The 62,726-nt window shown below is 43.5% G+C and overlaps 2 protein-coding genes across 4 annotated transcripts; both read left to right on the forward strand.

The window, feature by feature from the left end:
• Window positions 1-24,280: 24,280 nt before the first annotated feature.
• On the forward strand, window positions 24,281-53,834 carry LOC123765237 (uncharacterized). 3 transcript variants are annotated; one of them, XM_045753731.2, is made up of 2 exons: window positions 24,281-24,323; window positions 25,663-27,000. In XM_045753731.2, the coding sequence occupies exons 1-2, from the start codon at window positions 24,312-24,314 to the stop codon at window positions 26,689-26,691; spliced, it is 1,041 nt and encodes a 346-aa protein (XP_045609687.2). In that variant the 5' UTR covers window positions 24,281-24,311; the 3' UTR covers window positions 26,692-27,000. The 3 variants fall into 3 exon arrangements, with proteins under 3 accessions (XP_045609687.2, XP_069191579.1, XP_045609854.2); XM_069335478.1 differs by lacking the exon at window positions 25,663-27,000 and adding an exon at window positions 52,502-53,834 and having other exon boundaries at window positions 24,295-24,323; XM_045753898.2 differs by lacking the exons at window positions 24,281-24,323; window positions 25,663-27,000 and adding exons at window positions 51,650-51,727; window positions 52,502-53,834.
• On the forward strand, window positions 38,927-41,416 carry LOC123765348 (uncharacterized). Its single transcript, XM_045753897.2, has 2 exons — window positions 38,927-38,960; window positions 40,080-41,416. Exons 1-2 carry the CDS (start codon window positions 38,949-38,951, stop codon window positions 41,106-41,108), a joined length of 1,041 nt encoding a protein of 346 aa, XP_045609853.2. The 5' UTR covers window positions 38,927-38,948; the 3' UTR covers window positions 41,109-41,416.
• Window positions 53,835-62,726: the final 8,892 nt, after the last annotated feature.

The raw sequence follows: 62,726 nt of genomic DNA on the forward strand, positions 1-62,726 counted from the left end.
TACTGTGGTGATACATGCTCTGTTTCTGTGGTGATACATGCTCTGTTACTGTGGTGATACATGCGTTGTTAACGCGGTGACACAAACACTGTTCCTGTAGGATACATGCTCTTTTATTGAGGTGATACATACACAGTTCCTGTGGTGATACATGTTCTGTTACTGGGGCGATATATACACTGTTCCTGTGGAGATACATACTCTGTGACTGTGGTGATCCATGCACTGTAAATGTGGTGATACATACCATGTTTCTGTGGTGATACATACCCTGTTTTTGTGGTGATACATAAGCTCTGTTACTGTGGTGATAGATACATTGTTACTGTGGTGATACATACCCGGTTACTGTGGTGATACATGCTCTGCTACTGTGATGATACATGCTGTGTTACTGTGGTGATACATACACTTTTACTTTGATGATACATACACTGTTAATGTGGTGATACATGCACTGTTACTGTGGTGATACATGCACAGTTACTTTGGTGATACATGATTTGTTCCTGAAGGGATACATGCTCTGTTACGGTGATGATACATGCTCTGCTCCAGTGGTGATACATGATATGCTACTGTGGTGATACATGTATTGTTACTGTTGTGATACATACACTGATACTGTGGTAATACATACACTGTTACTGTGGTGATACATGCAATGTTACTGTGGTGATGCATGCTCGGTTGCTGTGATGATACATGCTCTGTTTCTGTGGTGATACATGCACTGTTACTGTGGTGATACATACATTGTTACTGTGGTGATACATTCACTGTTACTGTGATGGCACATACACTGTTACTTTGGTGATACATGTTCTGTTACTGCAGTGATACATGCTCTGTTACTGGGGTGATACATGCTCTGTTCCTTTGGTGATACATGCACTGTTACTGTTGTTATAGATGAACTCTTACTGTGGTGATACATACACTGTTACTGTGGAGATACATGCACTGTTACTGTGGTGATACATACTCTGTTACTGCGGTGATTCATACACTGTTACTGTGGTGACACATACACTGTTACTGTTGTTATACGTGCACTGTCACTGTGGTGACACATACACTGTTACTGTGGTGATACGTGCACTGTTACTGTGGTGATACATACACTGTTAGTGTGATGATACATGCACTGTTACTGTGGTGATACATACTCTGTTACTGTGGTGATACATACACTGTTACTGTGGTGATACATGCACTGTTCCTGTGGTGATACATGCACTGTTACTGTGGTGATACAAGCACTATTACTGTGGTGTTACATACAGTGTTACTGTGGTGATACATGCACTGTTACAGTGGTGATACATATTATGTTACTTTGGTGATTCATGCACTATTACTGTGGTGATACATACACTGTTCCTGTGGTGATACATGCACTTTTACTGTGGTGTTACATGCACTATTACTGTGGTGATACATGCACTTTTACTGTGGTGATACATGCACTGTTACTGTGGTGATACATGCACTTTTACTGTGGTGATACATGAACTGCTACTGTGGTGAAACATACACTGTTACTGTGATAATGTGTGCACTGTTACTGTGATAATGTGTGCACTGTTACTGTGATAATGTGTGCACTGTTACTGTGATAATGTGTGCACTGTTACTGTGATAATGTGTGCACTGTTACTGTGATAATGTGTGCACTGTTACTGTGATAATGTGTGTACTGTTACTGTGATAATGTGTGCACTGTTACTGTGATAATGTGTGCTCTGTTACAGTGATAATGTGTGCACTGTTACTGTGATAATGTGTGCACTGTTACAGTGATAATGTGTGCACTGTTACAGTGATAATGTGTGCACTGTTACTGTGATAATGTGTGCACTGTTACAGTGATAATGTGTGCTCTGTTACAGTGATAATGTGTGCACTGTTACTGTGATAATGTGTGCACTTTTACAATGATAATGTGTGCACTGTTACTGTGATAATGTGTGCACTGTTACTGTGATAATGTGTCCACTGTTACTGTGATAATTTATGCACTGTTACAGTGATAATGTGTGCACTGTTACTGTGATAATGTGTGCACTGTTACAGTGATAATGTGTGTACTGTTACAGTGATAATGTGTGCACTGTTACTGTGATAATGGGTGCACTGTTACAGTGATAATGTGTGTACTGTTACAGTGATAATGTGTGCACTGTTACTGTGATAATGGGTGCACTGTTACAGTGATAATGTGTATACTGTTACAGTGATAATGTGTGCACTGTTACTGTGATAATGTGTGCACTTTTACAATGATAATGTGTGCACTGTTACTGTGATAATGTGTGCACTGTTACTGTGATAATGTGTCCACTGTTACTGTGATAATTTATGCACTGTTACAGGGATAATGTGTGCACTGTTACTGTGATAATGGGTGCACTTTTACAATGATAATATGTGCACTGTTACTGTGATAATGTGTGCACTGTTACTGTGATAATGTGTCCACTGTTACTGTGATAATTAATGCACTGTTACAGTGATAATGTGTGCACTGTTACTGTGATAATGGGTGCACTGTTACAGTGATAATGTATGCACTGTTACAGTGATAATGTGTGCACTGTTACTGTGATAATGGGTGCACTGTTACAGTGATAATGTGTGTACTGTTACAGTGATAATGTGTGCACTGTTACTGTGATAATGTGTGCACTGTTACAGTGATAATGTGTGTACTGTTACAGTGATAATGTGTGCACTGTTACTGTGATAATGTGTGCACTGTTACTGTGATAATGTGTGCACTGTTACTGTGATAATATGTGTACTGTTACAGTGATAATGGGTGCACTGTTACTGTGATAATGTGTGCACTGTTACTGTGATAATGTGTGCACTGTTACTGTGATAATGTGTCCACTGTTACTGTGATAATTTATGCACTGTTACAGTGATAATGTGTGCACTGTTACTGTGATAATGGGTGCACTGTTACAGTGATAATGTGTGTACTGTTACAGTGATAATGTGTGCACTGTTACTGTGATAATGTGTGCACTGTTACAGTGATAATGGGTGCACTGTTACAGTGATAATGTGTGCACTGTTACTGTGATAATGTGTGCACTGTTACTGTGATAATGTGTGCACTGTTACAGTGATAATGTGTGCACTGTTACTGTGATAATGTGTGCACTGTTACAGTGATAATGTGTGCACTGTTACTGTGATAATGTGTGCACTGTTACAGTGATAATGTGTGCACTGTTACAGTGATAATGTATGCACTGTTACTGTGATAATGTGTGCACTGTTACTGTGATAATGGGTGCACTGTTACAGTGATAATGTGTGCACTGTTACAGTGATAATGTGTGCACTGTTACTGTGATAATGTGTGCACTGTTACAGTGATAATGTGTGCACTGTTACAGTGATAATGTGTGCACTGTTATTGTGATAATGTGTGCACTGTTACAGTGATAATGTGTGCACTGTTACTGTGATAATGTGTGCACTGTTACAGTGATAATGTGTCCACTGTTACAGTGATAATGTGTGCACTGTTACAGTGATAATGTGTGCACTCTTCCTGAGATGTTACGGACCATCTGCTGTGACTGGACTAAATCCACCTGAAGATATTTTTAACCAACGTTTAAACAAATCAGGATTAGCCTTCAAGCGGTAACATATTCTAACAAAATATGTACACAATTAACATTTAATCCAGCATACGTGTATGTTAATCCTAATAAACATTCAAACGAATCTTTACTGCTGATCCAGTTTTTGTCTGATTCAACATACTGGCAAATTTGCCCTGACATGACACTGAGTTCTGGACTTACTGTGAAGGAGGCTTAGCACTTTCTGATCTCCGCTCTACACCCACCGCCGGGTCCTCGCCCTCTACAAGGTCAGGTCCTCTACAAGGTCAGGTCTCAGCCTACGTAGATGAGGGGGGAGCCCCGAAGACGTCCTCAGGGTCTTCAAGACGCCCAACTAGTGCAAGGGTGAAGTGTATGTTTGTTTGCGTGTTTGTGTGTGTGTGTGTGTTTGCTCACCTAGTTGCACTCACCTAGTTGTGATTCAAGGGGTTGAGCTTCCGCTCTTTTTTCCCGCCTCTCAGCCATCAATCTACTGGTGTACAGATTCCTGAGCCTACTGGGCTCTGTCATATCAACATTGGAAACTGTGAATGGAGTCAACCTCCATCATATCACTTCTTAGTGACATGATGGAGTTTTACTTTTCTACCACTTTACTACCTACTCTGACACTGTACTCACCTAGTTGTGCTTGCGGAGCTTGAGATTTGGCTCTATGGTTCCGCTTCTCAACCGTCATCACTTCATAATGCACACACACACTGTGTGTGTGTGTATATGATCCCACTCCTTGTAGTCAATGAGTAGGATCATACTGGTCCTACTCATCGTAGTCCATCATACTGGTCCTACTCATTGTAGTCCATCATACTGGTCCTACTCATCGTAGTCCATCATACTGGTCCTACTCATCGTAGTCCATCATACTAGTCCTACTCATTGTAGTCCATCATACTGGTCCTATTCATCGTAGTCCATCATACTAGTCCTACTCATTGTAGTCCATCATACTGGTCCTACTCATTGTAGTCCATCATGCTGGTCCTACTCATTGTACTCCATCATACTAGTCCCACTCCCATTAGTACATTGTACTACCCTTCCCATGTAGCCCCTCACCATAATCCTACCCTTTGTAGTATGTTTTTGCTGTTTCAGTGAACAATATTTGACGATATTTTGTTGTTGTTGTTGTTGCTGAGATTCGAGCCAGTACTTGTTTCACTGGTAGTGATTCCGATCCAGCCAATGATTGACACATACCCTATGACAGTCACTGTGCAAAATTGTATTAGGCTAACCCAAAGCATCTGACCTTCAACCTCGAACAGACTCACATTCTGTTTTCTGGATATAATATACGGGAACCAGATGGTGCCTGGCGTCGACCTGGTCTATCTGTTTCTGTCTCTCTCGGTCTGTCTATTTTTCTGTCTCTGTGTTTGTGTATGTCTCTTTATCTTTATGTTCCTGTCTTTGTCTCTCGGTATGTCTCATTATCGTTATGTCATCATGTCTTTGTCTCTGCATATTTTCTTTATCTTTGCCTTCCGATCTTTGTCTCTCTGTTTCGTTGTTTCTGTCTTTCTATGTTTGTCCGTCTTTCTATAGCTGTCTCACTTTCTCATCATAAATCTTAAATAAAGAAGCCACTACTACAATTATCTAAACTTTTGAAAATCAAGTTCATAGTGAAGATAATAATCTCCCCCGAGAATGATATCGAAATTCAGAGAACGAATGTATAGGTAGCAGTAGACCGGTTGTATAAGAAACCTCTCTGTTTTCCCACATCTTAATTAGTCTTTTTAAAAAAAAAATTATAATTGCAGTTGTGACTTTTTTTATCTAAGACAATTCGAGTCTTTCTTTATAAAAGAACTTTATCCTTTATTTAATAAAACGTTTCATCTGTGCAACTTTATGCAGTTTAGATTTAAGTAAATTTTCTTTACCTTATGTCTTTGTCAAGTTCAAGTTGTTGCTTTGTCAAATAATATGTTCTATGGCTCTTGGTTTATGTTTACCCTCTATGGAAACTAGCGTGCGTTTGGTATGTATTGTAATATTTAAACGTAAAGTGTTTAGTGCTAGTTTGCAGCCTTTTTAGAATTTCATTTTTTGTAATCTATATATATAAAAATGGAAATGTTCGTTTGTTCAAAATCACTAATCTCCGAAAGTACTTCACCGATTGCTTTGAAATTTTCACACAACGTTCCATTCGAATCCGAGCAGATTTTTATATACATACTATATAGATGTCACGTCTGTGACGGTAAAAAAAAACTTTTTCTGAAAAACTGTGTTTTTCATGGGTTTTTCTTGTGAGGGAAATCTTCGAAACCTCTTTACCGATTGCTTTGAAATTTTGACACAACGTTGCATTCGAATAGGTGCGTCTTTTTATATATCTACTATATACATGCCTCACCTGTGGCAGGAAAAAACATGTTTTTTTTTAAAACAGCGCCATCTGTTGGATGTTAGAGCAACACACGCTGTAATCTCCAAAAGTTCTTCACCAATTGCTTTGAAATTTTGACACAACTTTGCATTCAAACAGGAGCATCTTTTTATATACCGACTATATAGATGCCACCCATGTGACAGGTAAAAACATGCATTTTTGAAAAACAGTGCTATCTGTTGCCATAATGACAACATTCACGCTATTCTAAATATGTCATGAATTCCATTTCAATGTTTCCGATTGCATTGATAAATTGAATTTTCCAAGATTTTGATTTATTTTCATTTTGATTTAATTATTTTGTGTGAATTGCGTTGGAATTGAGCTGTGAATTTATCAGACCGTTTAATTCGTGAGAATAGTTTATTTTTATATTTTTTCATATTTCCATTTCATTTTTTAACTGTTTTTCTTATATTTCAGTGATGGAACATCAGATCACTTGACGTTCCCAATTTTCTGATGTGAACATCAGACCATTTGGGAAGGCATCGGACGAGGGAGTGGGGAATGGTGGGGATGACGAGGGGACGGAAATGAGAGATGATGCGGAGGACGACAAGACAAGGGAGGGTGTAATGGTGGGGAAGGATGAGGGGACGGGGGAGTTTGGGATGGTGGGGACGAGGGGATGGGTGAATAGAGAATGGTGGGGAGGACAAAGAGACAGGGAAGTGGGGCATGGTGGGGAGGACAATGGGACAGGGGAGTGGGGCACGGTGGGAAGGAAAAGGAGATGTTGGAGTGGGGAATGGTTGGGAGGCCGAGGAGACGGGTGAGGGGGAAGTGGGGGACAGGGAAGATTGCTGTGGCTCAGCAACGCACATGCGTTGCTGAGCCACAGCAACGCGTGACCGGGTACTGCTAAGTACAGTATGTATAAATGTGGTATACATTGATTAATATAAGATTATAGATCATACATCAGGTTTTGCAGCCAGCCACCGTCGATAGCAGACGTGCCTCACAGCTTCTCTCCACTTCAAGCAGCCTTTAGACCCCCCGTCGCCGATGCGAGACCCGTGTGGTTGTCGGTAGTTGGTCTGACAAGACTTCTCCCTATAGACAACAAGAAACAAGGAAAATTAACTACCACGAAGAAGAAATCGGCAAATTATTGTCCGGCTAGCCAGCAGGAGGGGCGCCGTGCCAACCGCCATCTGAGCCAGCCACCTGCTGCCATCTTCCTCCACTCACCAACCTCCACCGTCCACAGTCCCTACCCTATCCTTACCCCTCTCTCCTCAACCCAGCCCACTCCTCATTCATCTGCCATTATCCAGTTTACACCTCATCACTCATCCCACCTTCACCTCACCATCATCACCAACTCCACCACTGTTTTGTACTAATCTATATAAACTACTATCCCCTGTCTTTCCGATCTGCTACTCTACTATGCTCTTTCGCCATCTGATTTATCTGACTCTGCAAGTCCCACGTCCAATCGGTTGTAAATCTGGGAAAGCAAAGAGTCGGGGCAACTGTTCCGCCATTGTAGCATGGTTAGGTTATCGATAGGCATAGGAGATTAGGATTTACTAACTACTAACTTGCCATCTTATCTCATCTTATCACAATGACGATTAAAATTAACATTAAGTTCACTGAAAACATAGCCTCCACTGAGAATGATCTTGCAACGGCCCGGAGCTCTATTGTAGAAGTTGCCCCTGTAGATGTTCACATCAAACCCCGAAGAGGAGCCACAGTAGTGCTACAGTATATATATATAGTAGAGCCACAGTATATATATATATATATATATATATATATATATATATATATATATACATATATATATATATATATATATATATATATATATATATATATATATATATATATATATATATATATATATATATATATATATATATATATATATATATATATATATATATTATTAAATATGACCGAAAAAGTAAGATTAATAATTCTAACACGAATTTTCTCAATCTTTCGTACATTACGCTTCACTGTTGGAGGTAAATCAAAAATCAATTCTCCAAAATTCATTTTTATTTCTAGTCTGACGCGACACGGGCGCGTTTCGTAAAACTTATTACATTTTCAAAGACTTTAGTTCACAAATACACAACTGAATAGAACTTACGTATCTCCGATTTTATATCTACATTTGAGTGAGGTGGAAGGGGTGATGTGGCATTAACACAAGACAGAACAAAATGTGGTATTAATAGGGTATTAATTTCATCAACACAAGACAGAACAAGAGTATTAATAGGGTATTAATTTCATCAACACAAGACAGAACACGAAGCAATGGATATTGAATAGAAGTGTTTGTAGAAAGCCTATTGGTCCATATTTCTTGATGCTTCTATATTGGAGCGGAGTCTTGAGGTGGGTAGAATATAGTTGTGCAATAATTGGCTGTTGATTGCTGGTGTTGACTTCTTGATGTGTAGTGCCTCGCAAACGTCAAGCCGCCTGCTATCGCTGTATCTATCGATGATTTCTGTGTTGTTTACTAGGATTTCTCTGGCGATGGTTTGGTTGTGGGAAGAGATTATATGTTCCTTAAAGTTTAAGGAACTTCGGGATTATATGTTTAAGGAACATATAATCTCTTCCCACAACTATTATATATTTATATATATATATATATATATATATATATATATATATATATATATATATATATATATATATATAAATATATATATATATATATATATATATATATATATATATATATATATATATATATATATTTATATATATATATATATATATATATATATATATATATATATATATATATATATATATATATATATATATGTAAATAAAAAGGTTATCTCAAGACATGTTTGTCACGGGTCTAGTCGGCCTTATTATTTTCATATTAAGCTTTCCACGGGAAACCTCTATTACAGATACTAAGAACGACGTCGTGGAAACTCCCCCTCATTAGTTCTGGCCATTACAGTAATCACCCGAATATCTCAGCTTGCGTGCGCTCGAGGACAGTCTCACAGGACGGGATTAGTTCATTTGTTTAACTTTCTAATGAGGAAAGAACACCCCAACATGACAGTCTATACTTAAACAACAACAAAATAATAATAATTTATCATGCATATTAGATAACTGAGTCACGCAGGAAACTGTTGACCATAACAATTCCTTAGTGAGGTCTCTCTCTTCGTAATATATAGATAACCCAATGTTTTAATCTCGATATAAAAAGATGAATGAAAGGATGTTAATCCCACCAAGAGAAGTCATTATGGTGTATCAGTTCACCGGCCACAGTAGAAGGTTGAAACAGCAACAAAACGAGACATATTACGCCTCATAACATGAAGTTAACTGAAGCCAAACATAGCAAACAATAACTCATTTGAGTCCTTTTCCATCGCGGAGACAGAACTCTTAAGGTGATTTATCTCGACACTCACAAATCAACACATTGAGGTATATTCTGAATAGATTCCGTTCGTTATACATCCATACACCACCGCCTTTCCTTCACAGCTGCTACAATAACCTGCTTGAACATGTCTACATGAGAGACGATAAATTGCAAAATGAACCTAACCAAATGTCTATATTACCTCCTTGGATAAATATTAAAATACATAGGAAAATACATCTATTGAACAATTGAAATGTTGCTTTCCCCATGGTCAAATCGTTTGACGCAACATCATCTCTTGACGTCAGAGTGTGACGTCACACCCCCTACATCAAACTGCCTGACGTCACACCGCCGACGTCACATGGTCGTAGTGCACCACAACACCCTCTCCACCAACATTGCAGCTCAACAATGTTATAATTTTCAGGGCTAAAGCGATATCACAACACCACCAAGAACACCATCACAAAACAACCAAGCTCACAATCACAACACCACTTAGGACACGATCACATCACTACCACCAAGGACACCACCACAACACCACCAAGGACACCATCACAACACCACCAAGGACACCATCACAACACCACCAAGGACACCACCACAACACCACCAAGGACACCACCACAACACCACCAAGGACACCACCACAACACCACCAAGGACACCATCACAACACCACCATGGACACCACCACAACACCACCAAGGACACCACCACAACACCACCAAGGACACCACCACAACACCACCAAGGACACCATCACACCACCACCAAGACACCACCAAGGACACCACCACAACACCACCAAGGACACCATCACACCACCACCAAGACACCACCACAACACCACCAAGGACACCACCAAGGACACCACCACAACACCACCAAGGACACCTCCACAACACCACCAAGGACACCATCACACCACCACCAAGGACACCATCAAAACACCACCATGGACACCACCACAACACCACCAAGGACACCATCACAACACCACCAAGGACACCACCACAACACCACCAAGGACAACATCACACCACCACCAAGGACACCATCACAACACCACCAAGGACACCACCACAACACCACCAAGGACACCACCACAACACCACCAAGGACACCATCACAACACCACCAAGGACACCACCACAACACCACCAAGGACACCATCACAACACCACCAAGGACACCATCACAACACCACCAAGGACACCACCACAACACCACCAGGACACCATCACACCACCACCAAGACACCACCACAACACCACCAAGGACACCATCACACCACCACCAAGACACCACCACAACACCACCAAGGACACCACCAAGGACACCATCACAACACCACCAAGGACACCATCACACCACCACCAAGACACCACCACAACACCACCAAGGACACCATCACACCACCACCAAGGACACCATCAAAACACCACCATGGACACCACCACAACACCACCAAGGACACCATCACAACACCACCAAGGACACCACCACAACACCACCAAGGACAACATCACACCACCACCAAGGACACCATCACAACACCACCAAGGACACCACCACAACACCACCAAGGACACCACCACAACACCACCAAGGACACCATCACAACACCACCAAGGACACCACCACAACACCACCAAGGACACCATCACAACACCACCAAGGACACCATCACAACACCACCAAGGACACCACCACAACACCACCAGGACACCATCACACCACCACCAAGACACCACCACAACACCACCAAGGACACCATCACACCACCACCAAGACACCACCACAACACCACCAAGGACACCACCAAGGACACCATCACAACACCACCAAGGACACCATCACACCACCACCAAGACACCACCACAACACCACCAAGGACACCACCACAACACCACCAGGACACCATCACACCACCACCAAGACACCACCACAACACCACCAAGGACACCATCACACCACCACCAAGACACCACCACAACACCACCAAGGACACCACCACAACACCACCAGGACACCATCACACCACCACCAAGACACCACCACAACACCACCAAGGACACCACCACAACACCACCAAGGACACCATCACAACACCACCGAGGACACCATCACACCACCACCAAGACACCACCACAACACCACCAAGGACACCACCACAACACCACCAAGGACACCCTCACAACACCACCAAGGACACCATCACAACACCACCAAGGACACCATCACAACACCACCAAGGACACCATCACAACACCACCAAGGACACCATCACAACTCCACCAAGGACACCATCACAATACCACCAAGGACACCATCACAATACCACCATGGACACCATCACAACACCACCAAGGACATTATCATTACACCACCAAGGACACCACCACAACACCACCAAGGACACCATCACATCACCACCAAGGACACCATCACAACACCACCAGGACACCATCATTACACCACCAAGGACACCACCACAACACCACCAGGGACATTATCATTACACCACCAAGGACACCATCACAACACCACCAGGGACACCATCACAACACCACCAAGGACACCATCACAACACCACCAAGGACATTATCATTACACCACCAAGGACACCACCACAACACCACCAGGGACATTATCATTACACCACCAAGGACACCACCACAACACCATCACAACACCACCAAGGACACCATCACAACACCATCACAACACCACCAAGGACACCACCACAACACCACCAGGGACACCATCACAACACCACCAAGGACACCATCATAACACCACCAAGGACACCATCACAACACCACCAAGGACACCATCACACCACCACCAAGACACCACCACAACACCACCAAGGACACCACCACAACACCACCAAGGACACCACCACAACACCACCAAGGACACCATCACACCACCACCAAGACACCACCAAGGACACCACCACAACACCACCAAGGACACCATCACACCACCACCAAGACACCACCACAACACCACCAAGGACACCACCAAGGACACCACCACAACACCACCAAAGACACCTCCACAACACTACCAAGGACACCATCACACCACCACCAAGGACACCATCAAAACACCACCATGGACACCACCACAACACCACCAAGGACACCATCACAACACCACCAAGGACACCACCACAACACCACCAAGGACAACATCACACCACCACCAAGGACACCATCACAACACCACCAAGGACACCACCACAACACCACCAAGGACACCACCACAACACCACCAAGGACACCATCACAACACCACCAAGGACACCACCACAACACCACCAAGGACACCATCACAACACCACCAAGGACACCATCACAACACCACCAAGGACACCACCACAACACCACCAGGACACCATCACACCACCACCAAGACACCACCACAACACCACCAAGGACACCATCACACCACCACCAAGACACCACCACAACACCACCAAGGACACCACCAAGGACACCATCACAACACCACCAAGGACACCATCACACCACCACCAAGACACCACCACAACACCACCAAGGACACCACCACAACACCACCAGGACACCATCACACCACCACCAAGACACCACCACAACACCACCAAGGACACCACCACAACACCACCAAGGACACCATCACAACACCACCAAGGACACCATCACACCACCACCAAGACACCACCACAACACCACCAAGGACACCACCACAACACCACCAGGACACCATCACACCACCACCAAGACACCACCACAACACCACCAAGGACACCATCACACCACCACCAAGACACCACCACAACACCACCAAGGACACCACCACAAAACCACCAGGACACCATCACACCACCACCAAGACACCACCACAACACCACCAAGGACACCACCACAACACCACCAAGGACACCATCACAACACCACCGAGGACACCATCACACCACCACCAAGACACCACCACAACACCACCAAGGACACCACCACAACACCACCAAGGACACCCTCACAACACCACCAAGGACACCATCACAACACCACCAAGGACACCATCACAACACCACCAAAGACACCATCACAACACCACCAAGGACACCATCACAACTCCACCAAGGACACCATCACAATACCACCAAGGACACCATCACAATACCACCATGGACACCATCACAACACCACCAAGGACATTATCATTACACCACCAAGGACACCACCACAACACCACCAAGGACACCATCACATCACCACCAAGGACACCATCACAACACCACCAGGACACCATCATTACACCACGAAGGACACCACCACAACACCACCAGGGACATTATCATTACACCACCAAGGACACCATCACAACACCACCAGGGACACCATCACAACACCACCAAGGACACCATCACAACACCACCAAGGACATTATCATTACACCACCAAGGACACCACCACAACACCACCAGGGACATTATCATTACACCACCAAGGACACCACCACAACACCATCACAACACCACCAAGGACACCATCACAACACCATCACAACACCACCAAGGACACCACCACAACACCACCAGGGACACCATCACAACACCACCAAGGACACCATCATAACACCACCAAGGACACCATCACAACACCACCAAGGACACCATCACACCACCACCAAGACACCACCACAACACCACCAAGGACACCATCACAACACCACTAAGGACACCATCACAACACCACCAAGGACACCATCACACCACCACCAAGACACCACCACAATACCACCAAGGACACCACCACAACACCAACAAGGACACCATCACAACACCACCAAGGACACCATCACTACACCACCAAGGACACCATCACAACACCACCAAGGACACCATCACAACACCACCAAGGACACCATCACAACACCACCAAGGACACCACCACAACATCATCAAAGACATTATCATTACACCACCAAGGACACCATCACTACACCACCAAGGACACCACCACAACACCACCAAGGACACCATCACACCACCACCAAGGACAGCATCATAACACCACGAAGGACACCATCACTACACCACGAAGGACACCACCACAACACCACCAAGGACACCATCACACCACCACCAAGACACCACCACAACACCACCAAGGACACCACCACAACACCACCAAGGACACCATCACAACACCACCAAGGACACCATCACTACACCACCAAGGACACCACCACAACACCACCAAGGACACCACCACAACACCACCAAGGACACCACCACAACACCACCAAGGACACCACCACAACACCACCAAGGACACCATCACACCACCACCAAGACACCACCACAACACCACCAAGGACACCACCACAACACCACCAAGGACACCACCACAACACCACCAAGGACAGCATCATAACACCACGAAGGACACCATCACTACACCACCAAGGACACCACCACAACACCACCAAGGACACCATCACACCACCACCAAGACACCACCACAACACCACCAAGGACACCACCACAACACCACCAAGGACACCATCACAACACCACCAAGGACACCATCACTACACCACCAAGGACACCACCACAACACCACCAAGGACACCATCACACCACCACCAAGACACCACCACAACACCACCAAGGACACCACCAAGGACACCATCACAACACCACCAAGGACACCATCACACCACCACCAAGACACCACCACAACACCACCAAGGACACCACCACAACACCACCAGGACACCATCACACCACCACCAAGACACCACCACAACACCACCAAGGACACCACCACAACACCACCAAGGACACCATCACAACACCACCAAGGACACCATCACACCACCACCAAGACACCACCACAACACCACCAAGGACACCACCACAACACCACCAGGACACCATCACACCACCATCAAGACACCACCACAACACCACCAAGGACACCATCACACCACCACCAAGACACCACCACAACACCACCAAGGACACCACCACAACACCACCAGGACACCATCACACCACCACCAAGACACCACCACAACACCACCAAGGACACCACCACAACACCACCAAGGACACCATCACAACACCACCGAGGACACCATCACACCACCACCAAGACACCACCACAACACCACCAAGGACACCACCACAACACCACCAAGGACACCCTCACAACACCACCAAGGACACCATCACAACACCACCAAGGACACCATCACAACACCACCAAGGACACCATCACAACACCACCAAGGACACCATCACAACTCCACCAAGGACACCATCACAATACCACCAAGGACACCATCACAATACCACCATGGACACCATCACAACACCACCAAGGACATTATCATTACACCACCAAGGACACCACCACAACACCACCAAGGACACCATCACATCACCACCAAGGACACCATCACAACACCACCAGGACACCATCATTACACCACCAAGGACACCACCACAACACCACCAGGGACATTATCATTACACCACCAAGGACACCATCACAACACCACCAGGGACACCATCACAACACCACCAAGGACACCATCACAACACCACCAAGGACATTATCATTACACCACCAAGGACACCACCACAACACCACCAGGGACATTATCATTACACCACCAAGGACACCACCACAACACCATCACAACACCACCAAGGACACCATCACAACACCATCACAACACCACCAAGGACACCACCACAACACCACCAGGGACACCATCACAACACCACCAAGGACACCATCATAACACCACCAAGGACACCATCACAACACCACCAAGGACACCATCACACCACCACCAAGACACCACCACAACACCACCAAGGACACCACCACAACACCACCAAGGACACCACCACAACACCACCAAGGACACCATCACACCACCACCAAGACACCACCAAGGACACCACCACAACACCACCAAGGACACCACCACACCACCACCAAGACACCACCACAACACCACCAAGGACACCACCAAGGACACCACCACAACACCACCAAGGACACCTCCACAACACCACCAAGGACACCATCACACCACCACCAAGGACACCATCAAAACACCACCATGGACACCACCACAACACCACCAAGGACACCATCACAACACCACCAAGGACACCACCACAACACCACCAAGGACAACATCACACCACCACCAAGGACACCATCACAACACCACCAAGGACACCACCACAACACCACCAAGGACACCACCACAACACCACCAAGGACACCATCACAACACCACCAAGGACACCACCACAACACCACCAAGGACACCATCACAACACCACCAAGGACACCATCACAACACCACCAAGGACACCACCACAACACCACCAGGACACCATCACACCACCACCAAGACACCACCACAACACCACCAAGGACACCATCACACCACCACCAAGACACCACCACAACACCACCAAGGACACCACCAAGGACACCATCACAACACCACCAAGGACACCATCACACCACCACCAAGACACCACCACAACACCACCAAGGACACCACCACAACACCACCAGGACACCATCACACCACCACCAAGACACCACCACAACACCACCAAGGACACCACCACAACACCACCAAGGACACCATCACAACACCACCAAGGACACCATCACACCACCACCAAGACACCACCACAACACCACCAAGGACACCACCACAACACCACCAGGACACCATCACACCACCACCAAGACACCACCACAACACCACCAAGGACACCATCACACCACCACCAAGACACCACCACAACACCACCAAGGACACCACCACAACACCACCAGGACACCATCACACCACCACCAAGACACCACCACAACACCACCAAGGACACCACCACAACACCACCAAGGACACCATCACAACACCACCGAGGACACCATCACACCACCACCAAGACACCACCACAACACCACCAAGGACACCACCACAACACCACCAAGGACACCCTCACAACACCACCAAGGACACCATCACAACACCACCAAGGACACCATCACAACACCACCAAAGACACCATCACAACACCACCAAGGACACCATCACAACTCCACCAAGGACACCATCACAATACCACCAAGGACACCATCACAATACCACCATGGACACCATCACAACACCACCAAGGACATTATCATTACACCACCAAGGACACCACCACAACACCACCAAGGACACCATCACATCACCATCACAACACCACCAGGACACCATCATTACACCACCAAGGACACCACCACAACACCACCAGGGACATTATCATTACACCACCAAGGACACCATCACAACACCACCAGGGACACCATCACAACACCACCAAGGACACCATCACAACACCACCAAGGACATTATCATTACACCACCAAGGACACCACCACAACACCACCAGGGACATTATCATTACACCACCAAGGACACCACCACAACACCATCACAACACCATCACAACACCACCAAGGACACCATCACAACACCATCACAACACCACCAAGGACACCATCACAACACCACCAGGGACACCATCACAACACCACCAAGGACACCATCATAACACCACCAAGGACACCATCACAACACCACCAAGGACACCATCACACCACCACCAAGACACCACCACAACACCACCAAGGACACCGTCACAACACCACTAAGGACACCATCACAACACCACCAAGGACACCATCACACCACCACCAAGACACCACCACAATACCACCAAGGACACCACCACAACACCACCAAGGACACCATCACAACACCACCAAGGACACCATCACTACATCTCCAAGGACACCATCACAACACCACCAAGGACACCATCACAACACCACCAAGGACACCATCACAACACCACCAAGGACACCACCACAACATCATCAAAGACATTATCATTACACCACCAAGGACACCATCACTACACCACCAAGGACACCACCACAACACCACCAAGGACACCATCACACCACTACAACACCACCAAGGACACCACCACAACACCACCAAGGACACCACCACAACACCACCAAGGACACCACCACAACACCACCAAGGACACCACCACAACACCACCAAGGACACCATCACACCACCACCAAGACACCACCACAACACCATCAAGGACACCACCACAACACCACCAAGGACACCACCACAACACCACCAAGGACAGCATCATAACACCACGAAGGACACCATCACTACACCACCAAGGACACCACCACAACACCACCAAGGACACCATCACACCACCACCAAGACACCACCACAACACCACCAAGGACACCACCACAACACCACCAAGGACACCATCACAACACCACCAAGGACACCATCACTACACCACCAAGGACACCACCACAACACCACCAAGGACACCATCACACCACCACCAAGACACCACCACAACACCACCAAGGACACCACCACAACACCACCAAGGATACCATCACAACACCACCAAGGACACCATCACTACACCACCAAGGACACTATCATTACACCACCATAGACACCATCACTACACCAATACCACTAAACAATACCATTCCAGCATATCTCCTCCAACATAAGACTTTGCCTTTTCACCATTAATTACTTGAACCACACTAGTCAGGAATAATAACTTAGTTACTTACTATTAGTTGTTATCATTATTGTTATCATTACTAGCCCTAATACTGTTACTTATATTGCTACTGTTCTTACTACATCAGTCGTCATCACTGTTACACAGTCTTCTGCTAATACACGTCACCATTCAAATTGCAAGTGAAATATTTTTAAATTTATGTCTGAAAATGTAAGTTTGGTTTACACAACTGTACACCTGTTCAGTCCAGCCTGAATTGTATTCATTAATATAAGCTGTAACGAATGAAGTCTCTAATAAAGGTATATACTCTGGGAGGTGTACCCCGTTTCTGAGTGTATATTCACTGCTCACTTTAGTTCTATGTTCTGTTTAACAGTAAAATAATACTTGCTGGTTGGTCAGTAAACAGTTGTGGTGTCCCTATTAACTGACTATAAATGACATATCTTCGTGTGCGTGTCTCGTTGGTGACCCGTTGTACCTCACTCCCAGTCCTCTGCCCTGGTCTTCCCTTGACCTAGCGCTGGTCTAGGTCCGCCAGATGCTACCCGTCAATACTAAGTTACTCGCGCCTACACATTCTTTATCATTTTCCCTAACTGTTAACACATTTCCTTAATGTGTCCCAGAGCCGGTTGCTGCCATCATTGTTGTGAGCGAATTGCTGCCACCAGTGTCATGAGTTAATTGCTACCAACATTGTTGTGAATGTATTGATATAACAATTGTCATGAGTAAATTGCTTCCACCATTGTTGTGAGTTTATTGCTACCAGTATTGTACCTAGATTATTGTGTAAAATGTAGTAACCTCTCTCGCTTAACATACTGGCAGCGGATGTAGTTTTAGGAGCGTGTGGAGTAGTTTATGAGTGTGGTTAATTTGGATTCCAGTCGGTGCGGGGTGCACACCCTCTGTACGTTCTTCTGTACGCCCATTTGTACCCCCAGTTGTCTAAATTTGGTGACTGGGCATGGAGAGCCTGTATAGCCGGCCGTAAGTGTCAGAGAGGTGACCGGAAGTGATATTTAGGACGGTCTTGGCAGGTCTCGTGGGTTGTGGGAACGTAGAATCAAGTGTCGACCGGAAGTGGTATGAGGAGGCTGAATAAAAAGAGACGCCAGCAAAATGGCAGCTCTCATTACTGGACAGGACCTCGATGCAGAGGGCCAGGACACACAGAGGGCCAGGATGGACCAGCTGGGAAGTTGAGTGTTGGGGCGACACGTCCAGCTGGTCGCTTCACTCACCCACACCCACCCAGTGACCACAGACGCCCCTGGTGAAGGCTGGCAGTTGGTTTCTTGAGTAGCACGTGTGAGTATGAGTGACTAACATTGGGCTGGTAATTTGAGGGAGAGTTAAGGTAGGTCTCCGGTGATTAGAGATACGGTAATTAGGATTTAAGATGTGACCAGCAATGACTTGTGAAGTTGTAGGCAGGTGTATATATATCTGTGAACCATGAACCATATTGTATATATCTAATATATAGTAATTATACTTATGGTTACTTTATAGTGTTTCCTTAGCCTATCACCTAGTGTTCCTGCCATATTGACTACCGGGCATATTGAGATATAATTATCAGTGATGTATCAAGTACCACACAATATTGATGGAAGTGTATTGTTTCACCATTGTTTTGAGTGTATTATTTCCACCATTGTTGTGATTGTATTACTCCTGAGAATGATGGATGCCTACTACTACTATTGCTAGCATTATTGTGAGTGTATTGTACTCATCTAGTTGTACTTGCGGGGATTGAGCTTCGGCTCTTTGGTCCCAACTCTCAACTGAGAATTTTGTAGATGGTGATCATGTCTCCCCTTACGCTTCTGTCTTTCAGGGACGAGATATTTAGCTCCCGTAGCCTATCCTCGTAGCTCATACCTCTCAGTTTTGGGACTATTCTGGTGGCATACCTCTCAATCTTCTCTAGCTTTGTCTTGTGTTTAACTTGGTCTGCAGGCTCGAGTTGCATACTCCAGGATTGGCCTGACATAAGTGATATTCAAGGATCTAAATGACCCATTACACAAGTTATTAAAGGCAGCTCTTATGTTTCCCAATTTAGGTGTTTGCTGTTGTTGTTTTATATTCAGCTACTCGGAACAAAATTTCCTTGTAGCACAGGCTATAGTGAGCCCGTAAGCCAATCTGCCATATGCCGCTAATGATATCCTTTTGATGTAGGTCTCTGGGGACAAGTTCATTGATATCAACCCCCAGATCTTTCTTTCTATTTGACTCCTGAAGGATTTCACCACCCGGATGGTACCTTGTGTTTGGCCTCCGGCTACCCATTGGCTTGTTCGTACCATATCGCAGTGGATCTTCCTTCCGCTACTCTGGCTCTGTGGCGACTTTTGATAGTTGGGAGTATTTTCTTCTCGATTTGCTCCTGAATCTGTGAAAAATTTGTAGGTATTTGACCCTGAACAACAGGTAGAGCAGTTGCAGTTTTTGCTAGTGAGTCTGCCTTTTCATTACCATCTATTCCAATGTGACTTGGTATACAATTTAGGGTGATTGACAGCCCTAGATTATGGGTTGATAAAGGAAGTGTGGTTGAGTCAATATAAGGTAAGATGGTGTGGTGAAAGATTAGACGGTAGGAAGTATACAATGAGATCGAGTAAACATAAGATTAAAGAAAACAACAAAAGGCCTAATAGAAGGGAGAAAAGGCGAAAGGATCATAAGAGAAAAAAGGAAAGCATAAGCAAAGTCAGATTCCGCTTGCTAAGAAGCGTGAGAATTTAACTATTACTGAGAAAGATTTCAACAGCAACAAAACCAGGACAAAGGTTAATGGTAGGAATGTTGGATATCAGAGACGTCTAATCTGTAGGATGATTAAGAGTCCCTCCCCACCATGACAGAAAAGTGCATGTTCGTGTCAGCGGATTCAACACTTCCTTTGTGCTCTTGAAATCCGTTCTTAAGAATACGGCCTGGTTCACTAAAGCAATTTGAGAGGACAAGACGAACAGAATAAACACCAGCCGGTCGAGGGAGGGAGGGAGCCGGTCGGCCGAGCGGACAGCACGCTGGACTTGTGATCCTGTCGTCCCGGGTTCGATCCCGGCCGTCGGCGAGAAACAATGGGCAGTTTCTTTCGCCCTATGCCCCTGTTACCTAGCAGTAAAATAGGTACCTGGGTGTTAGTCAGCTGTGTCACGGGCTGCTTCCTGGGGGTGGAGGCCTAGTCGAGGACCGGGCCGCGGGAACACTAAAGCCTCGAAATCATCTCAAGATAACCTCAAGATAACCAGCAGCATTGGAAGCAGGAGGAGCAATGTGAACCAAATCACTACGAAGTGTATTGGTTTGTCGAAAAGTAAATTTGATATAAAGTGGACGAAGAGCATCATTGAGATTTTTAATGTAAATTTGAAAAGAAAATAAAGCACAATGTTTCTAGGTTTAGAATCAAGTTTAGGATAAAAGAAAGTTCTTTAAGCTTGATAAGAGACACAGATGATCAAATTTAAGGGATAACGAAAGCGAAAAACTTGCAAGAAGAGATAAAGAAAACAGACTGTTGTAATACCTGTGAGTTGGGTGTCTAATTTTCAACCACGAATAAAAATTATAACTTCACAAATTTTTACCTGTGAAGATAATATCAAAATGACCTAACTGAAAATACGAGTGAAGGAGCAAACAACATCGATGACATTTTTATTACTTTGAGGTTGACGTTCTTGCATTAGAAAACCTAAACGATTATCTCACGGAGTCGCTAAATTATTGGTCTATCAGAAGCCTAAGCAAGTTACAGCTGCATAAATAATTTACTAATCAATTAGGTGCAGAACAAATCAGAATCTAGAATTTAGAAGACTTATGAAAGATGTCGCAGCTAAATGAGCTAAAAAATATGCTCATGGCAATGAAGGAACACACATCATGAAGGCCTCAGTGAGGTGAGATACTCTGAACAACTAACACATTAGGCCTCCCATAGAATACTAGAGCAGCTAGAACAAATTTTAGACGGCCTCACACATTTTGTGAGAAACAATCGCAACTCACACGACACCGTGTCGTACCAATGCGTCCTCCTAACAGAACGTCGAATTTTGACGTATACTCAACCTAAGGCCAAAAATCGTCGTACTAGAAAATGGTACTGGCTGGCGAAATTTATATACTGTCCCGTTTTCTGGGCAGACACCTTCATGTTCAACAGACACCACTCTGCTCAGCTGACACCTCTACGTTCACCAGACACCTTTATGTTCAGTAGACACATTTATGTTCAGCAAACACCATTGTGTTCAGTAGACACATTTATATTCAGCAGACACCTCTATGTTCACCATACACCTCTATGTTCAACAGACACCACTATGCTCAGCAGACACCTCTATGTTCCCCCTGACACCTCAATGTTCAGCAGACACATTTATGTTCACCAGGCACCTCTATGTTCACCATATACCTCTATATTCAACAAACTCCACTACGCTCAGCAGACACCAGATACCTATGTTCTATGTTATGCACCTATGTTCACCAGATACCACTATGTTCACTAGACACAACAATGTTCAGCAGATACGACTATGTTCAACATACATAATTGTTCACCAGACACCACTATATTCAGCAGGCACAACTACACTCAGCAGACACCACTCTGTTCAACAGACACCACTATATTCAGCAGACACAACTACATTCAGCAGACACCACTCTGTTCAACAGACACCACTATTATCAGCAGACACCACAATGTTCAGCAGATGCCACTACGTTCAGCAGACACCACTCAGTTCAGCAGACACCTCGATGTTCACTAGACACCTCTATTTACATAGACCTCTCTACGCTAATTGCACACCTCTGTGTTTACATATGCGGTGTTAATAAAAACTTGTCAACATATTCACTTTTCATTGGACAAGGATTTGTTTACGGGTTATTTGAAAAAATATTCCATTATGTCGTTTTTGTTTAGTTCTCGATATTCGTTCCGGTTACTTTGAGGAGCAGCTGGAGGTAGGACTCCAGGTGACCTTGAGGGGGCGGGAGGAAGATGGGGCAGCGTAGGGGGTCGGGGGGAGCTTGTTTGGGGGGAAGTGGGGGTTGGTCCTCTATATATTGAGGCGACGGCGACGGAGGAACAGCAGCTGCTGCAGTGTTCAGGTCTACGACAACATGAAGCTCCTGGTGAGTATCTTCTGCTTCAGGTAGCTCTGGGCTTCTGATAGCTCTGGGCTTCTGGTAGCTCTGGGCTTCAGGTAGCTTTGAGCTTCTAGTAGTTTTGGGGTTCTGGTAGCTCTGGGCTTCAGGTAGCTTTGGGCTTCAGGTAGCTCTGGGCTTCAGGTAGCTCTGGGCTTCAGATAGCTCTAGGCTGCAGGTAGCCCTTGGGCTTCAGGTAGCTCTGGGCTTCTGGTAGCTCTGGGCTTCAGGTAGCTCTGGGCTTCTGGTAGCTCTGGGCTTCAGGTAGCTCTGGGCTTCAGGTAGCTCTGGGCTTCTGGTAGCTTTGAGCTTCTAGTAGTTTTGGGGTTCTGGTAGCTCTGGGCTTCAGGTAGCTTTGGGCTTCAGGTAGCTCTGGGCTTCTGGTAGCTCTGGGCTTCAGGTAGCTCTGGGCTTCAGATAGCTCTAGGCTGCAGGTAGCCCTTGGGCTTCAGGTAGCTCTGGGCTTCTGGTAGCTCTGGGCTTCAGGTAGCTCTGGGCTTCTGGTAGCTCTGGGCTTCAGGTAGCTCTGGGCTTCAGGTAGCTCTGGGCTTCTGGTAGCTCTGGGCTCCAGGTATCACAAGGCTTCAGGTAGCACTGGACTTCAGGTATCATTGGGCTTCAGGTAGCTTTGGGCATCTGATAGCTCTGGCCTTCAGGTAGCTCTGGGCTTCAGATAGCACTTGGTTTCAGGTAGCAATGGGCTCCAGGTAGCACTGTGCTCCAGGTAGCACTGAGCATCAGGTAGCATTGGGCTAATAGTTGCACTGGGCTTCAGGGCGGTCGTACATGAACACACACACACACGCACAACCTCAGGTACAGACTCACCAATCCTGCGAAAAAGGATTGTGGAGAGACCGTTGATTTCGGCCGACAGCTCCATGTTATTGATATTTTGTTGACGAGATGACTGACTTCTGTTGGTCGGTCCTAGGTCTTGTAACGCACAGGGGATAAACAGTTATTGTAATTCACCGGGGGTAAAGCTCGACTTTTGAAGGTCGATTTCAGGTCTTTCTAGAGTCTTACAGTTATGAATAACTAGAAAAGATGGGCTCCAGAGCCTGGAAAATGGAGAAAATTATTTGAGTCTAACGGTGGGTCTTCGAGGTTCCTCACGATTCTCGCGGTTCCTCATGTTCCTACCAGACGCCCAGTAAGTCGACAGAATTTAAGTGCTACACAGAAATTTTCAAAACGATGAACTTATCAGATTTTTATCATTTGTTTACTTGTTAAAATATGTTTAATATGTTGGAGATAATCAGTAATATTAAAAAATAAATATATCATAAATAAAGCTAGATTTATGTCTTTGTATCAACAGGTGGTTTTGGCACTTGCTTGGTGCTGCAGTGCGCAGTTCGTGCCATACAACTTCATTGCGCCATATCCCTTTGCGCAACAGTACCGAGCCCAAGATATCTTAGGTCAGTCCACCTTTGGCTACTACGGCATCAACCAGAATCGCCATGAGACCCGCCTGGCTGATGGCAGTGTTGTCGGTCACTACTCCTACATCGGCGCCGACGGTAAGCCAGCTGTGACCTTCTACGAGGCTGGAGCGGGCCGAGGCTACCGCGTCAGGTCCAACGTTCTTCCAGAGGCTGAGCAAGTGGAGCTTAGCGCCCCCGTGCACACCCTGGAGGGCCCCAACCCCGTCGAAGATACCCCTGAGGTAGTTAAAGCTCGGGCAGAATTCAAGGAGCTGTACAATGAGGCTAAGCTTCGCGGGAAACGTCAAGTGGCCTTCTATAGCTACCCAACAGCAGCCGTCAATGTCCCCAAATATGAAACAGATGATTCAAAAGTCAATGCTTATCAAGTCCCTGGTTCAAGCCCCTTTTTCTACTCGTACCCAATAAACCCCATTACCCCTTATGCCTCTTATCCATTCGCTTACCCTGGCTTCCCTTTCTTTGTAAACCCACTGACACCCAAGACTGAGGAGAAGAAGCCTGAGGTTGAGCCTGAGGTTGAGCCTGAGGCAGTCGTGGAAGCTCGTCGTCGTCGTCGTGAGGCACAGTTCGCTCCCGTCCCTCTCGTGTATTCTTCAGTGCCCGTTGCCAACTACGCCAAGTTCAAGACCCAGAATTACGAAGCGGTTGAGTCTGACACCCCAGCCGACACCACCAAGATCGAGCTAAAGACCAAGGAATACAAGGTCCCCGCCTTGTCCTACACCTATCCATTCAACTATGCATACACTGCCTTCCAGCCATACTCTGCAGTGGCTCCAGTGTCCACAGACAAGGCCACTAAGTATATCGCTGGCAACCCTGCCTTCCTGCCCTACTCCGCTGCCTTCCCTTACTTCAGACCTTACACTGTAGTTGCTGCTCCTGCGAAGAACTAATAACACTTTCCGTCATTGTACACACTCCTTCAGACTCCGGAACAGTTTGTATATGATATATTGAAAGAATCTATGACTGATGTTTCGGTGCCAGCGAGCCGTTCGTGTATGTGGCTACGAACGCCTCTCCAGACAACGTTCGTGTAGTTGCCACGTACACGTCCCAGTAACTCCGATGTCATCAACCATGTCCGTGATATTCTGGCGTAGTTGATGCGCCCAAGTCCGTAGGCGGGGAATGACTCTCATTGTTCTCTACCACCTGTTGACCTGCAACATTAAAAAATAAATAAAAATTATTATCCTAAACTGAGGTTTTACCTTCCCAAATAATTGACTGGATAACATCTAAATTAACAGCAATAGTAATGATGATAATTGCAAAATGTTTATAATAATAAAAACAGTATCACTTAAAAATTGCAATATTAATAAATGATAATTATAATAACAAATTCGTGCCTATATTCCTTCATCCTTACAAATTAGAAAGTAAAAAGAACTATTCGAAACTAATGTTAGCAAGTCAAGGACCAGATTAAGTATGTTCCACAGATCCTTAAAAGATGTGCACTTCCACTTGCAGTCCTCTTCAAGCTTGCATCAACCAAGAAACGAAGTCACCAGTACGGAGGAAGGTAGGAAGGACAACTGTACACGAAAATAACAAACTAATCAAAATTATTCGGACAATCTACAACACTATATGATGGAATGTGAGAACAAAATTTGGTATTTAAACATAACTTAATTACAAATCTTAAAGAAATGTATAAGTATTTAATTCAAAATGATGTGCTACTAAAAATTGTAGCCACTTATACAAAATTTTCTGAATGGATGTGGAGCTCTTGACAGACAATTTAAAATTGTATGTAACTGACTCGACTAACAAACTAATCTGTTGTGGTAAAGCGTTTTGTGATCACAGTTATGACAGTTTGGTAAACTGTGAAGCGACCGTTAATTTATTTACATGTTAACATATTAGGTAACTAGCTCATCAGTGCTGTAACTTGCTTAGCTAAACGAATTTTGGGGCTCAATTCCTGAGCCCATTGCTCAGATTCCCATTGCTCAAATTCCTTAACCCATCCTGAGTCTTTATAACTTTTTCCACCACCGCACACAGGATGTGTATAGGGTTATCTTGAGATGATTTCGGCGCTTAATGTCCCCGCGGCCCGATCCTCGACCAGGCCTCCACCCCCAGGAAGCCGTCCGTAGCAGCTGTCTAACTCCCAGGTACCTATTTACTGCTAGATAACAGGGGCATCAGAGTGAAAGAAACATTTTGCCCATTTGTCTCCGCCTCCACTGGGGATCGAACCCGGAACCTCAGGACGACAAATCCGAAGCGCTGTCCACCAACCTGTCAGGCGCCTGCATAATTGCCTGCAGCGTCAGGGTGCATTATAAATTAACTAAACTTATAAAAAAAAATAAAATTGGCTAATTTATGGTTTATCAATAGCTGGGATGATTTTAAACCAATATTTAAAAGCATCATCATCGGTATAGCATCTCTAGGTAAAAGGTTCTTGTTATCCAACCTGTCATTTTTCTTGCAGATGTGACGGCTACTTTAATGTGTTCATTAAAGGTAAGGTCTTCCGACATGAGTACACCTAAATCCTTTACATTGCCTTCTCGTTCTATGTTATGATTTGACTGCGTTTTGTATGTCGTTTCCGTTTTTATATTAAAAAATTTCCGTTGTGCTTGAGCTGGAACTTATCTTCGTTGAACGTCATATTATTTCTGTAGCCCATAGAAAGACCTGAATTACATCTGATTGGAGGTTTGTCGTGTCCTCTATGTTGTCTACTCTCATTAAAATTCTAGTGTCATCTGCAAAGGAAGATACTGTACTTTAGATTGTGTCCTTGTCTATGTCCGATATGAGGATGAGAAAAAGTACTAGAGCAAGCACAGTACCCTGAGGGACTGAGGTCTTCACGGTTGATGGATCGGATTTTATTTTGTTGACTATTACACATTGGGTTCTCATAGTCAGGAAATTGTAGATCCACCTACCTACTTTTCCGGTAATTCCTCTTGAACGCATTTTGTGTGCAATAGCGCCATGGTCACATTTGTCGAAGGCTTTTGTGAAATCTGTGTAAATTACATTGGCGTTTTGTTTGTTTTCAATGGCACCTAATGCCATGTCATGGTGGTCCTGCAACTGTGATAGGCAACAGCGCCCTGTTCTGAAAGCATATTGTCCAGGGTTATGGGGATGCTGGGATTCCATGAATTTTGTAATCTTATTTCTTAGTACTCTTTCAAAATTTGTTATGATGTGTGATGTTAGTGCTATTGGTCTGTAATTTTTTGCCTCTTCCTTATTTCTTCATTTATGGGGTGGGGGGGGGGGCTATCTCTGCTGTTTTAAGTATGTCAGGAATAACGCTAGTATCTAGGCGTTGTCACCAAAGAATGTGACGGGCATTCGATAGTTTTTTTTACAGTTTTTGATGAATATAGATTTTCAAAAATCAGGGCCTGGTGCAGAGTGCATAGGCATATTGTCTATGGCTTCTTCAAAATCCAGTGGGGATAGGGTGACCTCTGATATATGATTTGATGTTGGTATCACATCCATGAAAAATTCATTTGGATTATCAATCTTCAGTGTGTTTAATGGTTAACTTAAGACAGTCGTATTAATTCCTCAGTATTTCGCTCATTTCTTTGTTGTCATCTGTGAAAGTTCCATCTCCCTTACACAGGGACCCGATACTAGATTACTAGATGAAGTTTTTTATTTTAATTAGCACAATTTTACTGATGGCCATTATCTCTCTTTGTCTCTCTCTTGGATTTTGTATGATTCATGTAGCTTTTGTTCAATCATTTCAATTTCTCTACTTCGTCGTTCTTGAGTTAGAGTGTAACTCTCAGTGGGTACTCCAGTCCACCAGGGAGTGGGATTCCCTCCCCTCCCCTCTCCCAGTTTTTTACCTCAAGGAACTAACATTATTGATTACCTTGTGGTTATCATGCGATGATTTTGGGGTTCAAGGTCCCCGCGGTCCGATCTTCGACCAGGCCTCCTGGTTGCTGGACTGGTCAACCAGGCTGTTGGACGCGGCTGCTCGTAGCCTGACGTATGAGTCACAGCTTGGTTTATACCTTTCGGAGATGTTTATCAAGTTCTCCCTTAAACACTGTGATGGATCGGTCTGTTATGCCCCTTATGTGTAGTGGAAGCGTGTTGAACAGTCACCGGTGATGTTGATGTTATTAGCGTTCTCTCTCAGAGTACCTATTGCACCTCTGCTCTTCAATGGGGGTATTCTGCACATCCTGCCATGTCTTCTGGTCTCATGTGGAGTTATTTCTGTGTGCAGGTTTGGGACCAACCCCCTCAAATATTTTCCACGTGTAAATTATTATGTATCTCTCCCACCTGCGCTCAAGAGAAGACAGATTTAGGCATTTTAGTCGGTCCCAATAGTTTAGATGTTTTACTCAGTGGATTCTGGCAGTAAAGAATCTCTGCACGCTCTCCAGGTCAGCAATTTATCCAGCGTTGAAATGGGCAGTTGTGACTGCTACTTTATTGTGTTCTTAAAAGGTAAGGTCTTCCGACATGAGTACATCTAAATCCTTTATATTGCTTTTTCTTTCTATGGTATGATTTGACTGCATTTTGTACGTGGTTTTCATTTTTACACTTTCATTTTATCCGTAGCGAGGGAGCGGAAACTTATATTTATTAAATCCCAAATTATTTTCTGGAGCCCATTGAAAGATCAAATTTACATAAGATTGGAGGTTTGCTGTGTCCTCTATGTTGTCTACTCTCATAAAAATCCTAGTATCATCTCCAAAGAAAGATACGGTACTATAGTTTGTGTCCTTGTGTATGTCCGATATGAGGATGAGAAAAAAGTTACTGAAGCAAGCACAGTATCCTGGGGAACTGACCTCTACTCGGTTGATGGTCCGGATTTTATTTTGTTGACTATTACACATTGGGTTCTGTTAGTCAGGAAATTGTAGATCTATCTGCCAATTTTTCCGGTGATTCCTTTTGAACGCATTTTGTGTGCAATGACTCAATGATCACATTTGTAGAAGGATTTTGCTAAATCTGTGTAAATTATATCAGCGTTTTGCCTATGTTCCATAGGATCTAAGGCCATGTCATAGTGGTCCAGCAACTGTGATAGACAAGAGCGCCCTGTTCTGAAACCATGTTGTGCGGGGTTATGGTGATGCTGGGATTCCATGTATTTTGTGATGCTACTTCTTAGCACTCTTTCAAAGATATTTATGTGTGATTTTAGTGCTATTCGTTTGTATTTTCTGCCTCTTGATGTGTAAACTTACACATAATAATAATAATAATAATAATAATAATAATAATATTAATAATAATAATAATAATAATAATAATAATAATAATAATGATGATAATAATAATCTTCTATATAAATAAAGATTGAAATGTTCGTTTGTTCAAAATCGCTAATCTCCGAAAGTTCTTCACCTTAAAACCAATATACATACTATATTGGTGTCATGTCTGTGACAGAAAAAAACATGCTTTTTCTGAAAAACTGTGTTTTTCATGTGAGGGGAAATCTTCGAAACCCCTTTACCGATTACTTTGAAATTTTGTCACAACGTTGCATTCGAATAGGCGCTTCTTTTTATATATCTTCCATATACATGCCATATACATATTTTTTTTGTTTTTTCAGGGATAATCCTGCGCGGGCCCTAAGCCTCTGGCTGGCCCACTAAGTGTTGCTTGTTTCTGTTTTACTTGGGCGGAGGATGAGTATTTATGACTCGTATGGTCGCTTCAGTAAGATTTTGCCATATGTGTTTAACAACTTCCTCTGCTCTGTTGAATCTAAGTGGAAATCTTAACGGGTTTGTAACTGTGCACTGTGTTAGATAATGTTCCAGTGGTCTGTCGGGCATTTCTCCACAGTGTTGACATTTCCTCTCATCTTCCGGAACCTGTAAGCCTATTTCCCATGCACATGGGTATCCAAGCCTGATGCGATGTAAGTGCACTTCTGTTGTTCTACAGCCCCCTTTCATCAAACTAAGTGGTTCGTAGTTGGTTGAATTCTTGTACCAACCCGCAGATCCTGATGTTGCAACTGCTGTGGTGTGGTCACTGTACATCTTTTGCATTGCTCTGTGTCGAATTACTTTCTTCATCTGGGATAGACTCTGTGGTATGTAAATGTCTACATTTCTCCTCTTAGTAGCAAGTTTTGCAGCTTCGTCTGCAATGTCATTTCCTATTAGTCTCACATGACTCGGCACCCAGTTGATAAGTACCCGTCGGCCTTGTCGTTTGAGTGCGTGCATGAATGATAAGACATTTGTGATCAGATGGATGTTATCACATATGTGTTCTTGTTGCAAGGTTTCAATGGCGGTTCTCGAATCTATATGAATGATAACATGTTGTCGGTGTACAGCAAGAGCATGTTCCAAAGCCTTTTGAATGGCTAGCATCTCTGTTTGTAAAGTCGAACACCCATTTAAGAGCCTCCAACTATTCACAGAGTTTCCTGCTTTAACCGCAGCTCCGGTTTCTTGGCCCTGCTGGACTACTGATCCATCTGTGAAGTAAGTGAAGCTGTCAGAATGCCTCACCTGTGACAGAAAAAAAACATGCTTTGTTGGAAAAACAGCGCCATCTGTTGGACGTAAGAGCAACACACGCTGAAATCTCCGAAAGTTCTTCACCGATTGCTTTGAAATTGTGACACAAATTGCATTCGAATCGGCGCGGCTTTTTATATACCTACTATATAGATGTCACACCTGTGACAGTTAAAAACTTGCGTTTTTGAAAAACAGCGCTATCTGTTGCATATAATAGTAACATGAACACTGTACTAAATATATAACGAGTTACATTTCAATGTTTCCGATTGAATTGATAAATTTTATTTTTATAGATTTCGATTTATTTTATTTTTTATTGAATTATTTTGTGTGACAGTGTGTTGAAATTGAGCTGTGTTTTTACCATACCGTTCATTTCGTAAGTATAAGTATAGATGCCACACCTGTGACAGGTAAAGCAATGCTTTTCTTGAAAAACAGCGCCATCTGTTGCATGTAAGAGCAAAACACATGCACTACTACATATGTTACAATTCCATCTCAATGTTTCTGATTGCATTGATAATTTGAATTTTCATAGAATTTGATTTATTTTCATTTTGATTTAATTATTTTGTGTGAATTGCGTTGGAATTGAGCAGTGTTGTTTTCCATACTGTTCATTTCGTGAGTATAGTTAATTTTTATATTTTTTCATATTTCGTTTCATTTTTGAACTGTTTGTTTGATGACAGGAACATCAGATCACTTGATGTTTTCAATTTTCTGATGGGAACATCAGACCATTTGGGAAGGCATCGGACAAGGGAGTGGGGAATGGTGGGGATGACGAGGGGACAAGGGAGGGGGTAATGGTGTGGAAGGACAAGGGAACTGGGGAGTTTGGGATGGTGTGAAAGAGGGGATGGGGGAATGGAGAATTGTGGGGGGGACAACGGGACAGGGGAGTGGGGCATGGTGGGAAGGAAGAAGGGATGGTGGAGTGGGGAATGATGGAGAGGACGAGGGAACGGTCGAGTGGGGAATGGTAGGGAGGACAGTGGGTCAGGGAAGGTTGCTGTGGCTCAATGTGCGTTGCTGAGCCACAGCAACGCGTGGTCGGGTACTCTTAGTCTATATAAATAAAAAGGGAAATGTTCGTTTGTTCAAAATCGCTAATCTCCGAAAGTTCTTCACCGATTGCTTTGAAATTTTCACACAATGTTCCATTCGCATCCGGCCAGGTTTTTATATACATACTATATAGGTGTTACGTCTGTGACGGTAAAAAAACATGCTTTTTATGAAAAACTGTGTTTTCATGTGAAGGAAATCTTCGAAACCTCTTTACCGATTGCTTTGAAATTTTGACACAACGTTGCATTCGAATAGGCGCGTCTTTTAATATATCTACTATAAACATGCCTCACCTGTGATAGGAAAAAACATGTTTTTTTTTAAAACAGCGCCATCTGTTGGACGTAAGAGCAACATACACTGTAATCTCTGAAAGTTCATCACAGATTGCTTTGAAATTGTGACACAACGTTGCATTCGAATAGGCACATCTTTTTATATACCTACTATATAGATGCCACCCCACTGTAACAGGTAAAAACATGCGTTTTTGAAAATCAGCGCCATCTGTTGCACATAATAGCAATATTCACGCTATACTAAATATGTCACGAATTCCATTTCAATGTTTTCGATTGCATTGAAAATTTTTATTTTCATAGATTTCGATTTATTTCATTTTTTATTGAATTATTTTGTGTGACATTGTGTTGGAACGGAGCTGTGTTTTTACCATACCGTTCATTTCGTAAGTATAGGTATAGATGCCACACCTGTAACAGGTAAAACTATGCTTCTCTTGAAAAACAGCACCATCTATTGCATGTAAGAGCAACACACATGCCATAATAAATATGTTACAATTCCATTTCAATGTTTATAATTGCATTGATAAATTACATCTTCATAGATTTTGATTTATTTTCATTTTGATTTAATTATTTTGTGTGAATTGCATTGGAATTGAGCTGTGTTGTTTACAATACCTTTCATTTCGTGAGTATAGTTTTTTTTTATTTTTTCATATTTTCATTTCATTTTTTAATTGTTTTCATATTTTTCAGTGATGAGCCTTGATGTTCCCAATTTTCTGATGGGAACATCAGACCATTTGGGAAGGCATCAGACGTCGGAGTGGGGAATGGTGGGGATAAGGATGGGACGGAAGTGAGAGATGGTGGGGAGGACGAGAGGACAAGGGATGGGGTAATGGTAGGGAAGGACGTGGGGATGGGGGAATTTGGGATGGTGGGGACGAGGGGATGGGGGAATGGAGAATGGCGGGGAGGACAAAGGGACAGGGGAATGGGGCATGGTGAGAAGGAAGACGGGATGGTGGAGTGGGAATGGTGGGGAGGACGAGGTGACAGTAAAGTGGGGAATTGTCGGGAGGCTGAGGAGACTGGTGAGGAGACAATGGTGGGGAGGACCGGAGGACAGGGAAGGTTGCTGTGGCTCATAGCAACCACAGCAACCAGTAACGCGTGGCCGGGTACTGCTAGTAATAATAATAATAATAATAATAATAATAATAATAATAATAATAATAATAATAATAATAATAATAATAATAATAATAATAATAATAATAATAATAATAATAATAATAATAATAATAATAATAATAATAATAACATAACAGTCTCCGTGGTGTAGTGGTAAGACACTCGCCTGGCGTTCCGCGAGCGCTATGTCATGGGTTCGTATCCTGGCCGGGGAGGATTTACTGGGCGCAATTCCTTAACTGTAGCCTCTGTTTAACGCAACAGTAAAAAATGTGTACTTGGATGAAAAAACGATTCTTCGCGGCTGGGGATCGTATTCCAGGGACCTGCCCGAAACGCTACGCGTACTAGTGGCTGTACAAGAATGTAACAACTCTTGTATATATCTCAAAAAAAAAAAAAAAAAAATAATAATAATAATAATATTATTATTATTATTGTTATTAATAAGCCACAGAGAGTAATTACACTAATGTGACTACATCAGTGAGAAAATTCGTAGGAGCAGTGATGGGAGTTCGAACCTATGTTGAGGATGTTCCCAGGCACATGCTTCAGAGACTAGATCACGACATAGTTACCATGTCGTAGTCTAGTCGATAGAGGCGTGTGCTTGGGAACATCCATCGCAAAGGTTCGAACCTTCATCACTGCTCCTACGGATTTTCTCAATAATTATAATAATAATAATAACAATAATGAGTTACAAATGTTTATTGGAGATATTTCAAAAACATGATTTTTCTCTTCACAGTGATAAAATGTTCTGGTACTCAAATTACTTTTACTAATATTATTATTATTTTATTCTAATATTATTATTAATACTAACAATATTAATCACGACAACAATAATAATAAACAATGATGATATTAACTAGCATATCAATATAAATATAAATGTAAATGTTCGTGTGTTCAAAATCGCTAATCTCCGAAAGTTCTTCACCGATTGCTTTGAAATTTTGGTACAACGTTCCATTCGCATTCGAGCAGATTTTTATATACATACTATATATATGTCACTACTGTGACGGGAAAAAACATGCATTTTTTGGAAAACTATGTTTTTTCAGGATTTTTTCATGTGTGGGAAATCTTCAAAACCTCTTTACTGATAGCTTTGAAATTTTAACACAACGTTGCATTTAAATATTCGCGAGTTTTTATATACCTACTATATACATGCCTCTTTTGTGACAGGAAAAAAACATGTTTTTTTTTTTTTTAAACAGCGCCACTGTTGGACGTAAGAGCAACACATGCTGTAATCTCTGAAAATTCTTCCCCGATTGCTATGAAATTTTGACGCAACGTTCCATTCGAATACACGCGTGTTTTTATATACCTACTATATAGATGCCACACCTGTGACAGGTAAAACATGCTTTTTTTGAAAATCAGCGCCATGTGTTGCATGTTGGAGCAAAACATGCTCTTCTAAATATGTTACGATTCCATTTCAATGTATCCGATTTGCATTGATAAATTTAATTTTCATAGATTTCAATTTATTTTCATTTTGATTTAATTATTTTGTGTGATATTGCATTGGAATTGAGCTGTGTTGTTTACCATACCGTTCATTTCGTAAGTATAGTTTATTTTTCATTTCATTTTTTAACTGTTCTTATTTTTCAGCGACGGGAACATCAGATTATTTGATGTTCTCAATTTTCTGATGGGAACATCAGATCATATGGGAATGCATCGGATGAGGGAGTGGGGAATTGTGGGTAGAACGAGGGGACAGTAGTGGGGGATAATGGGGAGGAGGACGAGGGGACGGGAGAGTTGGGGAAGGCGGGGACTAGGGGACGGGGGAATGGTGAATTGTGGGGAGTACAAAGGGACAGGGGAGTGGGGATGGTGGGGAGGAAGAGGGGACATGGGAGAGGGGCAATGATAGGATGAATGAGGGTACCATGGAGTGGGGAATAGTTGAGAGGACGAGGGGACAGGGGAGTTGGGAAGGGTTGGGAGGACGAAGGGACACAGCAGGGGGGAATGGTGGGGGAGGACTAGAAGGTTGCTGTGGCTCAGCAACGCACATGCGTTGCTGAGCCACAGCAACGTGTGGCGTGGTACAGCTAGTATTTATAATAAATAATAAATTAATAATATTTTATGAAGGTTATAATTTCATTATAACCTTCATAACCTTAATTATATAAAGATACGGAGCTAAACAAACGCATTGGTAAGGCATCTACTACCATGTTCAGACTGACAGACAGACTGGTTCTGGGCTTCATGTTGGAGTGTGGGCCAACAATAAGCTGACTGAGTCTACAAAGATCCAGGTTTACAGAGCCTATGTCCTAGCACTCTCCTATACGGCAGTCTTGGACACTCCGCGCTTGTCAGGAAAGACAGCCGAATGTCTACCACATGCGCTGCCTCTGATTCATCTTGGACATCACGTGTCAGGATAAATTGAAATTGAAATTGAAATTGAAATAAGTTTATTGAGGTAAAATACACACAAAGGGATGAGGTAGCTCAAGCTATTCTCACCCCATTCAGTACAACGTGTTAATATATACATAGACACACATCACAAATAAACACATTACCAAACATTCTGAGAGGTAAAAATATACATTTCCTCCTTCACAAGTAGTATGGTATCAGACGTACACACAAATACTTTTATGACCTAGGTATACTGTATAGACAATTTGCAAGACACCTGCAGATAATTCAACAAAATATTACAATCTTGGTGCAAAATTCTTATATCTCTCAAGAATATCATCAACCTTTCCGTTGTGACACATCCAGGCTATTTGTTCAGGAACAGTCCTTATCTCAGTGTTTCTATATACATTAATCAACGGACAATCAAGAATATAATGGGCAAGGGTGTGAGACCTTAACATACCACATAGTTTACACTTCGTGTCATTACCATGAACATCTATCCCATATTCCCAGTAATATTTGTACCCAAGCCTGAGCCGCATGTACACAGAGTCACTCCAAGCATTTCTCCTTTTACCATAAGTGAAATGTGACAAACAACAGCGCCCTGGGGAGAGCTAGAATCACCAGCATGTACACAATGCTGAAGCAGAGACGAATGCGCTGGGTCGGGCACGTGGTGCGATTGGGCGACAGCAGGATCCCCAAGGATGTCCTGTATGGAGAGCTGACGCAGGGAAAGCGTCCAACAGGCAAACCCCAGCTACGGTACAAAGACGTATGCAAGAAGGACCTGAAAACCATAGACGTCGATCTTGATACGTGGGAAACACTGGCCGCAGACCGATCTGTCTTGGGGCAGTCTGTTCAGAGAGGTTTCTCCAAGTTCGAGGAGTCACTTGCCAAGGCGTCGGAGGCAAGGGGACCGAGAAGGAAAGCCGGTAGCCAGGAAGACAGACCAGAATCAGACTTCGTTTGTGCTCAGTTTGGGATGGACAGTCATTCTCAGATTGGCCTCATCAGTCACACCAGACGCGGCACCAGGATTGACAACCAGGGCGCAACTCCATAGTCTCCCAAGACTGAAGGATGCCTTCTATAATGAAATTAGCATATAAAACCTCGGAAGGTGTCAGGAAATGTGCTAATTATAGTCCGAGCTCCTATTCCTAAGCGATGAGGACAAGGGTCCCCTCCCACTTTATCCCTATTAGCATTCATCCCTCCCCCCTCTCACTACGACTTGAGATACCCCCCTCCTCCCCACCTAGATATCTCCCCCTTTCCTCCCCGATTTACATACCCTCTCTCTGGTTACCTCTTGTGATGGAACCTTGGCTACCACACCTCTCATCACCTATTCCACGATAATCATATCTTGCAACACATTCATACAGTTACATGCTAGAGATTTATTTAGTGAACAATAATATGATGCTTTATTGTTAGTAACTTTTAGGTTTAGTTCTCAATATTCGTTGGGGTCACTTTGAGGAGCAGATGGAGGTAAGACTGCAGATGTCCTTGAGGGGGCGGGAGGAAGATGGGGCAGCGTAGGGGGTCGGGGGGAGCTTGTTTGGGGGGAAGTGGGGGTTGGTCCTCTATATATTGAGGCGACGGTGACGGAGGAACAGCAGCTGCTGCAGTGTTCAGGTCTACGACATCATGAAGTTCCTGGTGAGTATCTTCTGCTTCAGGTAACACTGGGCTCCAGGTAGCTCTGGGCGTCAAGTGGTTCTGGGCTTCATGTAGCTCTGGGCTTCAGGTAGCTCTGGGCTTCAGGCTGCTCAGGGCTCCAGGTTGCTCTGGGCTTCCGGTAGCTCAGGGCTTCTGGTAGCTCTGGGCTTCAGGTAGCTCTGACTTCAATTAGCTGTCTATCCTTCAGGTAGCTCTGACTTCAATTAGCTGTCTATCCTTCAGGTAGCACTGGACTTCAGTTATCACTAGGCTTCAGTTAGCACTGGGCTTCAGGTAAGCATCAGTAAGCATCACTGTAAGTAAGCATTAGTAAGCATTATCACTGGGCTTCAGGTAAGCATTAATGTACATCAGGTAACTTTAAGCTTCAGGTAGCTTATGGTTGGGCACTCAAGGGGGTCGTACACTATATAAACTATAGCAATAACGTTGACTTCTGCCGGTAGGTCCATTATGATGGTACTTGGCTGAAGTAACGTTTGATTTCTGCAGGTGGGTCTGAGGTCTTTTAGTAAACATGGGCAAAACCCGACCTTTAAAAGTGGGTATATAGCCTATGTACTAGCCCAGAATCATGATAGACTTCTGCAGACTGGTTCAAGGTTTAGAATTTAGAACGATCAACTCCTTCATAGTGGTCATAAGCCTTGATAGTGATTTAGGGCGATGGTCAGCATCTAAAGGTAGGTATCGAAGGCGCAACGAGCGCACTTCCTTTTCCCGATATCAATGGTATTTTAAGCATATATGCAAAATTAGTCACAGCGGTAAATTTAGTAGCATGGAGCTTCTAGTTACACTGGGCTTCAGGGGGATCGTACATGCACACAGACACACACACACACACACACAACCTCAAGTTCAGACTCACCAATCCTGCGAGAAAGGATTGTGGAGAGATCGTTGATTTCGGCCGACAGCTCCATGTTATTGATATTTTGTTGACGAGATGACTGACTTCTGTTAGTCGGTCCCAGGTCTTGTAACGCACAGGGGATAAACAGTTATTGTAACTCATCGGGGGTAAAGCTCGACTTTTGAAGGTCGATTTCAGGTCTTTCTAGAGTCTTACAGTTATAAATGTTTTTGTATCAACAGGTGGTTTTGGCACTTGCTTGGTGCTGCAGTGCGCAGTTCGTGCCAAACAACTTCATTGCGCCATATCCCTTTGCGCAGCAATACCGCGCCCAAGATATCTTAGGTCAGTCCACCTTTGGCTACTACGGCATCAACCAGAATCGCCATGAGACCCGCCTGGCTGATGGCAGTGTTGTCGGTCACTACTCCTACATCGGCGCCGACGGTAAGCCAGCTGTGACCTTCTACGAGGCTGGAGCGGGCCGAGGCTACCGCGTCAGGTCCAACGTTCTTCCAGAGGCTGAGCAAGTGGAGCTTAGCGCCCCCGTGCACACCCTGGAGGGCCCCAACCCCGTCGAAGATACCCCTGAGGTAGTTAAAGCTCGGGCAGAATTCAAGGAGCTGTACAACGAGGCTAAGCTTCGCGGGAAACGTCAAGTGGCCGTCTATAACTACCCAACCGCAGCCGTCAATGTCCCCAAATATGCCACAGATAATTCAAAAGTCACTGCTCATCAAGTCCCTGGTACAAGCCCCTTTTTTTACACGTACCCAATAAACCCCATTGCCCCTTATGCCTCTTATCCATTCGCTTACCCTGGCTTCCCCTTCTTTGTAAACCCACTGGCACCCAAGACTGACGAGGAGATTAAGCCTGAGGTTGAGCCTGAGGTTGAGGCAGTCGTGGAAGCTCGTCGTCGTCGTCGTGAGGTACAGTTCGCTCCCGTCCCACTCGTGTATTCTTCGGTGCCCGTTGCCAACTACGCCAAGTTCAAGACCCAAAAATACGAAGCGGTTGAGTCTGACACCCCAGCCGACACCACCAAGATCGAGCTAAAGACCAAGGAGTACAAGGTCCCCGCCTTGCCCTACACTTATCCATTCAACTTTCCATACACTGCCTTCCAACCATACTCTGCAGTGGCTCAAGTGCCCACAGACAAGGCCACTAAGTACATTGCTGGCAACCCTGCCTTCCTGCCCTACTCTGCCGCGTTCCCTTACTTCAGACCCTACACTGTAGTCGCGGCTCCTGCGAAGAAGAACTAAGAACACTTTCCGTCATCGTACACACTCCTTCAGATTCTGGAGCAGTTTGCATATGATATATTGAATGAATGTATGATTGATGTTTTGGTGCCAGCGAGATGTTCGTGTATATCGGCTACAAACACGTCTCCAGACGATGTTCGTGTAGTTGCCACGTACACGTCCCAATAACAGCGATGTCATCAACCACGTCCGTGATATTTTGGCGTAGTTGGTGCGTCCAAGTCCGTAGGCGGGGAATGACTCTCATTGTTCTCTACCACCTGTTGACCTGCAACATTACAAAATAAATACAAATTATTATCCTACACTGAGGTTTTACCTTCCAAAATAATTGACTGGATAACATCTAAATTAACAGCAATATTAATGATGATAATTATAACATTTTTCAAATAATAAAAATATTATCACTTAAAAGTGCATTATTAATAATACTGTAAATGATAATTATAAAAACGAATTCGTGCTTATATTCTTATATTATTACAAATTAGAAAGTAAAAAGTACTACTCGAAACTAATGTTAGCAGGTCTACGACCAAATTAAGTATGTCCCACAGATCCTTAAAAGATGTGCACTTCCACTTGCCGTCCTCTTCAAGCTTGCATCAACCAGGGAACGAGGCCACCAATACGGAAGAAGGTAGAAGGACAACTGCACACGAAAATAACAAACTCATCAAAATTATTCGAACAATCTACATCACTATATGAAGGAATGTGAGAACAAAATTTGGTATTAAACATAATTTAATTATAAATCTTAAAGAAATGTGTAAATATTTAATTCAAAATGATGTGCTACTAGAATAATGTAGCTACTTATACAAAATTTGCTGGATGGGTGTGGAGATCTTGACAGACAATTTAAAACTGTAACTGACTTGACTAACAAACTCCAATGTGTTGTGTTAAGTCCTCTTGTGGTCACGGTTATGTTAGTTCGGTAAACTGCGAAGCGACTGTTAATTTATTTATATGCTAACATATTTAGTAACTCGCTCACCAGTGTAGTAACATGCTTAGTTAAACGAATTTTGAGGTTCAATTCCTGAGCCCATTATGAGTCTTTGTAACTTTTTCCATTTCCGCACACAGAATGGGTATAGAATACATAATAAATGAACTAAATTATAAAAATTTGGAAAATTAGCTAATTTACGGTTTATCAATAGCTCGGGAGATTTTTAAATACATATTTATGACTAGAAAAGCAATTTGGTTTTAGATATAACAGATGCACAGCAGATCTTTTCCTACAGTTGACAGCAAAATAATACAAGGGCTGTGGAGAAGATACATACGTCATTTCCTTAGATATTACTGGAATATTTAGTTTTTAGGTCTGACATGAAGGACTGTTGTGGAAGCTCAAAACACATGGAGTTGATGGAATTTTTCTGCACGAAACTGAAAACTTCTCAGGCAGCCACAGCTTCCAGGTTGTAGTCAAACTCCAGTCTTTTCGCGAGCAAACCACAGAGACCAGTGTACCCTTGGATAGCGTTATTTGACCCCCCCTCATGTGGATCAGTTACTTCGATGACATCCTGCCGTTAATACCGGATGCATGTGCCTATGGAGATGATAGTTGTGGCACGGTGTTCTCCCCTGCTATCAACGCCACAATTACCGAAGGGGTACTCCAGTCCACCACAGAGTTTTGGTCACACACACGACCGGCCTTGTACCCCACAGAGGGAAGCTCTAGTCACAACACGGAGTGGGAGTCACACATCCTCCTCCGGCCTCATACCCCTCAGAGGGCTACTCCAGTCACAACATGGAGTGGGGAGGGGGATCCCCCCCTTAGGCCAATGACACGTGAAGAGTGGAGGAAGGCCAATGGTCCCTTGCGCAGCGGTCTCTTCCCGACCGTCAATGCACACATCTTCTGACCTTTGACCTAGCTACCACACAAAAATATAATGCTCTCAAGGTTTGATAATAGGGAAGGGAGTACCACCTCTGGCTGGAAGAAGGGAACCCTTAGCCTCGAAGGAAAACACACACAACGCATTAGAGGGAATGTTTAGGTCCCATCCAATACAGTTTGTGTGCTTTTCTCCTACTACCCCCTTCCTTTTGTGTATTTTTGTGCTTTATTATATATTTAAAGGTTACAAGATATGCATTGGCTGATACAATAGAGAGTGTAAAGGTTATGGATCTCTTGAAGCTCCTCCGCTTCCGAACAAGAACCGAGGATGCAGCTGGCGTTTCCCCTCTGTACCGCTACACTGATGCGCTGAAACGAAAAACTGGCAACCCTTGGGTCTCTGGTGACGTCAATGAGCCTGGAGGCCAATTCCTTGAGAAATTCCAAGGCACTCTTACTTCAGGGGCCACGTGTCTCAGATGCTATGGGAACAAAGGTGTATTGACCTTCCAATCGCCTGTATTTAACTGATTTTGCTCTTTCCCTTTGGTTGGCCGCCCCACCTGTTTGATCAGCATCGAAGTGTACATAGGTGTCAGCCAGAGTGGATACACATGTGTAGTCCGACACCAATTGTTTGGCCCTTTTCCAGGGGTACATAGTGATTCCATCAGGGCGAAGTGCGGGGTCATCTGGGTTTTGGTCCCCTAGGATGCGACGTTCTTCTCTGCTGGGCACTGAGCTGAGACGAGGATCCTCTTGATGATGTCATTGACCATGTTGTGTCTTGCATGCCAGCACTTTGTGCTTCCGCAATGCAATCCATGCAGTCCATATTGGTCAGCTTCCACCCTGTTGCAAATACACATGTATTCAGTGTGAATTGGGGCACCAAGGTGGAGGACCACTGCTACACGAAGGGATTCTGGATCTAGACGTGTGCCCATTCTCGACATGGGTACTGCCAGGAGGAAGTTTCCTGAATGTGGGGCATTCATCATCACCAGATGTTACTGACGACACCAAACACCAGGTTGGTGAGGCTTTTTACATCGTAGAGTCACTAATTAACACATTGTGAAAGTGGAACGAGGACAACAATGGGACCACCAATCCCATGGAGGAACAACACCAAGACGATGGCTCCTGCTGACACAAGGACCATTAGGTTTCTCAGTTGGAACATTCGTAGCATCAACAAATGATTGAATGATCTAATTGCACATGTTACCAGTAACAACATAGATATAATTGCTATACAGGAGCCCTACACGTCCAACATGATAAACAAAACCCCACCAAAAATCAGAGGGGTATGCATCCTATACTAACAGAAATGCCACAGGCCTAATAACATACATCAGAAGTGATTTACTACACACTCTTGTGAGGACGTCACACAATGTACACACACAGTACCATCACTTTCATGTACAAACTGCAGCAGGCCACTTTTCATTCATCAACGTATATGCCAGAAACCAGAAACTCAATGTAACATTGCTCCCAGATCTAGATAATCATGGGACAATATACATGGAAGATTTTAATACTAGACATATTACGCTGAGAGACAGTACTAACAACGATAATGGATGCAAATTTATCAAATATGTTTATGACAACAGATTAACTGTGTATACTACGGATACCCAAACTCATTTATTGGGAGGCAAACTTGATTATGTAATGGGTAGAAACCTTGTGCAAAATAGTATGGAATGTTTTTTGGTAAATCACTTGGTTAGTGATCACTATGCAGTTTCTGCTTCCTATGAAGTACCTAATAGACATCAGAGACGGAAAATGAATATTCCATATGGTTTGCATGACCACTTTATTAGTTGTATTTAAAAATGGTATCAAGATTACATAATAACGAATGTACAGGCCTTCTCCAGAGATCTCGTTGATACGATTACTACCTACTATGACGCATGGGTGTGTTGGGGAACAAGCCGTAAGCCTAGCAGAAGTGGGCAACACCTACCACCACCCAAGTGGGTCCTTGACCCCGTATTTGTTAAAGAACATGAACGAGTAAAGCAACTTGGAGATACATACAAAAGAACCAAAGCACAAGGTGACTTGCATGCATTTCTTGTCGCAAATAGAGAGGTGAGAGACATGAGCAACGTTATACGTAATAAACATTGGGAAGAGTTCCTACAAAGTATAAATGAGCAAACAACACTTGTTGAAGTTTGGGAAAAGATACGAAAAATTTCTAGAAGCAACCCAACCAAACCACTGCACCACAGCCCACTAGAACAAGCAAACATTCGCCTTCATCAATCGGCACTAACATCAAGCTACAACTCACTCCCAATTAACATACAGCACAAACTTAATGATACACGCCCCAACAGACAACGAACCATCAATCTTACCTGTATAGCTATTGACGTGTCTGATGTTAATGATGTAACTGAATGGGAATTAAATCATGCACTACAGATGGGCAAATCAACTGCTCCTGGAGAGGACGGTATTACTTACAGTCTACTGAGATTAATCTCACAAGTACCAGGTAATCCACTTTTAGTGTTGTATAGAATGAGTTTAAGTGAAGGAGTATTACCTGATGCTTGGACAAAGAGTGTCATTGTTCCCATCCCCAAACCACACTCAGATAATTATAGACCCATATCTCTAACATCGTGTGTCTGTAAAGTGCTTGAACGCATTGTCCTTAACCGACTCATGTATCGTGTACAGGGGCACCTGTCACTCCAACTGTTTGGATTTATGCCTGGGGCTCAGTACACAACACTGTTTTGCTGAATACTTCGCTCATATTAAAACTTCCTCTCAAGCAGTCTTCATCGACCTAGTTGCAGCTTTTGATACAGCAAACAGGGAAATCATACTAGAACAGCTTGCTGAGCTAGGAATACAAGGAAAGTTATTGAAATGGATAAAGGGATATTTGTCTAATCTAACAGCATATGTTTTGTTTAATGGTGTTAAAAGCACAGAGAGCAAACACTTTGAACTGGGAACTTCACAAGGAGGGGTCCTCAGCCCCTTGTTGTTCAACGTTCTGATGCATAAACTTATTAAAGATCTCCCAACAAATAATGAAGACACTGTCATTTGTTATGCTGATGATGTATGTTTACAGGATGCTTCTGAACCTAGAATGCAAGTTCTGCTCGATGCTTTTGCTACTAGAGCTGAGGAATGTGGCCTACTTATCTCTGTACAGAAAACTCGTGCCCTCATTCCATGTGGTATTCCACCAGCCAATTATCATATAGAATAGCGAGTACTTGGGAACTGCGAGTCATACAGATACCTTGGTGTCTCCATTAACGACCCTGGGTACCTTTCTTCACTCAAGAGGAGACTCTGGGAGAGATTAAAGCCCTTGAGGGTCCTTGTTGGTGTCAATCATGGAATTAACGTGAGACTTCCTAGAATGTTTTATGTATCATTTATACGCTCTGTGATTGACTATAATGTTCTACATCTCACACTGTATACAGACAAAGAGCTGAAATCTCTTGAAACTATGCAAAATGAAACTATACGTCTCATCCTTGGGGCTCCAAAGTCCACGAGAATAGTTAATATGAGAGCAGAGTTAAAATTACCTACCATAAGTGAGAGAATTTTGTCCATTAGCACAGTTTTCGGCGTGAAGGCGTTGATTAGATCTCTGCAACACATGAAGTTTCCAGCAAAACTTTCTAATATGCTACACTCACCTGAGGTCCATAGAAGAAGAGCGAAATCTGATTATGCATTTTGGTTCTACAAGGTAGGCAATTCCATCAAAATCTTAAATATGTACCCAACTCAATCAATTAATGATTAATCAACCAATTACTCCATGGGATAACTGGGATCAATCAGTTGATTTTGTAAATGCACCCAAGAAAGATAGTGTACACTCTACATTATTAAAACAGATAACACTGAAAAGCATCACTGAGAGTCCTCAGGGTATGGGTAACAATGTGTATCAGTGCTATACCGACGGTTCTGTAGAAGAAGGTGGACGATGTACCGGATGCGCATGAAATATATTTGAACAATCTTCTCTCGTACATTCATCAATGAAGCAAGTCAATGATTGGACAAGTACATCTCAAACCGAGCTTGCAGGCATATACCTTGCCACTGAATTTTTAAAAGACAAAGGCAGTGGACTTATATACTGTGACTCGCAGAGTGCACTCCTGGCACTGAATGCACATAGTAGTAACACCCAGAAAATAGTCAGTGATATTCGAATGAATGTTTTAGCTGCTAAAGAAAACAGATTTGAAATTAAATTCCTATGGATACCATCACATGTTGGCATCTCAAGGCATGACACTGTTTATATGCTTACAAAGACAGCTTGAAGAAAACCAGTAGTAGAAATTGATATGGGTGTTTCACTAGCAGTGACAAAGAGAATACTTGATCAAATATCTAATGAAGGTCTCACTGACCTAAAAAATTCACAAAGACCAGAAAGTTGCAGAATTATATATTATGATAGATATCGTGAGGAGATTCACATATGGGACTAATAGAGCAAGAACTCGGCAATGTGATGTTATAGTTGCCAGAATACGCCTGGGATACAGACGTATCTGGCAGCTTTCTCAAAACCCAAATGTCGAGTACACAATGTGTCAACTTTGTGAAAGAGAAAGCATGCACTCACTTGAACATCATATTGTAGAATGTCCCATATTGTCTGACTTTCGCCCTCCTGGGCTGAGGTATGCTGAACTCTGTAACTACTATATGAGTACTGGAACAGTTGATGATATATTAGACTTGTACCATAGATTAACCATGTTATGTAACTATATAACCTGAGTTTGTAAAAGCATCTTAATCACCTTCAGTGGTTAAGTTCTTAATTGCACACTAGTTACTCTTGTCAGCTATCTCACCCTGTCAGAGTAAAAGAGACAAATATATATGTGTGTGTGTGTGTGTGTGTATGTGTGTGTGTGTATTTGTGTGTATGTATGTGTGTGTGTGTGTATGTATGTGTATAAAGTATAAAGCTGATCAGAATTACATTTCATCATTATAAATTCACATTAATGCATTCATAAATCTGTGTATCTATGTATTTACGTATGTAGCTAAGCCTAACATTTTTTAAAGCACTACGATCACCTTCTGTGGTTGTCCAATAAATCTCTGAACTGTATGTTTGACAAATCTTTCACACTGTCCATGGAGGACAAAAGAAAATGTATATATGCTAGATAGCATTGTAAATGTGTGGCCACGTCTGTGGTAGAAAATAATAATAATAAAAAAAATGCTCTGAGGCGGGTTTTCTCCTTGTCTGGTGTTGCGGCGCTGAGCATGGCATCAGCTACTTTTTCGACTAGTGGGTGGTCCCAGCTGGACTGTTTATGCTTTTTGTTGGCTCTATAATGGGTGCTGGGGCTGAAAGCGCATCCCACTGATTTGAACATTCAGTGAAAGCAGGATCGTGTATTCCTGCTGAATCACTCAGGGGTCAGGTAGGATATCTCTTACGAGGTCGTGCGATGCATAGGAGGAGGAAAGGATGGCTGGTAGAGCAATCTGGGAGGCTGTGCGGACACCAAGGCCGCCGAGTCTTACAGGGAGGGTTGCTTGCTCCCAACTGAGACTCATTCAATGGCAGGTTCAGGACTTTTACCAGCATGACCCTCAGAAGGGTGTCAGACACATTTAATTGAGGGCTGTTGTAGGATGGAGAACACCTCATAAAGTAATTCAACTTAGGGAGAGATAAGCATCTTGTGAGGAGGAAGAGAGCATCATGGGCATCAATCTTGTCAGTCCTATCCAGCATTCTCCTTAGATCAGTTATTTTTGCCTCCAGGACCTCCTGTCGCCAACCTGACCAGCTCACTGTAAATAAACTATAATTAACCAGTATTAAAAATGATATTATACAGTTAAGGGAAAGAAATTTATTCTTTTCAGCAATTAACTGTTGAGAATGAGTGCAGGTCTGGAGCATAACAAGCTCAAGGAACTAACATTATTGATTACCTTGCGGTAACCCTTGCAGTGTTTTCGGGGCTTAGCGTCCCCGCGGCCCGGTCCTCGACCAGGCCTCCTGGTTGCTGGACTGGTCAACCAGGCTGCTGGACGCAGCTGCTCGCAGCCTGACGTATAAATCACAGCCTGGTTGATCACGTAACATTTAGAGTTGTTTATAAAGTTCTCTCTGGAACACTGTGAGGGGTTGGCCAGTTATACCCCTTATGTGTAGTGGAAGCGTATTGAAAAGTCTCGGGTCTCTGATGGTGATGCAGAGGTGCAATTAGGTACTCTGAGTTCTCTCTCAGAGTACCTAATTGCACCTGTCTTTTAACGGGGGTATTCTGCACATTTTGCCTTGCCTTCTGGTCTCATGTGGTGTTATTTGTGTGCGGGTTTGGGACCAGCCCATCTAATATTTTCCACGTGTAAATTATTTATGAATTTTTCCCGCCTGCGCTCAGGAAACTACAGATTTAGGCATTATAGTCGGTCGCAATAGTTTTGATGTTTTACTGAGGGGATTCTAGCAGTAATGACTCTCCAAGTCGGCAATTTCTCCAGTTTTGAAAGGGGCTGTCATTGTGCAATAGTATTCCACTCTAGAAAGCACTAGCGTCATGAAGAGTATAATCATTGGTATAGCATCTCTAGTTTGAAAGCGTCATGCTATCCAACCCGTCTTCTTTCTTGCAGTTGCGACGGCTACTTTATTGTGTTCTTTAAAGGTAAGGTCTTTTGATATTACTACACCCAAATCCTGTACATTGCTTCTTCGTTCTATGGTATGATTTGACTGTGTTTTGACTTACTTTCCCGTTTTTATATTTTTATTTTTCCGTAGCGCAGGAGCTGGAACTTATCTTCACTAAATACCATAGTATTTTATATAGCCCATTGAAAGACCTGATTTACATCTGCTTGGAGGTTTGCTGTTTCCTCTGTGTTGTCTACTCTCATAAAAATCCTAGTGTCATCTGCAAAGGATGATACGGTAGCATAGTTTTTGTCCTTGACTATGTCCGATATAAGGATGACAAAAAGTACTGAAGCAAGCACAGTACTCTGGGGGACTGAGCTCTACTCGGTTGATGGTCCGGGTTTTATTTTGTTGACTATTATACATTGGGTTCTGTTAGTCAGGAAATTGTAGATCCATCTGCCATTTTTTTTCCGGTAATTCCTTTTGAACGCATTTTGTGTGCAATAACACCATGGTCACATTGGTAGAAAGATTCTTCGAAATCTGTGTAAATTACATCAACGTTTTGCTTGTCTTCCATGGCATCTAATATCATGTCATAGTGGTCCAGCAACTGTGATGGGCAAATCCTAGCTTGAGAGCGCCCTGAATCCAAGAACGCCCTGTTCTGACCCGATGTTGTCCAGTGTTATGGAGATGCTGAGATTCCATGTATTTTGTGATCTTACTTCTTAGCACTCTGTCAAAGATTTTTATAATGTGTGATGTTAGTGCTAACATAACACCTGTCAGATTTCGGCCTCTTGATGTGTAAACTTATACATAATAATAATAATAATAATAATAATAATAATAATAATAATAATAATAATAATAATAATAATAATAATAAAATAATAATAATAACAATAATAATAATAATAATAATAATAATAATAATAATAATAATAATAATAACAATAATAATAAAATAATAATAATAATAATAATCCACAGAGAGTAATCACACTAATGTGACTGCATCAATGAAAAAATCCGCAGGAGAAGTGATGAGGTTTCGAACCTATGCTGCGGATGTTCCCAGGCACACGCTTCTAGAGACTAGACCACGATATAGTTACCATGTTGTGGTCTAGTCGCTAGGACCGTGTGCCTGGCAACATCCTCCGAATAGGTTCGAACCTTCATCACTGCTCCTACAGATTTTCTAAATATTTATAATAATAATAATAACAATAATGAGTTAAAAATATTTATTGGAGAGATTTCAAAAGATCAGATTTTTCTCTTCACAGTGATAAAATGTTCTGTTAATCGAATTCTACTAATATTATAATTATTTTATACTAATATTATTATTATTAACATTAACACTATTGACAACGACAACAATAATAATAAACAATGATGATATTAAATAACATGTATTTATAATAAATAATAAATTAATAATATATTATGAAGATTATAATGAAATAATTATATAAAATCGAGGAAGGTTTCAAGTAATGTGCTAACTATAGCCCGAGCTGTTGTTCCTAGGCGATGAGGACAAGGGTCCCCTCCCAATTACTCTCCCCCCCTCTCTCACTACGTCGTGAGATCCCCCTGCTCCCCATCTAGAAAGCCTCCCATGCCCCCACCCCCACCCCGTTCTAGATACCCACTCTCAGGTTACCTTTGGTGATGGAACCTTCGCTATCACACCTCTACTCATCACCTGTTCCACAATAATCATATCTTGCACAATATTCACATAACTACATGCTAGAGATTTATTTAGCGACGAGTAACATGATGCTTTATTGTTAGTAAATTTTTGGTTTAATTCTCGATATTCGTTCTGGTCACTTTGAGGAGCAGCTGGAGGTAGGACTCCAGGTGACCTTGAGGGGGCGGGAGGAAGATGGGGCAGCGTAGGGGGTCAGGGGGAGCTTGTTTGGGGGGAAGTGGGGGTTGGTCCTCTATATATTGAGGCGACGGCGACGGAGGAACAGCAGCTGCTGCAGTGTTCAGGTCTACGACAACATGAAGTTCCTGGTGAGTATCTTCTGCTTCAGGTAACACTGGGCTTCTGGTAGTTCTGGGCTTCTGATAGCTCTGGGATTCTGGTAGCTTTAGGCTTCAGGTACCACTAGGCTTCAGGTAGCTCTGGGCTTCAGGTAGTTCTAGGCTTCAGGTAGCTTTAGGCTTCAGGTAGTTCTAGGCTTCAAGTAGCACTAGGCTTCAGGTAGCACTGTGCTTCGGGTAGTTCTGTGCTTCAGGAGGCGCTGGGCTTCAGGTAACCTTAAGATTTCGGTAGCTTGAGGCTAGACACTCAAGGGGGTCGCACACTGCCACTGATGCAGTCTAGCCAAGTCTCCGAGAAAACACTATAGGGATAACGTTGACTTCTGCCGGTAGGTCCATTATGTTGGTATTTGGCTGAAGTAAAGTTTGACTTCTGCAGGTGGGTCTGAGGTCTTCTGGTGAACCTGGGTAAAACTTAACTTCAAAAATGGGTATATAGACTTTGTACTAGCCCCAGGATTATGATAGACTTCTGCAGGCTGGGTCAAGGTTTAGGATTTAGAACGAACAACTCCTTCATAGTGGCCATAAACCTTGATAGTGATTTAGAGCAATGGTCAACATCTAAAGGTCATCATTAACATCCGGTTAATGATATATTAAGCGAATATGCAAAATTAGTTGCAACGTTAAATATGCCAGATTTTGTCACTTAAACTTGTTTACTTTGCAATTTGACCACATGAGAAACAATTGCAAGCAACAAACATGTAAATATTTTGTCTAATGTCTTTGTATCAACAGGTTGTTTTGGCACTTGTTTGGAGCTGCAGTGCGCAGTTCGTGCCATACATTGCGCCATATCCCTTTGCGCAACAGTACCGCGCCCAAGATATCTTAGGTCAGTCCACCTTTGGCTACTACGGCATCAACCAGAATCGCCATGAGACCCGCCTGGCTGATGGCAGTGTTGTCGGTCACTACTCCTACATCGGCGCCGACGGTAAGCCAGCTGTGACCTTCTACGAGGCTGGAGCAGGCCGAGGCTACCGCGTCAGATCCAACGTTCTTCCAGAGGCTGAGCAAGTGGAGCTTAGCGCCCCCGTGCACACCCTGGAGGGCCCCAACCCCGTCGAAGATACCCCTGAGGTAGTTAAAGCTCGGGCAGAATTCAAGGAGCTGTACAATGAGGCTAAGCTTCGCGGGAAACGTCAAGTGGCCTTCTATAGCTACCCAACAGCAGCCGTCAATGTCCCCAAATATGAAACAGATGATTCAAAAGTCGCTGCTTATCAAGTCCCTGGTTCAAGCCCCTTTTTCTACTCGTACCCAATAAACCCCATTACCCCTTATGCCTCTTATCCATTCGCTTACCCTGGCTTCCCTTTCTTTGTAAACCCACTGGCACCCAAGACTGAGGAGAAGAAGCCTGAGGTTGAGCCTGAGGTTGAGCCTGAGGCAGTCGTGGAAGCTCGTCGTCGTCGTCGTGAGGCACAGTTCGCTCCCGTCCCTCTCGTGTATTCTTCGGTGCCCGTTGCCAACTACGCCAAGTTCAAGACCCAAAAATACGAAGCGGTTGAGTCTGACACCCCAGCCGACACCACCAAGATCGAGCTAAAGACCAAGGAATACAAGGTCCCCGCCTTGCCCTACACCTATCCATTCAACTATGCATACACTGCCTTCCAGCCATACTCTGCAGTGGCTCCAGTGTCCACAGACAAGGCCACTAAGTATATCGCTGGCAACCCTGCCTTCCTGCCCTACTCCGCTGCCTTCCCTTACTTCAGACCTTACACTGTAGTCGCTGCTCCTGTAAAGAACTAAGAACACTTTCCATTACCGTACTCACTCCTTCAGACTTCAGAACAGTTTGTATATGATATATTGAATGAATGTATCACTGATGTGTCGGTGCCAGAGAGCCGTTCGTGTATATCGGCTACAAACACGTCTCCAGACGATGTTCGTGTAGTTGCCATGCACACGTCCCAATAACACCGATGTCATCAACTATGTCTTTGATATTCTGGCGTAGTTGGTGCACCCAAGTCCGTAGGCGGGGAATGACTCTCATTGTTCTCTACCACCTGTTGACCTGCAACATTACAAAATAAAAAAATATGATTATCCTAAACCTGGTTTTAACCTTCCCACACAATTACTTCACTAAATAATATTTAAGCGAATAACAATGGCAATGATGATAATTGTAACATCTAACTAATACAAATAATAACATCGCATCAACATTGACATGTATTATTAATATTAGGCAATAATTATAATAACGAATTCCTGCTTACTTGTAAAATTTCAAATTTTAAATTATAAAGAAATTCTATTTGAAACGAATATAAGTAAGGCTCAAGGAAAAGACCTAGATGAGTGCCTAGTGCCAAGATCCCTAGTAGATGAGTACTGCCACTTTGCAGCTCTCTTTCAAGCTTGCAGTAATCAGGAAACGCGGCCACCGATCTGCAAGAAGGCCTTGGATGAAGTTGTATCCCAATTTAAAAATAGGTAAGACATTACCGTAAAGCTTATGGTTTTTATCCCGGCTCTCAGTCGTTATGATGTTCGTTGTGAAATTCTTTGTTAACAGACCAGAATAGCAGCCTGACAAAAACTACTTAGGAAGTAGAATTTTGTTATATAATTAAAAGAGGCACATGTGATATGCTTTCATAGTTGGCCGCTAAGTGGCACAAGAGTCTTGACTGAAGATACCACATGTATGTCCCAACCGCGGAGATTGCTGCAACATTTGCTATGAAACAGCAAAAAGTACTGGTGTACGGCGATCCTTAGACTCGCAGTTACTAATGTACTTCACCTCACTGAAAACTATTTAAACAACTACACCACGAAACTTCCATGTTATCATCACTCCGTTCTCCTGCGAGAATTATAGTGTTCCTTAGTGTGGTGAGATCCGATCGCTATACTCTCTTGCCAAATGTAACTCTATTGTTAACTGTAATGCTATAATCTTCTCTAGTTAACTGTACTCCACTCTCTAGTTAACTGTAATGCTGAAATCTCTCTAGTTAACTGCCACTAACTTTATTATGTTGTCTACTTCAACTCTGTTTTCTTGCTAACTGTAATGCTCTACTCTGAAGTTAACTGTAACTCTGTTGCTAACTGCAATGCTCTACTCTGAAATTAACTGTAACTCTTTTGCTAACTGTAACTCTTTTGCTAATTGTAATGCTCTACTCTGTAGTTAACTGTAACTCTCTGGTTCAAGTTGTTTTTCTTTCTATTTTCCTACTTGTTTGTCATCCTGCTTTCGCTTTCCCTACTTACCCATCTTTCTTCCTGTTTTATTGTCTCCTGCTTGCCTGTCTCCTTGTTTCTTTGTCTCCCCTGCTTGTCCATCTTTCTCCTTGCTTTCTTGTTTCCTTGTTTGCCTTCCTCCCTGCTTTTCTGTCTTTCTTTTTTGCTTGCATTTCTCCTTGTTTGCCTGTATACCTGCTTCCCTGTTTTTCTTTTTGCTTCCCAGTCTTTATTCATGCCTGCCTGTCTCCCTGTCTGCCTGCCTGTCTCCCAGACTGCCTGCCTGTCTCCCTGCCTGCCTGCCTGTCTCCCAGACTGCCTGCCTGTCTCCCTGACTGCCTGCCTGTCTCCCAGACTGCCTGCCTTTCTCCCAGACTGCCTGCCTGTCTCCCAGACTGCCTGCCTGTCTCCCTGACTGCCTGCCTGTCTCCCAGACTGCCTGCCTGTCTCCCAGACTGCCTGCCTGTCTCCCTGCCTGCCTGCCTGTCTCCCAGACTGCCTGCCTGTCTCCCTGACTGCTTGCCTGTCTCCCTGGCAGCCTGCCTGTCTCCCTGGCAGCCTGCCTGTCTCCCTCCCAGATTGCCTGCCTGTCTTCCTGACTGCTTGCCTGTCTCCCTGGCAGCCTGCCTGTCTCCCAGACTGCCTGCCTGTCTCCTTGACTGCCTGCCTGTCTCCCAGACTGCATGCCTGTCTCCCAGACTGCCTGCCTGTCTCCCTGCCTGCCTGCCTGTCTCCCAGACTGCCTGCCTGTCTCCCTGACTGCTTGCCTGTCTCCCTGGCAGCCTGCCTGTCTCCCTGGCAGCCTGCCTGTCTCCCTCCCAGATTGCCTGCCTGTCTTCCTGACTGCTTTCCTGTCTCCCTGGCAGCCTGCCTGTCTCCCTGGCAGCCTGCCTGTCTTCCTGACTGCCTGCCTGTCTCCCTGACAGCCTGCCTGTCTCCTTGACTGCCTGCCTGTCTCCCTGACTGCCTGCCTGCCTGTCTCCCTGACAGCCTGCCTGTCTCCCTGACAGCCTGCCTGTCTCCTTGACTGCCTGCCTGTCTGTCTCCCTGACAGCCTGCCTGTCTTTCTGACTGCCTGCCTGTCTCCTTAACTGCCTGCCTGCCTGTCTCCCTGACAGCCTGCCTGTCTTCCTGACTGCCTGCCTGTCTCCCTAACTGCCTGCCTGCCTGTCTCCCTGACAGCCTGCCTGTCTTCCTAACTGCCTGCCTGTCTACCTAACTGCCTGCCTGTCTTCCAGCCTGCCTGCGTGTCTTTCTGACTGCCTGCCTGTTTTCCTGCATGCCTGTCTCTCTATATACCTGTCTCCAAGCTTGCCTGCGAAATTAATCAACATTGAAGCAGAGATGCGAGATTTACCTGACCACACGTGGAAGACAGACAACCCCCCTTGTACATCACCTATTATATTGATTATGCGTTATGATATTATTGGGACTTCATCTAGAGTGTTAAATAAATAATATATTTGACCTTTTGTGTAAACTAACTCTATAACAGATGTACAACTACTGATGAGTATTGCTTTTGAATAAACGTCGCGGCGGATGCGATTAATACACGCGATTTCATGATGGACGGTTAGTGGAACAAACTAAAACGTGAGGTCAGTTCAAATAATTAGGGTTTCCATGAAATAAATCTAGAGATTTGGTGAGGGGAAGCTGCTGGCGACGGGAATATGTCTGGAACATGCAGAGAATGTCCTTTTTTATGTAATCTTGGAAATCGCAAGATGTGAGGCGGGGGGGGGGGGGTCCACAAGAATTAGGATGTTACCATGATGGACGTGACTGTGATTCCCTGGATATTGACAGCTATGAATGCCATGCCCAGGATATTGATGGAAGTGACTTCTATGCCCAGGATATTTATGTGTGACTTCTATGCCCAGGATATTGATGGACGTGACTTCTATGCCCAGGATATTGATGGATGTGACTGTAATGCCTCGATATTTATGGATGTGACAGTAATGCCGACGATATTGATGGAAGTGAATGTAATGCCCACGATATTGATGTATGTGACTTCTATGCCCAGGATATTGATGGATGTGACTGTAATGTTCGGGATACTGATGTATGTGACTGTAATGTCCACGATATTGATGGAATATGATTGTAATGCAATAAAACAAGAACACCTTTTTGAGATACAGTTAGACTGGTGTACGAGAAATAAAAACACAAACCTTATGGGCAGTTGATGGTATATAAGCATCTGACAAGGTAACACTCTGAAACAAATTATCTTTTAATATTGTAGGCACAAATTTACTGCAGAATTTTACGAAGCGGATAGGTAAGTGCTTTCACTGTACTCCATTTAACTAAGTTCATATCTTACCAGCAACAACACGTTGCTCCAATTACTGCGGAGTGTCTCCCGGAAAGTAAAGCAGTGTAGAGGTTCAAGATTTATGATAAATCTAGATGCAAGTTGCAGAAATATCCAAAACTATGGAAAAAGGTTAATTATGAACACGAAGCGAGATGGATCGTTTAGGAGAAGGTTGCGGGTGATCATCAGTAGAGGAAACCTTGAGGAACCGACGATGGTGATCACCATGCAACATTACATTGTTCAAGGCGTTACAGAAACTAGTCTAGAAGACTCAGTTCAACCACCTCTGAGGTGACAACGGTAAGAACCTTGGGGGAAGGGGGCGAGGGACTATTTTGTAAGCTAAAGGTCATTTTCTTTATTAGCGTCTGGATTGGTGTGTAAAAAAGCTGTCGAAGCCTAAGAATAGTGATGCAGTTTGAGATTAACTTGGAATAATTCATCAACCCAGTTGCGGGAGGCACAACACAGACCCCGGGGTACCTGTCCTTGACTAGGCAATTACACACGCTGTCCGGCAAGTTCACCAAGGTGTCCCTGACCAGGTATTGACAGTGTGTCAGTCGAACTATGTAATATATGCTTGATTGTCGTCTAGCCAGGCAGCCTGGCAATTATGTTAGTAAGTCAGTCAGAGACACCACCCTTCAGGGACACCACCCTACACGGACACCATTCTTCAGGGACACCCCCATCCTTCAGGGACACCACCCTTCAGGGACACCACCTTTCTTTGACACCATCCTTCAGGGACACCCCCCTCCCATCAAGGGATACAATCAGGCAAAGACAGGACTGAATGCACAGATGACATGGAGGGCAGCCGAATGTAACAAGTATAGCTCTTCTATTCTGTGTCAGAGAACAGAAGACAGATTGATAATTCCTTTTCTTAGGGATAAATACTGATGTCCTACTGGAGCACAGTGCCATGTCTCCTCTGGTTCGACTGGAAAGGCAAACCGAGGAGGCAAATATTTCTTACTCGGCTTACTTGGCTTACTCGGACAGGTTAGGAGAGGAAACTTTCAATTAACGTTTTTCATAACGTTTTGAAACTTTATGAGAATTTCCTGCCCACCTAACCTATCAGAGGACTTAACTTACTGTCGTTGAAAAAAAAATCCCAATTTTATTTTATTTTTTTCATTTTCAAACGGCCAAAAGCGACGTTATTTTTAAGATGACAGGTTGATTTGTGAATGATCTTCCAGAGGGTATAGACTTATTTCTGTCAATGTTTGCTGATAATGCTAAAATTATTAAACGATTAAGACAGAGAAGGACAGCATGAGGCTACAAGATGACTTAGACAAATTGAAGGTGTGGTCCAACAAATGGCTATTAAAGTTTATCCAATCCAAATGTAAAGTAGTGAAGATACTATTTACCTCGGTACCTATTTACCTAGTAGTAAATAGGTACCTGTGAGTTAGACAGAAGCATGCACATAATTCCATAGCATACCATAGAAGATATAGAGGTATCTCAAGACGAAGTGTAAAAATTACTCAAGAGGTTAAGAAGAAATAAAGTGGTTGGACCTGATAGCGTTTCACCTTGGGTGCTGCGAGAATGCGCAATTGAGCTGAGCATTCCACTCCAATTAATATTCTAGACATCCTTGTGTAAATTAATACTTGTGAATCTTAGGAGATATATTAAAAAAACATAACTCCAATCTATGAAAATGGTAAATGGTAGTCGAGAAATCTCTAAATTATTGACCCGTAACATTAACAAGTGTGGTAGTCAAAAGGCTAGAAAAAATAGTTAAAGCCAAATGTGTAGAACACCTGGAGAGTCATGTCATAATAACAGAAAGCCTATGGTTTTCGAACAGGAAGATCCTGTGCAATAAATCTACTAAGCTTTTATGAAAGAGCCACATAGATTCAACGAGAAAGAGAGGGTTGGGTTAAATTTTTCTTTTTGTTTGCAGGGATATTCCTGCGCGGGCCCTAAACCTCTGACTGATCCACTAAGTGTTGCCTGTTTCTGTTTTACTTGGGCGGAGTATGAGTATTTATGACTCGTAAGGTTGCTTCAGTAAGATTTTGCCATATGTGTTTAACAACTTCTTGTGCTCTATTGAATCTAAGTTGAAATCTTAACGGGTTTGTAACAGTGCACTGTGTTAGATAATGTTCCAGTGGTCTGTCGGGCATTTCTCCACAGTGTTGACATTTCCTCTCATCTTCCGGAACCTGTAAGCCTATTTTCCATGCGCATGGATATCCAAGCCTGATGCGATGTAAGTGTATTTCTGTTGTTCTATTGCTCCCTTTCATCAAACTAAGTAGTTCTTAGTTGTTTGAATTCTTGTACCAACCCGCAGATCCTGACATTGCAACTGTTGTGTTGTAGTCACTGTACATCTTTTGCATTGCTCTGTTTCTAATTATTTTCTTAATCTGTGATAGACTCTGTGGTATGTAAACGTCCACATTTCTTCTCTTAGTTCCAAGTTTTGCAGCTTCGTCTGCAATGTCATTTTCTATTATTCCCACATGACTTGACACCCAGTTGATAAGTACCCAACGGCCTTGTCGTCTGAGTGTTTGCATTAATGCTATGACACGGGTTGACTGTGTAAGTCTGGACCTAAAAAAAGCTTTTGACAGAGTCCCACACAATTTTTTTGTGAAAGTGGAACATGCTGGAGGGATGACAGGGAGTCTGCTGACATGGATGAAAAAAATTCTAACTGACAGACAGATGAGGGCAGTCCTCAGAGACAATGTATCTGACTGGAGGAGTGATACTAGCGGAATACCACATGGTTCAGTCAGTTCTTGCCCCAGTAATGTTCTTCGACTATATAAACGATCTACCAGAAGGAATACATTTGAAGAAGGAAGAAATTTAAACATGTTTGTGAATGATGCTAAGATACTGGGAAAGATAGGAGATGCATATGATTGCCATGCTCTTCATATTGATCTTGATAAAATAAGTGCTTGGAGCGACATGTGGCAAATGGAATTCAATATGGATAAATGCCATGTTATTGAATGTGGACTCGGAGAAAATTGACCTTTCGATACTTACAAATTATGTGGAACGGAATTAATGAACTCTAATAACTAACGAGATCTCGGGGTGGTTTTGGATTGTAAACTGTCAACAGAGGAACACATAAAGAACATTGTGAGAGGAGCGTATGCGTTGCTTTCTAACTTCAGCCCTGCTTTTAATTATATGGATGGTGAAATACCATTAAGCCTTTCATGACTTCGTGAGACAAAAATTGGAATATGCAGCTTTTGTATGGTGCCTATATATCAAGACGCACTTCAATAAACTGGAAAAGGTACAAAGGCATGCTACAAAATGGTTTCCGGAACTGAAAAACAAGTTACAAATAGAGGTTAAAGGCGTTAAATATGCCTTAACTAGAAGATAAAAGAAAAAGATGTGATATGATCACCACTTACAAAATACTAATAGGAAACGACCAAATTGGGATGGCCTATACTTTGAGTGGGGAGTCCGTATAAACAACTGGGCCTCTACCCTTCAGACTGAACTATTTGCCTTGATCCTTGCACTGAAATGTGTACAAGTCTCAAAACTTGATACATTAATTGTAAGTGACTCCTTATCATCCTTAAATGCTTTCAACTCTTTAAGACATAACTGTAACATGCTCGTGTCCGAAGCTAGACACAAATACAACAAAATTATTAAGGATGGTAACAGAGTCCATTTCATGTGGTTTCCATCTCATGTTGGCCTCCGAATGCATGATAGAGCTGATAAGTTAGCTAAAGAATCTGCCTTTAAAGGAGCCGTTGAGTGTAACCTTGGATTGTCAATGAGCAATCTGAGAGTAGCAGTACACCGAGAACTTCAACAAGATCTTGTAGATCTGAGGCAAAGTGAAATTGACACCAGTAATTCCATCTGTCATCAAACTATCATGCAAGAGGAGCCACACATCTATGGATCATCCAATAAAATCAGCAGACTTCTAGATGTTACTACTGCTCGGCTTAGACTCGGTTACAAGTATCTCTGGGAATTCTCATTATCTGCTGATGTAGACCTGACCAAATGTAAACTGTGTCAACAAAATTATTCGCACACCCTCCGTCACTATGTGATGGAGTGCGAAAAGATACGTGAATTTAGAGACAATTCTATAACCAATGTTCCAGCGATGTGTCAATATTTCATTCAAAATGATCTGCTACCAGAAATTTTAGCCAAATATCCCCAGTTTGCTAACTGTAGGTAGTAACTAACTGATTGTAACCTATCCACCGCCGCCCACTGGATGGGGGGCGGTGTGCAGGACAAACATATAAATTTTGACACTAGCTCTCCACATATGTTAGTTGCTTAATTTAGAACCTGTACTTGAAGTCGACCTCGAACCCATTGTTGATGTGATGACTTATATTGAATTTTGTAACTAGCTCATCAAGATTGTAACTTGCTTAGCTTAATGAATTGTGGGGTTCAGTCCCTGAGCCCATTATGTGCCTCTGTAACCCTTTCCACTACCGCCCACAAGATGGGTATGGGGTGCATAATAAATGAACTAAACTAACTTGAGAAAGAGGAATTCCTGAAACCAGCAATTCCAAGAACAAGAGGACACAGATTCAGAATAATGAAACAATGGTGCCAATATAATATTGGAAAGTTTTCTTTAGCAAACAGAGTGGTAGAAGTTTGGAACAAGTTAAGTGAGAAGGTGGTGGAGGCCAAAACCGTCAGTAGTTTCAAAGCGTTATACGACAAAGAGTACTGGGAAGACTGGATACCACGAGCGTAGCTCTCATCCTGCAACTACACTTAGGTAATTACATACATACTCACACACTCACACATACATATACAAGGGAGCCGGCGACCGAGCGGAAAGCACGCTGGGCACGTGATCCTGTGGTCCCGAGTTCTATCCCGGGCGCCGGGAGAAACGATGGACAGAGATTCTTTCACCCTAGCAGTTACTTTCCCCTGTTATCTAGCAGTAAATATGTACCTGGGAGTTAGTCAGCTGTCATGGGCTGTTTCTTGGGGTGTGTGTGTGGGGGGGGGGATAGTAGTAGAAACAGTTGATTGACAGTTGAGAGGCGGGCCGAAAGAGCAGAGCTCAACCCCCGCAAGCACAACTAGGTGAATACAACTAGGTGAATACAGCCATCAACCAGGCAGCAAGCTTCAACACCCATCATCTGGTTCTCGATGCTCTACGAGCATATGCTCTGGAAATAAGTATACCGTAATTTGATATAAAAGTTTTTATCCTTCCTTGACGGGGCCATTTATTCAAGCCTACCGGTTTTGTATCCATGCAACACTGAGCTAAAGTTAGACCAACGGCCGCACTGGCCAGGCGCCGGGGGACAAGAAGTGGGAGGCCGCTGTCACTCAGGCCGGGAGTATGTAACC

Source organism: Procambarus clarkii, chromosome 33 (assembly GCF_040958095.1).
Source record: "Procambarus clarkii isolate CNS0578487 chromosome 33, FALCON_Pclarkii_2.0, whole genome shotgun sequence".
Taxonomy (NCBI): domain Eukaryota; kingdom Metazoa; phylum Arthropoda; class Malacostraca; order Decapoda; family Cambaridae; genus Procambarus; species Procambarus clarkii.